Raw genomic sequence first — 72,089 nt, 5'->3', positions numbered from 1 at the left:
AAAAAAACAACTCTTATGATCTTCTGATTTCAAGAGAATTTGATTGAGACTGTAATTCATTGCTTTGTTGCTGCTTTATTATTTTCATTTTATTTGTAACACATTTAGATAGCTTTAGATAACTTGTTGCTTTAATTTCTCTTCTGCTGCCCAAAATGCAGTATTTGTGCCCATGTACTAATAAGGATAGATGTTTGGCTAGAGAACCAATAAGTATAATTTTGCTCTATGTGTTGATGCCAAATACAGAATAAGAACACTGGGAACAGGGACAGGAAAGAGAGGGAGGTATTTTGCTCTCAATTAATCTAGCTACGCCGCCTGAATAGAAGTGTATGTGTGTGTGTGTGTGTGTGTGCCTGTCTGTGCATGGACATGCATGCACGTGTGCCAGTAGTTCCTTGTTCAGAGTCCTCTCTTAATGCCCTGTCACCAGATGGGAGCAGTAGATGTATGTGTGTGTGTGTGTGTGTGTGTGCGTTTGTGTGTGTCTGGTTAGGAGGGTGGGGTTGGGGGTATTTTCCAAAACCTTAGCATCAGGCCTCCTTTTGTCCCCTTGCCTGTCACCGATGGCTTCACAGTGGGGGCACACACACACACTCCAAATCTCATTAAAAAGTGAGAGATGGTGTGTGTGTTTGGGGGTGAGGAGTGGGGGAGCAGGGGCTTTTATGTGTAATGGGACTGGAGGAAACATACAATAGCAAGTCCCAACTTAATGCAAGCAATGTTGTGTTACAGGATCACTGAAAATACTGCCATTTTTATAAATACTATTAGTCATTTATAAAAATTAACAGTAATAATTATGGCTACACTGACATTTTGTAAATGATTCTACTTGCTTTTTTATGAGATTGTTACAATAATATCATTTTAATTCATGTAAAGAAGGGAAAACCAAACATTTCTACCAAGACTTTCGCTATAGAGGTGACCAACGCTTACAAACCCTTTCTTTGATGGTTTATTGATTTCATGCTGTCTCCAATACTTGTCCATTTGATTTCATTAGTTCCAGTGATATGACAAATCTGATAGAGAGGTCTCAAAGGGGAGTGATAATACAAAGATGACACTATCACCATTCTCCCTTTTTTTCTATTGTTGAAAAGATTGTTCTGCACACACCTGTGAGTGACCATGATAAACCCAGTTTCTACAACTGTGTTCAAGTATCACAACCCCAACAAGAGCACAGTTAAACAATCCCAATGTTAAACACAAGCCTTTTATTGTCTCATTTTCTGTAATTGCAGGTGTGAATGGCATAACACCAAGCCCCTTTTTACACCATGCAATTTACCCATTTGAGAAATTGCTTTTCAATTGCAGATAATTACTTCCTGTCCACAGCAATAACCACACACTTGCTCCTCAATTGACAGAAAATACTGAATCATTTCACTCTGTGTTATTGACTTCCTGTAGACATTTTTAATAAGGATTTAACAGCACAAATTTACATTCATTTAATGGATTTAGTTTTGTGTCAATGCGGTAATAAAATATTAATTGTGCTGTGCCTTTAAGAGCTGAACCTGTGAGAGCAGACACCTTGGGATGAGTGTGTGGGAGAAAAGGGACAGACAATAAACAGATGGATAAAACACACAGGAGACACTGCCTCTGACATTTGCTTTGGAAAAATGGGCAGCTCACATGAAAACACAGAGCAGTTAGTTTACTATCATAAAATTACACCATAAAAGACATGTTTCCTTTGATTGATTTTTTTTTTTTTTTTGTATTGCATTTTTTTAATTGAGGGATTGAGTTACAAAGTTCTAAATGGAGATTGCCAGAAAATAATCTAATGAACAAGGTTTTATGCTCTGTAGCCAAAGGATTACAGAAATTGTACAATATTATTCAATTAATATCACTATAATTTGAAATCATCCACACAGACTCTACCTCCTTGACACAATACCAACCTTAAAACTACATATGATGCCTCTGACAGACTAAAGCATACCAAGTGAAGGCTGCAGAAAAGAGTCAGATGAAAAGGATAAGATAATGTCATGATCTTTCTTTCATCATATCAGCCTCCTTTGTTATCTGCTCGCTTCCTTTTGCTCCCTCTCCCTCCCTTGTGCTCTTCCTCACTCTGTCACTGCTGCATGGTGACTCAGACACTGCAGAGATGCTACATGTGAATGATATATCAGATGAGTCACACTCCGATCACACACTGTCCATCTCTGAAAAGTTTTTTCACACAAGTACGCAAACACACACTGGCAGGTTATAATCTCTCAAAACTATGCACACTTATATCCACTCTAGTGGACTCGGCGTTGGCTCTATGCAGACAGTAAGGTGCCATGATCGACATAAGAAACACTTATTTTCTGGCTCTCCTTTGCACCTGATTGTTGAATAAACAAAAGCACCAATTTTAATGGTGTTCCCTTGACAGTGCCCTGACCGCTGCTACACAAGAAACGTGTCCACACACTGTGAATCTGTCAATCCACTGCTCCACAGAGGGGAAAGATTTCTGTTCATTCCCTAACTCTCTTTGTCCAGCTGTCAATCTTTCTCCCTTCGCTAAAACAGGGTGAGCTCCTAAACTTGCGGTTTCAGATTTCAAAGCACTTACACACTCCAGTCTGTGCCCTAACACATACATACAAACATTCACACATGCAAAGTCATGACTTTAACAAGTCAGTCAAGCTCTGCAACTCCCTGTAAGTAGTGTTAAAATGAAATACTGTACATACAAGACTGACAGGTAGCATGCTGTGCAGTGTACTTTTATTTTAGATTCTTTAACTATGCCAAAAATGACAGTTTTGTCAATGTCAGAGAAAACACAAGATTTTTGAACAGTTTTTAAATCAGTTTATCCAAATCCAAAACATTTTTCATGATGGAGTAAGGTGTATGGCAACTAGAAATACACGTGTGCCTCTGATTATTCACATCTGTGTGTGTGTGTGTGGGTGTGTGTGCGTGCGTGTGTGTGTGTGTGTGTGAGTGATACTGTGTGTGCAACTGTGTGCATGTTCTATTGATTAATGTGGGTCTACATGTGTTATTTGCGTATGTCCTTGTGTATTTTTCTTCTTTCTTTCTGTCTTTTGTCCATTTTTGTAAAACTGACATGAGTTGCTATGGAGACTGAGATACTTGTGTAAAAAGGAAATGGCAAAAGAGAGAAATGTTGTTGTCAGGAGACACTCCAGCACCATGAGGGTGAGGCTGAAAGGGTGAGCCTGCAGAGAACGTGTGCATATGTCTGTGTGTGAATTGTACTTCAACTAATTCTGTTACACAAATCCAGAAAGATTACAAATACACGAAAATACCCTAAGCAACTACTCGTGTCCTGTTTGAAGCCACAGTTATTCTCATATATGCTGATAAATCTCAATTCATCATCAGTTTATCATCAACAGGGAGTGAGGGTGTGATCCTTCACATGTTGACAGGGGTTAAGCGACTGGCCAGTGATAATACAGCCATTTGAGGCACTCCATCACTTGATAATTACATTACACTGGTACTCCATTGCTTCCACTTGCTCCTGGTAATCTTGTTAAAATCCCAGTGATTGGAATCACGGTGACAGAGAGATAAATGACAGCTAGGCAGCCGCCCGTGGACCCGAGCCCTCTCCACATTTGACTGAAGATTTTGAAGTGCATTAAGCTTTGTTGGGTAACCATGGAGCTGCATAGGCATATGGGTTCTGAAATGTGCTTTTAAATGAGGGTATTCCCTTTAGGTTCATATCCAAGAGCTGTCTATTTGCTGTCTGCGGTTTTAGGGGGAAGTGAAAGAGCTGAACATGGTTGGATTGGTTTTCATTCAGTTTCTTTACATACATGAAATAATTACACAAAGGCTGCACCCCATTCCATTAAAAGTAAAGATGGCTCCCCTCTTCATTTTTAGCTCGTGATAAAGTAGCTATGCTGCCCTCTGGTGGATGTTTGCTGACACTCCACCATTAGAAACATGCTACACGAGTAGTATATGTTGAACATTAAGGGTAGAAGAGAAAAATATGCAAATGAACATTTATATATTTCAGTTTTTGGTTTTGTGCATATGCAAATTTGTTTTGTAGGCTCAAAGGTAGCATTTAGATGCTCACTGTGACAAGTAGTTTAATTACAGTAAAGGCCTGCCCTGCAGCTAATGACCCCCTGGCTTGCCAGCCTGAGTAAACAACATTCATTTGTCATATGCAGGACTGGCTGACATATTATGCTATTAGTCATTTATGTGAGCACCACACAGCCACCAACAGGCTGTGACTGTGAGGCAGGTTTAATGGTAATAATCAGTGGTTATTAAAACAAAAGTCACAGTAAAATACTTTGAAAAAAGGTTGTTTTTTTTAAGTATTTCTTTGTTATAAACAATATGACAATGGTAGCATTTTATCAGAAAATAACATGTAATTGATGTTTTGATCATTTTAAAATCACATTTTATTAAATTTTGTCAGGTTGAAAACCAGTTTGTGTGGGATCAATTGTAAGCTACAAATGAATTACAAGTATTTGAATTGCTTGTATAAGAAATAATTATATTTGATTTGAGCCAATGTGTTTTCCAGAGACTTCATGGAATTTAAGTGCCATCTAAAGATTGTCTAGTGACTCAAATTTAAGTGCTATTTAAATAAACAGAATAAATTGATAAACAGGTGGCCGTGCTGGAGTGCAAGTGCTCAATAGTATCCACTCTTGGAAAGTAAGCAGGGCTGTGCCTGGTTAATACTTGGATGGGAGACCAACTTGAAAGACCAGGGGATGCTATCCTCAGACACTGAGGTTGCATCAGGAAGGGCATCTGGTGTAAAACTTGTGCCAAATCAATGCTGATCCACTGATCTGCTGTGGTGACCCTAAATGGGATTAAGTCAAAAGAAAAATAAAAGTGATAAACATGATATCTTGTATTTTAGCATCTAGTGTGAGTCATGCACTAAATATGGGCTATTACATCCTACATTTCCCATAATACCAACAGTAATATCTTTTATTACACCCACCCTGTCTGGTAATTTTTTTTAAAATTTTGAACTTCATGCCATTCTCGTTGTAACACAGGACTTGCATTCTGAAATTCTTGTATCCAAACCAATGTTTACGTAACCCTGATGACATTCCTCCAGCACCATAGACGATACATCACAGCTGTTGTCATAACAAACTGACTTTCATGTGCAAAATTGATGGAATTTAAATGTACAAATATTACATTCAACCTGAACAGAAAACTGAGATATTTGGCTGACAGCGACACATGCAAAAAATCTTCAGTTACATGAATGCAGCTCATTCCACCTCAAAATGAGATCTGCCTTAATCTGACAGAATGATAAAACACTTGTGAGTCTCTAATAACTGTGTCCCCATCTGATGGGCCTCAGGTCCTCTTGACCCAGGGGACCAATTTGAGTGGTACACAGCACATGGTGCCCTGTGCTGAATTATGCCCCCACCCGCACCACTACCACCATTGCGGTGGGGATAAGAGGGAGGCGGATTAGGGTTCAGTTGTCTTGGCAACCTGAGATGCCATCTGTCATGTGTGTGCTGATCCATGTCGTGTCCCTGAGATGTTGTTTTAATTCAATCATTTTCTCACTGCTAGACAGACCTCCTGGTATATTACAAGAACTAATGTCAGCGTGTACTTCAACTGATAAGGGTGGGGGTGATGAGATGGATTGTCACTGAAATTTCAGTGGTGTCTCAAGATACTGTGTTTAGCAACATTAGTTAAGCTGAATCCTTGTGGTAAAAAATTGACCGTTTGAGAAATAAACTTTCTTGTCAAGAGTTAGAAGATTAATAACAATCTCTCTCTTTAAGGCAAATTACTGAATTAAAACATCAAGCTGGTGATATTCTATATATTTATCATCTATATATTTATATGCACTGGCTCTGCTGTGTTTTAGGCAGTTATTATTGAATTAAAACTAAAAGTCCATTTTTTGTGAACTTCTGTATATTCAGATTTGGTGCACTATGAAGTATTCACAGTGTAGGCCAATGGGAGCTTGGCTCAGAGTAAACTACAATGCCTAAACTCATGGAAATACAGCAACATAAACAACAGAGGTTTGTGGAGCAGAGGAATAAGCGATAACAGGATTGGGGTTTACAGACAACACCAATTGAGGTGTAGCTTTTAACTTGTGCACCTGACTGTGTTGTCAAAGTTGGGGTCTATAACAGAGACAAGATATGAATCACCTATGTTTAGACTCAGTTTACTGCACACAGTATCAACGAGCTCTCCAAAGCAGAAATTCACTAAAAGGACTTGTGATTTATATTTCAGAGTGAACCATAAAATGTTAATATATTTTGATAATACTTCATCTTATTTGCATTAGCATGAATTGAGACTAATGCACAAACCCACACTCATTAATATTCCCTAAAGTATATAGGTCAGATGAATGCTAACCAGTGCAAATGAGCAGGAGGAAGGTGTACCTATGGAGGACAAGGGGAGTGTCTGATAGATGTAGTGACATGAGAGACTCATCCCTTGGGAGAGAACAGCAAATGAATCAGAAGCCACAGCTGGGACTACACCACACACACACACACACACACACACACGCACACACACACACACACACACACACACACACATGTCTTAGTCTTAGCTCTCAAACAGGGCTACGAAAAAGTGACAAATTTAAAAAAATGTCCTCACTTTGTTAAAAGGTCCTAACTCGCACAGTATAATGTTCAAAATGATCCTCACAAAGACAGAAGTACAAGTACAAGTACACACACACACACACAGAAATATATTAGGGTTAGCTTGTGGCTGCTTTTGCCACAAACTGATTGATTAAGGCCCTGGAGCTGGTTTCTGCAGCTATCAAAAAAGGAAGTGTAATTACTGTAACACTCACACCATCCTGGCAGCAGTAATCAAAATAGTCATGTGCAAGAAATAGTAGAAGAGATACTAGTTGCTAGGATTTAGAAATAAGAAAGATAAATGTCTGAAATGATCCATAGTTTGTCCACCATAACTTCAAAGCCATTATGTGCAAGATGTAAAACTACTTTACTTTACTACTTTGGGGACATCCAGTGGTATCATCAAAAAAGTGTAGCGATATTAACTGGAGTCAACAAAGTATGCTTTAACAACCCCTCTTATAAGAAGTAAGATCATACAAACCTAAAATTTCCCTTTCCATTGAAACAATAAGCTTATGTGCACAATTGTACCTTTCTAGGTCAATTCATCTTCTTTGTCTGCCCGTAATGACAGGCACAGTCTTTAGGGGGCACAAGTGGGGTCTTCTGGATGCAAGATCTGAAGCATACGATAGGTGTGTTTTTGTCTCTTATTAGGATTATTTCCACACATATAGACTTTCATTATGATTTACATCTTAAAACTAACACAGCAAAATTAGATGTCTGCATTTATCCATCGCATGAAGCTGTTTAGTTCATAACCATTTTCAGGAGTAATGATTTGCTTTGAATTCTGGGTAAATTAAGAAATTTTCCAAACTAAAAAGCATGCAGCAGCTCAAAACAGGTAGGCTGGAATAATAAAACAACATGCCCCATTTTCAATGCACAGTTTTAAAATTTGTTTATTGTCATAGGAGGGAAATTTCAACATGCTAGTGACTGTAGGTGTATATGGGTCAAACATGGCTTATCTTTGTTGTTTAAGTATTATAGTAGTTTTAAGTATCATAATAATTATTATTTGAAGTAATTGAATTATATGATATAATAAGGCCCTTCCTGTCCTCTTTTTTCTTATAGTCTACATTGACTACACCCTATGAATAATTTTCCCCAAAACCTGAGTATTGTTTCCAAGCGACCTATTAAAAAATACATGCATTATATACAATACATACATACACAATTCTACTTGTGGTTGTTTAGCTATTATTTAATACATCAAAGTGCACTAAATATCCCAGGCTTTATTATAAAGCTCTACACAACCACATGTCAACCAGTCCTGGTAAATCACCAACCTCTATGCCAGCTACGTATGTACTATGATGTGAGCTGACCTACTGTACTGAGGGTAGTAGAGGTGGTAGACTATGGGTGTGCAAGGCCTTTAGGATTTCACAAATTACATGAGACTCATATACTAATTTAGCAGTACCGTAAACTAAATAAACAAAGGTATAGCGTTTACATCTCAACATGTTGCAACATTAAAATGCTCTTTATTCTTATTAAGTGTCTATTCCTTATTTCAGAAATTACAAATCCAAAATATAAAGGCTAAATGTGTTAATTACTTTCAAGCTTAAATTTTCCTATAATCATTAAAAAAATTCAAACGCAAATCTTAGAATTGCACACTATGCTAAAGTAGTAGCATTGTAAAACATTAAAATATTTCTTACAAAGTGGTACCTCATATTGAACACAGCAGGTACATTCAGTGTTTTAATGTACTGCTACACAAACACAATAAAACACTTTAACTTGGACTACAATTTAATGGTTTTATTATTAGAAAAGAAAAGTTTGCTCATAATCCTTCAGATAAAGGTCTCTACTAGAAGAAAAAAAGATACCTGAGAAAACTAGTGTGCTGATTTTTTCAGTTTAACTTGTCTCCAATAGTTGTAAGTTGACACCAGAAACTTGCAGGCGTGCACAGGAGCGTTTGTTTTAAAAGTGACGGCCCCTGTTAGAGAGCTGGGTACTTACATGTGGCAAACCTGAGGGTGGTGAACATCTGGCTCTAAGTGATGTGTACATGTCCTGTAGAGGAACAATACAGGACAGAAGAAAGTTTTATAAAGGGAAATCTTCTGGGAAATCCCGCTGTTTCTTTTGGCATTGTGTAAGTATATTTTGCATGATAGTTACTATGTATTTTATTTTTATAAAGGTTAGGAATGTCATGTAATTTCTGACTTTCATGGATGTTGACAAACTATAATTATAAGAATATATCTCCATTGGTGGTGGAGAATGTTCTGAAAGTTAAAATAACACAATATAAAAATACTCAAAGTAAGTCATGCATTCAAAAATTTACTTAAATAAGGTATATCAGTATTAGCAGCAATACATCCTTAAAACATCAAAAGTATTTAATTACTCTTGGGTACTTTAATATTTAACATTATGTGTATCGAAGTATAAAATATCAAAAAAATAGAAACACTCTTTTAAAGAACTTCACAAATATAAGTGCAATACTCAACTTTCCACCACCATCAGTCAATATAACCAATATTTAATATTTCTTTCCACAAAATATGTTGCACGTTACTTCTTTGAAAGTAGATTGTGAACCATCAATTGAATTTTTTGTGAAAATGTAAAATGTTATTCTTGTTTATGACTGAGAAAGTCATAAGACAGCAGCTTCATAATTTAAAGTGAAGGATTTAAAATTATTCAGTAACAGGTCAGCATAAAGTTAGTTCTCCCACATAGTTTACATATAGATTTGGTGCTGATTGATGTGTTTTCCATGATAACAATAAGTATATTGAGTGTTTTGTTTTCCTTTTTTTATTCTGTTTTCTTTTGTGTACATTGAACATTTACTAGAATATTTATAGAGAAACAAACAGAACAGTGGCAACACTAGGAAATTTGTCATGTAGTCAGAAGTGAGTTTCGAAAGTGAGTTGTCACATACACTGTAGGAAATCAGTATGTCAAAGTAGAAGTGAAATCTCTCCAACATGTTTATGGTGTCTGGGCCTTTGTAGCGAAAATCTGATCACAACTCAAGGTGGTGCTTATTGTTTATTTGACTTATTTCACACTGAAACAAAAGTTTTTTTGTTTTTTTTTTTTTCAATCTTGGTGCCAAAACTTTATTTTATTGTGTTTTACTGGAGCTGGAATCTAGTAAGTCTGCCCTGTTCAGGCGACAGACCTTTCCATCCTGTGTTGATGAGATTTGTTTAGTCTATAAGCTGCTGAAGAAACGCTTCACTGTAGCTGAGACCTATTCTTCATCATTGCCTTAAAGCTGATGGAGAAAGCTACTTCTGCCTCCAGCTGCTGGGCATCAACTTAAAATAATTAATCTAATCATATTTTAAACATGTGACAAAAGGCTTTGAAACACAATCAGAATCCACAAGCCAGCAGGTTACAGCAAACTCATTTCTTATTGAAATATGTTCAGAAACACGGTGGCAGTGATTCTCCTGAATGAAGAGCTGAGTCTTTCACTGACAGATTTGTGACTTCAGCTTTCCAAAGTAAACATGTGTCTGACATATAGGGAAACTGAATTTTGTTAACTACTTGTGAAGTTAATTGTTTACCATGGACATTGGTTTCCTTCTCTGGAAACACTGGTGTTAAGAGTTGTGCTGAAGACCACATTCAACCAACTCATCAATCACTCTGTCATCTTACATACATGCACTATATGTTCAGGTATTTAAGTCAATGCTTCAGATCCCTCACTTTACAGACATTTTTCAGGTAGACTAGGGGTGTAATTTTAGTTTCACCCTACCAGCCACTTAGACTATGAAGTAATTTGAAAATGCAATTAAAGGCTGTGAAATAGCACTGAAGTATTAAAGGTTGTGTAGCATAAATGTGGTGGAATAGAAACTCTGATGCATGCATGGACCTGTGTGTGTGTGTGTGTGTGTGTGTGTGTGTGTGTGCACCAGTATGTGTGCTTGCAGGCATGGATCCTAAGCGCTGCAAGAATATAAAGGCTGCTAGTGTTTGAGAGTGAGACCAGTAGGTGACCTTTGCCTTTCCTTCCCAGCAGAACCATCCTGTAACAGAGGTGTGATTTTTGCACCTGGATGTTTTGTCAAAGACAGAGACACACATGCTCTGCTGGTCAGCCTATAAACCAGCTTGAAACTTGGCAGACGCCCTCTTCCTTATATACTATACATTCTCTATCCAACATCTGCCTGGTGATTTTATAAAAGACCCTTTTCACTATGTCAAGGTCACATGTCTACAACATCCTCACATTTATCTCCCACTCACCAAAATCCACTGACATACTGTACATAGTTTATCTCACACCATTGCCCTCTATATGACCCTAGTGATTTACTATTATTGTTCTGCTGGTGAAAGGCAACTGTACTACACACTATACATGAAGTTGTAATGATTGTGACAATGAGCTATAGGTACTTCCATACAAAAACACAAGTGGTGCAACCAGCCATGAACTTTTGTTCCCATACAATGAAAATTATTGCCACTGGTGACTTACTATAGATTGTAAAGAGGGTACATAATGCATCTGCTAAACATGCTGGCATTCAGATTAAATCACTGACTCAAAGAATGAGTAGCATAGCTAGGCCACATTCAGCCCTGTATGAAAAAAAAAATTAAAAAGGGAACCTGCTTATTCATTTGAATGAGGCCATTCAGGCAAACGCAGCAGCAGGTCACAGGGGTCTTCAGCAAAACAACACAGGATCGTCAGCAAAATGTAGAACCTGGCTCTGCTTTTTGCTGAAATGTAACCTCATCCAATTAGTCACTGCATTGGTCATTCAAATAATACACGTTCTTGATGGACTACTACTAACATGAATTTTGAATTTATGTTTACCTTGTGATTGTCACCACAAAATAGTGTTTAAAATTCTCAGATCTGTTATTCAAACTGGACTGAATGTAGACTGCATATCTCACCAGTACCCTAAATGACACATCCCTGCCACTGCAACCCTCTATTTGGGCTTGAATGCTTAGTCTTGTTTCTTAAGTGAAACTTCCCAGTCAGTCATCTGGCAAGACAGTTTCATATATTACTCAGCAGATGCAGCGACCCACTGAACGTGTTGGTGTCTTAATTCCAGCTGATTAGCAGCGAGAATTACTGGCAGTCAGAGCATGTCTCTGCCTGGGGCTGAGCTTTATGATGGAGGCTGCACTGGGAGCAGGACAAATGAGCCATGCAGCAGCACCAGGAGACTGGCTTAGGGTTGCAGCTGTACATCTTATTAAACCTGCAGTCAGTTTAATCCCTGTGATGAATGATAGTGTGTATTGTTTGGCTGTGAGTATAAGAGCCATTGATGGAAGTCAGTGGAAAAAATGCGTTCCAAGAATTTTTTTTTTTGTAAATGTGCAGGAAAGCACGACAACCGATTATTTTCAGTCTGTCCTAAAATAATACTTATTGCCTATATTTATGTGTTTCAAGCCCTATTAGTAATGTGATTATTCCTCTTGTCCATGTTTGCCATAAAGACATTCCTTTGTAAGGTGTTTAAATGATAGGAAACAAAATCCTCACAGTTCTGTTTTCATAACTTGATCCACCAGAACCCATCAAAGACCGACTACACCTGAAAAATGGACAGTGAAGTGGGAGCACTGAACACCAGCCTTGATATTCCTCTGAGCCCAAGGCACCTGACCAGACTGGGGGTGAACTGCCTTTTTGGCCACCAAAAGTACAGAAACTCTGGGCCAGGCCTTTCCAGTCCTCAAGAGTACAACCAGTGGTTGCCCTACCGTCATGATGCCAGTCTACTGCCGATGAAAGAAGACCTGGCCCTCTGGCTCAACACCATAATGGGTGAAACAGTTTTCCTGTTTTTTACATATGTTTTGAATTTATGCAGCTAAATTATAAGAATGAAGGTCAAGTCAAAATATGCAACATAGTCATTTAAACATGAATCATATTTTGATCCATCTTGTGTTTGGAAAAAATGAAAAACTTGCAGTCATATTAAAAAGTGACAAACATTAACCTAAAACCTTGAAACTGCTCTACATGAGGGGGACCTGTGGTTGGGACTCCAGGGAAAGGGATGTTCCCTCCCACTTTACCACATTGTGAGGGAAAACTTAAAGGGTCTGCACATGTTGCAACTTGTTGGAAGGTGTCTGGAAGGAGACAAGACTCCAACATGAAGATTTTATGACTGGCACTACTACAGAAAATCATTATCTTAAAGATAGTTTGTTGCACCTTAAAGGCTCTTCTTCTCTTAGATGAAGCATTCTGAATAGCATGAAGCATGAATCTATAAATCAAAAGAAGATTTAAGGTAATCAATGTGCTGCATTCCTTTTGTACGCAACATTGTACATTTGTGATTATAATGGTAGTGCATACACACCATACATATTCATGAACAATGCGATTTTTTGTGTGAAAAGTAGCGAAAAGCATTAAACAAACAAACAGAAAAACATAGTATTTCCTGTACATGTGTGTGTATCGTCCACAGCTGTGGACCTATCAGGAGACAGTCTGATGGACAGGCTGGATAATGGCGTGCTCCTCTGTCAGCTGGCGCAGCTGCTCCAGGAGAAGATGCTCCATGCCAGCAACGACAAGGTGCTAGAGCGAAGTCATGCCAGTATTCACACAAACATTCATGCACATGTTTGATCCACCCAGATCAGGGTGTTGATGGAAACTTTAACTATTTGTTACTGCTGAAATAAGACAACTTGTTTCCACAGCACACTAACTGCCTCTATGTGTGTGTGTGTGTACTGAAAACAACACAGTCCTTTATAAGAAGAGTGATCCACTGGCGAGCTGATGCAACTTCTGGATCATTTTTTGCCCGAGACAACACTGCCAACTTCCTCTACTGGTGTCGAAAGATTGGTGTTGATGAGGCTTACCTTTTTGAGTCAGAGGATTTGGGTGAGTTAAGACCAGAGATTGTGTGTAACACTATGTAGTTAGGGGGCAATGACTTCTTTTCCCTTTTACCAATAGAGCCTGAAGTGAATCATGTCATGCAACACTTGCAGTAAGTAATTAAAGTAAAATCTTTAGACTTAATGCTGTTGAAGTAGAAAAACATTCTGATATAAGAATTCACACAGACATGTCTGTATTTGTATTAGACGTGTCTTTGTACTATACTGTCTTTGTGGCGTGAGAACATCATTCCCTTTTTTATTTCTATATATTATATCTATTATGCTTAGATATTTTTATACCTCCTTTGAATACAACCCCCAAACCTGTTCCAGTGGCACATTTACAGGATTACAGTTTTGGAACTGTCTTAGTTTAATTAGGTTTAGGAAGAAAAACTACTTGGTCAGGTTTACACAAGTATGATGGTTTGGGTGGGCTCAGATCAAACATTAATTTTATGTGTTTATAACACGTCCATTGTCCTAATGAGGATTTTGTTGCTCTATATATCACGTCACCTAACTACCTTTTTACCATTATTACTTCTACTTCTGCTTCAGTGTCATGGAACTTAATGTTTTCCCTGCACTTTTTACTTAGACATGTCTATACAAGGTGGAAGATGCGTGAGAATGAGAATATGCAGGTTAATCCACACCAACAATAAATCTTACCTGTTTGCAGACTAACCCACTTTACTAATTGAATGACAGGAAAAGTAAACTTACTGTACTTTGACAGGCTTCCATGCCTCAGTGACATGAAGGCACAGGTGATTTTCTTTTACTTTTCTCTCATCTGCTTTTCTTGCTGCAGCCAAGATGTAATGATGGCTATGAATGAAAGGTGAATGAAAATAAATATTGTTGATAGTGACAAGAAAATAAAACATTTCACACTGGACTCAAACACCACTCGCCTGTGGGAAAGGTGTTTTTTTTAATCTACCCAAACCACCTCTATTTATGTGACATATACTATGTGATATAACTGATTCTTTGACTTGTTTCATAGTTATTACAGCACCTAGAATTTACCTTATACACCACAGATGGATATCCATTAATTAGTATAGGAGGCCTTATGAACCATATTTATGGCCCTGATAATGTGTGTGGTGGTGTGACAACACTGAAAATGCTGCATCTTAATCACTCGCTTATGTTATCATGCTATTCAGTGGCCAATATCAGTTGTCATCAGGACCAAGCCCTGCTTCACCTCTAAATTGACTCAGTAGCTCGTTATCATGTGCTGGACCTTCAGCATCATGGTTATAATAAAAACATATCAGGTTTAGGCACAAAAAGAACTTGGTTAGGTTGGTGACTGGAAAAAAATTAGCAACAAGACTGAAGGACAGCATCTTATCCAGCTCTCTTAATAGACTACATCCATGATGTTGTCTCCCACCTATCCACCTCAACCTACATGTATGTGTTTGACCCTACTGATGAATAATTACAGGTGAGATAACCAATTAAGACCATTCAATAACATCATCCATAACATCAGAAATGGTTTCCTGTTAAATCAACCGAACAGGACATTTTCAAAGCAAGCGCATAGAGACAGTTTTTTAATGTATAGTGCACTGGAGGCAGGAGCAGTTGAGTTGTTGATGAAGCTTTCATGCCCTCATGCCCTCAGCTGTGCATCCAGAGCCCACACGAATTCCTGCTCAGCTTCAAAGAATGAGATGCACAATAGAGTCAGAGTACCCCCTGAAATATGCCCTCTCTATTCAGACTGCAGCTCCTGTTTTCCTTTTCCTTTGATACAGAGAGACAGAGGGTTATCTCTGGAAACATCTTTCCTTTCAGATGCATGACATTTTTAAAATTTCTGCAACACCCCTCTACCCCCACCCTCTTTGTTGGTATCTTCTGCATGTGCTGTGTGAAGTCCTACACAAGCAGCCTCGAGAGGTGTGCCTGTGCCTGATGGAGCTGGGACGGATTGCAGCCAGGTAACTAATAAAGAAAACTGCCTCACCCATGACACCACTCCTGAAAAGTAAATCACACTGATTAGAAAACTGCTGCCGTATTTTCTACACAGAACAATTACTGGGGTCTTGATCTTCTGACAAAAACAAAATACCTAAAACATTTTTAATGGCCAGCAATGCAGCATACATAAACATCTGAACCAATACAGAATAACAAAGCAGTTGTTTTTCACTGCAATGATTCACAGTGTTATATTTCCCTTTTCTGTCCTCCACAAATCCTTACAGATGATCTTATGTAGTCCTTCACCAACACCTTCCATCACAGCCCAGATGTGTTTATTTTTCAGTGTTTAGGTTGGTTTGGCCATGTTTGCATTCACACTACTTCCACCATTTGTCCTACTTAGCTTTTTTATTGTAAATGGGTGTTACTTTGACCTATTTTAACATGTATTAATTACTTTTAGCTATCTACTGAATCCATTTCATTTTGCTATCCATTTCAGTTTATCCAATAGCTACCTGTATCCATCACTTTTAGCCAAGGACCGACTGTACCATCTATATTTCACTAGCTAAGTCCACTCGCTGATTATTCATTAATGTTCCTTTTAGCATATTTGAAGTGTTTATCCATTAGGCTACTTTTATTTAACAGTTTCAACCATTTATTCCTTTTAGTCAACTATCTGAACTATTGCTCATACTTTTAACTGTTTCAACTTGTCTGGCCTACTGGTATTTGAACAAATTAGTAAATTTGTGTTTTTCAAATAAGTTGGGCTACTCCAAAGCCAGTCCACATACATGCTGAGGTTTAAATACCACTTGTTGGCATTTACTGATATATTTTTGTTAAACATCTCTCTCAGGTATGGAGTGGAGCCTCCGGGATTGGTGAAGTTGGAGAGGGAGATAGAGAGGGAAGAGGCTGGGTGCTTATCTCCATCATCGCCTGCACCACTCTCCTTTTTTCCTCCTACATCATTGTATTCGCCATCACAAATATCCCTTCTCCCAACCCCCTCTCCTTCTCCCCCACCCGCTCCCCTCAGTCCAAGCACAGCCTGTCTGGCTGAACCCCTCGCTGCCTCCCTCGCCTCTGATCTTCAATCAGCCACAACAAACTCAGTACCTATGTGTTTATCTCCTCCCCAATCCTCCCTCTCAGCCTCTAACCCTTGTACAACCACAGCTTCAACACAAACACCTTTGTTCTCTTCATCCTGCACTACTAACACATCTGCTTCAACTCCTCTGTCAGCACCCTCACCAGGTCAGTCCCTGGTATCCACCGCCTCCACAGCTACACCTCCCAACACCCCCCCACCTGCAGCTCTGACTCCTCGAACTTCTGGCAAAACCTCTAGCCGGAGGAGCACAGGCACCAACGCCATTTTGGATGAAATTGTACGCACTTTTTTCCAGTAAAGTAAATCTTATTTCAGCTTGCCAATGTTAAAGGTGTGTACTGTGTGTTTGTACTTCATGAGCTATCTCCCTGTCTAATCTGTTCCAGGTGAGAAACATTATTGAAAATCACCCCTGCTGCTGTCCTACTAGGTTCCTTGTTGAGAAGCTACCTAAAGGCTGCTACCGTGTTGGGGACAAAGTCCTGTACATACGGGTATGTATGTTCATGTTAAACCCTTCTCCTAGAAAGTATGTTTATATACTACAAATTTGCAATAGCAAATACATTTAGAGCCATAGCATACCTCCTGAATTACAATTTTATCAACATAATTAGGAAATGGAAATTAGGAACTTTGTTATAGTATGATCAGAGCATTTATATCAACGTCTCAGAAATATTTGTTATATATTGAAAAACTGCAATGTTTACTTCATCAGAATCTACTTGAAGCCTCAGTCTTTTCCTAATCTGAAGAAAATTTCTTCTGTTTTTTAAAAAAAAATCACACACACACAGGACTCACAGGCTATGAAACACGTCTATGTCCTAACATTCATCCTGACTTTTCCGCACACTTTGGAACATTGTAACATTGCTACTGAAAATAAACCAGGAGGCAATTTTTAACACAATACTGTAATGTACAATCCAAGGTCAGTTCTAATCCCTAACCTACACTAGTTTGATGTTAATCCTGCTGATAAATCATTTTATAAGGCCTACATTAAGGGAGTAAAATATCTAGATTACTGTGAAATTAGATGTGCTGAATTGCAATTTGGCAATTTGATATTGTGATTTTTAAATTATAAAACAGATGTAAAACTTCACCTAATAAAGATGTGTCATAGATGCTAGAAACAACAGATAATAAGGCGTGAGATGCAAAGGACCTCAGGTTATTAGCCAACAGTTGAGTCAGAAACAAGTGAATGTGTGTTGGAGTGACTGATTTGCAATTATTTGGGATGGAGATGTCAGTGCCTCTCAGTGTGCCTGAGCTGTGCTCCACCCGTATGTGCCTGTACAAAGGCTTGAGGAACGGTCTTCTGGGAGGCGGAGTTGCCTGGCAACCAGTGGTCAGGATAAGACTGTGCTGACAATGATTTTATTCAGTACATAGACCTTCAGCAAAGAGTTCAACTCCAGTAGAAAAACAAACATGTCTCTTTTAGAAGGATTTTGGCGAGGCTATATCTGTGGTGCATGGATGAAGTGGCAGCCCACTCTGGAGTCTACATCCATCTACATGGAAGGATTTTGAATACTTGACAAAGCTCTTACTTCATCCATACAAACAAAGAGAAAATATAACAGTCTCAGTGCCACAGTATAGTGCTACAGTATTTTGTCTAAATAATACATCCACAAAATTATACATTTTGAAGATTTTTGCTTTTAGCATCATGTAATTGTCAAAATCAAAATGATCTGAGCCTAAATGGGTTTTGTGAAATCCTGTTGAAATCAGACTGATGGAATATGATCTTCCAAACACAGTCAGTCAGGGGGTATTACAGGTTTTGTGGCTGATTGGTCACTAATTTACACCCATTTACTGCTTTGTAAATTGTATTGAAAACCTCATTGACCTAACATTCTCTAAACTGGTAATCAATGCTGTCAGTGTCAGCTTGCTTGTAAGAGTTACAGTGACATTTTGACTGGCTGACAGACAACATATTTTTACTGCCCATTTGGAAACTAATCCTCCCCTTCAAGTGACAGAACATCTGTCTCTCCACGGCTGGACTGTCACTAACAAAGAAGCACATGTTTCAACACTGCATAATATAAAACTGAGGCAATATATGCTTTTATCTTATGGTCACGTCGAACAAAATGGATTTATCCATCCATGTTAAGGAAAATGAATGTAGACAAAAGAGACACATCACCGTTTTAATAATTTTATACTAAAATGCTTAATTTTTTACACTATCTCAGCTGTTGACCTTCACTATTCAGGTTTTCAGATGCAATGTTTCATCGTAACACTGCATATATTTGTTCATTTTCGACTAATCTGAAGAGGCAACTTTGACTGTACCCTTCCCTTTTCAAACACACCTCCGCTGTGTGAATAGAGAGCTGCAGTCCATCGACCCTGACTCCATTACCTTGGAACTCACAGCTGCCTACATGTGTGCCGGGGAACATGCCATAAACCTCAATTACCATATACCATGCTAACCCCTGTGCCACTCCTGGGAGAGCATGCTATTCAGGGTGTACACACATTTTTAAAGAGCAGATACTATTGATTACTGAGACAAAGTCATTAGTGAGGGGTTTAATCAGACAGCTTGTTAATGAGCGGCTGAGCATGACCACCCCTCCTCACATGTAAACTTCCTACCCCTCCTCCATGTTTCTCCCCCCATCTGTATTCCCTATGGAGACTATTCAATCACGCTGGCCCTGAAGTGCTCCACCATTCTTTGGTGTTAAAAAAGGGGAAGGCTTTTCTTTCTTCTCTGCTTCCAATTAGGCTCTCCTTTAGCTTTGTAGCAGGGAGTGTGACTGTGTGAGTGAAAGGAAAAGACATTCAAACACCTCACAATATCATGCAACTAGAATTCTTTGTCTAGTGTCTAACTACATAAAAAATGATCCTAAAAACTAAAATGAAAATATCTTATTCTGAAGACTCCAAAACCACCAAAATGATGATGATAAAATAGTTTTTTCTTGCCTTCAACATTGCACTGGGTTAGAAAACCGCTTCATTTACATCCTTTCTCAAATGTCCTTGAGCAAGCCATTGACTGCAAGAAGCCCTCAGGTCTTTCTGTAATTGGCCCTGACTTTCAACCTTACAGAGGAGGTGAAAAGTGAAAAAAATTGTGTTGCAAAGAGTTTGTTGTTTAGATCTGTGTAAAACTGCATGTGAATGAGCAACTTTAGGCTAAAAGGAAGAGAGGATACCTTTGGTGGTGGTGGTGGTGGTGAACTAGAGCCTTTAGGTGACCAATGGAAACCTCAGACAGTATTTCTGGACATCAGTGAGGTTATTATGAAGGTGATGCCGAATGGCTGAGTTGCACGTTCACAGGTTTGTAAGACAAACTGGGAATTGCAATGGTGTTTAAAGAACGGCTTGGCTCGAGGAACACAGGCAGTGGGATCATTAGTTGGACACATTGACGTCAGGACTGAAGGTGAAGGGAGATTTTACAGCATGGGAAAACAGAAGTGATGGACAGAAATAGATCAGGAGTATATATAGTCTAGACTAATCCACAAAGGAACAAGCAGAATGTGAGGGAAGGGACTGTCCTTGTTAAACTTTCACCTGCACTTCATTTGATGGCACTCCTTCCAATAGTTAATACAGATGTTTCACTAAAATCCAAAATGTCACTAGGAGAATGTCACAAACGACAAAGTCACCAAGCTTCATCCTCTGTGGACTATGAGCAGCTGCACAAAATACAGTGCAGTCATCCAAATCGAGCAGGTCTTTACAGCAGGTCTACAAACACACAGCATCCTCTATCCTTAGACCCTAAAGAAGGAAAACCTGCACATGTAAAACAGTAGGTAAAATAACAAACAATAGTTTACCATTCAGAAACTGCAAAGATTTCTCCAACGTGCTGTCCCAGCAGTGTGTGACATACTGTAACATATAGTACATACTATATTACCTTTTTTAGTTTCACTGAGATCAACATTCATTTCCTGAAGACTTAACCTAACCTAACTACATACGTAACTCTGCCCTTAACCTAACCATCACCTTTCACTAACCAAATACCAAGTCAGCACCATAAAACTTTGTGATATACATGACGCTGCTCAGTTTGTCTCTTTAGTTTCAAATTTACAAGAATTGACTGGACTCAGACACAGCATCAAAAGCAGAGGATGTGGTTAAAGCCTGCCTCTTACTGGTGGCAGGCTAAATGACTCCTCTTCCCTGAGTACACTCATGCATCTTTCAACAGGAAAGGAGAGAGAGAATCAATGGAGCTACCAGGGAGGACACAGGGGAATCCAGCTGATAGTTTATGGGCTGCAGACGTAGCACATTATGTATGGAGACCTGAGGAGGGGAGGAGGGTAGTTGTGGAGGCAGAAATAAAGGAGTGTGGCCTACAAAAAGAGCTTGTGTATGCTGACTGTATTTTTTTCTTTCCTAGATCATCAGTTTGGTAACTACATTGGTTAATAACATAAGGACCTCTGTTCTGATGTATAAAATACAGTTAAGTAGAATTCAGCTATAAAACTTATATAAAACTTATATATAGGTTTAAATCTGTGAAACATTTATAGTCAAACAATCAGACAAGTAGCATGAGCAATAAAAACCTTTAAATGATTAAAAAGAGAGAAATTATGAACATAAAGGCTGACTAAAATTATTTGGAAGTGATAATTAATGTTGGATTGCATTATTAGCATTTTCGAAAATGACAACCACTCAGACTTATATTTCCTGCCAGGAAAATGGTTTATTCAGGATGTCAGACTTGACCCCTGTCAACCTCAACATTTTAATCTGCAGGATGACAGCTGACATGGACCGTGTCTGGAGATTTCCTCTATAGCTGCCTGTGTCTCTGCTTGTATCATTGATTTTTCTTATCCTATACACGTGACACACACCTCCCCACATAAGAAGAGTAGATCTGCCTGTATTATCGCATTCTTAATGGCTCCATAATGAAGGGTTTATTGGTGATAAGCCAAGGGGGGAGGGCCGGTGCTGACAGGACAACGGATGGCTTTGAAAGGCCTCCTGGGAGTGGGAATGTCTACTGGGAGTTGAGGGTCTGAACTGAACTCATCTCAATTTTTCCTTTCATTTTTTTCCAGGCTTTATATTGTGGCAGTAGTTGCCATGGCAGCAGTTGGTGTTCAGCTGTATGGACGGCTGTCTGTGAAGGATGTGTTGATTCAGATACCAGTGACCTCGCTGCAGCTACAGATAGACTAGCTCTGCAGTAGTTATTTTATTCAAAACAGTGCTTATTATATAGTTTGTGTTGCAGATCTGTGTGGGCGTGCCTTTCACCTCATGTGAGCGTGTGTATGCATGTTCATATGTGGATTAATCCTGTGTGTGTGTGTGCTCAGCTGGTGCCATGAGGTGTTGTTTCATTTGGTTTAATGAGATTTTGTCAAAGCTATCTGAGAGATCATTTGCCTTTCATAGCCTGAACTACACATGCACAAGAGGCGTGTGTGTGTGTGTGTCTGTGTGTGTGTGTGGAGAGGCTTTCGTCAGCTCTGCTTTTCATATAATTGAAAATTCATAAACATCCTGACACTAACCCAGCCAGAAAATGTATGCAGACTTGATTGTCCCTCCTGACTGTATTGTCTCATGTCACCTTTGCAGATGCTGAATGAGCGCCATGTGATGGTACGTGTAGGTGGAGGTTGGGAGACCTTTATAACTTACCTGCAGAAACATGACCCCTGCAGAGGAGGCAAAAACGAGGTCAGGGTCTGTAGGGTCAAAGCAAATGCACCAACTCTGAACATCTCACCTGACAGCTACATGGTGGTTGGTGCCAATTACCGTGGCAAAAAGTAGACTAAAACTGCTTAATTTTATTTCTGGTTACAGGCAGTCGGGATGAACATTCAATAAATCAGCTCAAACTACACCAAGTCTATGATTTAACATATAGTTCAGATCCCTTTTACCTCCAATTTAAAAGGGATTCCAACTGTTTCCACTGAAATGTTGTAGATATGACGGGAACTTCAACAGACATTTAAATAATAGATATTTCAATGGATAAAATAATTTGCAGATTAATTTATAACGAAAACAACAGTTGCAACTGTAGTTGTTATGTGCTGTACTGTATATCACAAATTACAACAAATAACAATCAGCATTATTAAATACTCTTTCAAGAATGGTTTGTGTAGTACTGTAGGCAGTACTACACATTATTTGAATTAAAATATACATTATGTACTGTACATTGTACAGTTGTAGTGTAGTTATTAAACATACGTCAGTGTTTATTGTAGTATACATCTGTATGTATGAGCTTTTGTATTTAGGTCCAGTAACAGCAGTAGTTTATGCATGGTGACTTAATATATGCAATCATTTTTCTGTATTTTACCTGTTCTGATTTCTGTATAAAAAATTTTGTTTTTGCATTGTTTTAATTCTTTTTTAGAGGAAAAGCATACAGCCCATAATATATTTTACATATCCTTAAGTACCATTTAAATATTTTTGCTTAAATGGTATTTAGAAATAACTTGGCATTCATTTATGATTCTGTAATACACAATGGATACAAAAACGGGTTGCTTGTTTGATTTCTCATTTATATGAACATTAATCGTTTGTGGCAGTGAGTTTATTATCTCAGCTTTAAAAAGGCTAAGGCATAAAACATCAAGTCCTCCCTCTAGGTGGCACCATGTCCTAAAAAGAAGGCCCTCGCCTCCATGCATGTGTGGAGGACGGTGCTGTCATTGCTGCTGTTATGATCATATCTTCCCTCTAAAGGACATTCAGCTTGTAACTGGAGTGGAAATGTGTCTTTAACTCCATGAACTATCTCAACCCAACAAGTCAACAATGCAAAACACAATGATGCAGGCAAATAAGGGGAGTCCTAATTTCACAAACAATTTTGGAAAGCAGAATTCGAGTGCATATACATCACAGTGACAGCACATTAGTAATTACATATTTTATTTCAGTAAATAAATTAATTAAAAATGGACACAAGTTTTTAATATATTGAAAGAAACTAACTGTAATGAGATCATGCAAGACTGTAATGTCTTTTTAGTCCCCACACAACATCCGCAGTGGATTGAACCAGTATAAATGACTTGTAGAAAATAACAGCTGTGCTACTGAAGCGCCACTCTAAATGGCGGCATTTTCACAGGGCATCTCTCATTGCACAGAGTATATTTCTAAGTTCCTCATCATGAAACACAGGAAGTTGCCACTAGAGAGGGATTTTACAACAATTTCAAATAGTTTGTCACAATGAGCTGACCTCGTTTGTTCTCTGAAGTACATTACTTTTAATGTTTTGTCAATCTTGCTACTGTGTGGTGCTGTACTTCTAGAACTCAATCAATGCCAAATTCTTGACATATGAAAATTAGAAATGTGATTTAAAATTTTTGTTTGAAATACATTTTGAAATTCCTGTACAGATAGTGGTGGCATATCAATGCAGGAAAAGTCAGATTTTCCTCTCCATAATACACAAAAAAACTTGTAAAAGTTGTGTGCAATTGTGCTTCAGTCCTAACAACACATTATACTCCATGTAGTTATACATTACAGCTTACTGCTTACAGTAATACTTAGATTACTGTGTATTAGTTTGGGTGTGAACGTAAAAGGTTATAAAACCAAAACACCATACAGCATTGCATTCTGTGAGTTGTAGGACATCTGACAATACACTGACTCATTTGTCAGTGTGATGACCATAGATATAAATATATTTTTATATTTATGGTATGTCCTGGTTTCTGGCATAAATATTTACCACAATAAGAGTCTGGACCGACTGACCCAAAACACACAACATGTTATGAACCCAAACTCTTTGTAAAAGACACAATGGGGTGCTGATTACATGCCATGATCATCTTTTGCTCCCACATGTGGCCTTGAAAACATATAATGTATAACTCCGCCTGCTCAGGCTTCAAGTTAACTAGCACAGCAAAGTGCAGATTCAACAACACACTGAAGATACAGTTTTCAATCATGCCTCAGTTAATTTCTTTTACTTCTGAAAAGTGGGAGCCTCATGAGGAGGTTAATGATGATGGTGAATGGACTGAACATCACGTAGTGTTGTCAACACACATTATAACACCTTTTTTTCTAAGAAAGTTAATTGACAAAGCTGACATAATATCCCATGGCATCTCTTGCAATCAACATTTATGAAAACTTCACCACACATGGCGATATTTTTTCATTATCATAAACTTGTAGTGAGCTTGAAAATTTCAAAATAAATTAGGTCTAGTAACTGGGGGGGAAACAATCATATTTTCTCAATTTAAGCTGAATAAACTAATGTCCCACCTGCTCCATTCCAGTTTCAAAATATTTCATTATACTATAGCCTAGGACGTTTTGTAAACTGGTCTATGACACACAATTTAAGATGTGTCCAAACATTAATCCAACTGTTAATTTTCAAATAGTGTTTCCAATTTTAATTTAAAACATTTTTATTAATTTACTTACTATCTAAAACACAGCTGTTGTGCACATAATCCAATGACTGAATAACAAAAGCGAAGTTTTTATTTCATTTTTTGCTATCATGTACTAAATTATTTGATGTGTACCATCTTGTAAGTTAGTATACAAAAAATGTATTTTACCATTTAATAAGTGATATAGTATTTCTGTATTACAGTATCAATCACTTTGGAATGAATTTATTATTTAATTTTGACCTTTATCTTTCAATATTTTCTATTACACCAAAATCCATATGTGAAAAGTATATGTCTATAGAGAACAGCTTTTCCATTTCCAAGGTACATTGTATTATGGGAAAATGATTTCCAATTATTATTTCCATCTATTTGTGCTTTGCTGACAACTACTGAATTATAAAAGTACAACAACTAAAGGCTGCAGATGATGACTAGGTCTACTGGCACATTAGTGTCTAATAGAATTTATATCTGTTGTTTACTTAGATGTTATGAATAAGTAATATATGTTAATTGCAAATAAACATCATGAAAAATTCCTTTGCTGAATGTGCAATCTAACTCTCATATAAAACAAACAACTGCTTTTACATAACTTATATTCCATATTCTGTTTGTTTCATTGTTCTTAATTGTAGTCAGGACATGATGATAATACTTTGGCCCTCTACTACTACTGCTTGAAGTTACTGAGCTACTGTGGTGTAGATGAGAACGGGGATGTAGTTTGTGCTTTCATTTTAATTGGAATCAATTGAGTCACATTTTTTTCTTCAAAAAGGCTTCCTCATGTGAGAGGCAAAAAACGGACTAACCAAAATACTTAGTCCCCAGTTTCGTTTCTTGTTTTCGGCTTCAGATTATGATTCAGCTGTCAGCAAACGGCTGGTTCTGTCAGTACAGTATCAGCAAAGCAGCACTGTATCACAGCTCAGCAGTTACTGTGATTTAATACTTTCTGCTACTTCTCACTTCTTTTCATTGGGTACCACACAATACTTTAATGTTGCCGAATCCAGAAAGGATTCATGCTTCATGATCTGTCCTCTAACCTTTTATCCTCACTATACTGTCAACCATCGTTACATTTAAACAAACAGAAAACAGATGCTCTTCTTCAAAATCTACTTTACACAAACAATGGTCTGGATCTACAAAGAGATGCATTTGTACATATAGATTCTTTAATGAAATATCAATGCTTTTCAATGTGAATTTATTTCTGTGTCTTTTATCATACTGACCACATTGCTAGATCCACTTTGTGCTCTGCAGTGGTTGCAGACATCTACCCCCAGGGCTCATATTTGAAATCAGTAAGTGTGCTACACTATAGATAAGCAATGGACAGTCAGCACCAGAATATTTTTTTTCATTACGAACAATAACACAGCACACATCACTCGACTGAAAGAGGAATGCTGACAGGATGCCTGATGATGTTTGTGTGTTTGTTCCTTTTTGTGGATTTCTTTCATGATTCATCCAGAATAATTGAGCCTGTGTGGAAAAGCTGGTCTGGTCTGTGTGTGTGCTGTGAGGGAGTGTATGTGGCTTTTATGTATATAAGAGAGCACCATTTTAAGACCAATTCTCTTTCGAGAAAACAGTCACCTTTAGATCACCATAAAGACAGCATGTCAGAAATCTGAACAAAAAAGTCTTATTTGTGCCATGAGAGCCATGCCTCAGTTATAGGTTTTTGTAGGTGTTACTCTGGGTGTTCCTGGAGGTCCTTCTGGGGTTTTCGAGAGTAGGTGTGTGAAGTTTGTTGTTAGTTTGCTCCTTCTGTCACAATTCAGGCACACTGAACACTGAGGGGGGATGGCGATGTTGGGAATGATGTGAGATGGTAATTGGACAAAAATAGTTTCAGATTTAAACATCAAGGTTGGAAGGGTGTAGTTTATGCGTTCGGTGAATCAGTCACTTCATGACGCCACGGTCCTGTCACACGGTTCCATTCTCCTGCCTTGGCTTGTGGGTTGTTGTACGAGCAGGTGTGCTCAGGGAGGGGGCCAAGGTGCAGAGGAAGCCAGCCAGCAATGTGAGACCGAGGCCACCCCAGGCACAAAACATGGACCAGCCATAGCCATGGCTAATGTCCTCAGGGAGGCCATACATGTAGCGGGGGTAGCGGGATAACTCAAAGTTGATTCCTGCCACACATGTGCACAAGGAAATGATGCAGCATGTTCCTGTGTGAGCAGAAGAGACAAGCAGTGATTCAAAATGGTTCCAGTTTAAATATTAAATTGGTACATGTACTGGGCATATTATTGCAGGACAGGAATCATGTTACTACAGGACATTGATCTACTATCTCATTCTAAGCCACAGATGCTGTCAGCTGACACAAGATAAATACAGAAATTAAATAAAATTGGATTTTGTCTGAATGCTTGTGTGTGGATGTGGGCATATGTGCTCTCACAGTACCTCCCATGAGGAAAAGTAGCCCAGCTACATATTGCATGAGGTCATGCTGCTGGCAGCACCCCAGCACTCCAATGATCCAGCCAAAAAGAATAATGGACACGGCCATGCCCACAAAGCCAGCTGTCATTCTTCTTAGATCTGCAAGCAGAGATGAAAACATCACCAAGTGAAATTTAAATTAAAATTGAAATATTGCCTTTGTTTTGCTTTCAAGGAGTGTAGGAATGTTTAAAAATGCTTAAAAATTAGTACTTTATTACTTTACTCGCATTGTCATGCCACAAAAGATGTGATACAACAACCTAATTTCAGATTTAACAGGAGCTAGTTTGAATTTTCTTCTAATTACTTATGTCTAAAAATGACCTTAAAGCCAATAAGTCCAAGGCTGTTCTGTTGCAGTTATTTTCCAGGAAGCTCTATGAAATAACACTAAAATGAGTAGAGATAATTAGAGCACGTAACATAGATCTACATAATTACTGCTAAGAATTAATAGCTTAGAAAATGTTTTAGTATAAAATGTTTAAAGCAGAACATATCATAGCAGAATAACACATAACAATAACACGTCTGTACTGAACATAAAACAATACACCTAGAGGAAATAAGATGAATGTACCCATACAGCATACTGAGAATCACTACTGATGCAATTGAAGGTCAAACAACTCTCTCATGGTATGTCTTTGAACAAGAATATCAAATACAAGAAATACAAGCCAATCCAAGGCTTTTAAGGAAAGGTTTACAACAAGACACTGATCTGTTAAACCTAATGTCGTCAGATAATGTCGTCAGATGACCTGATAACCTCTGGCCTTGAGTCCAGATATTAGAAGGCCTTATAAGGTCAGTGATATATCACAATAAGAGCCTGGAGTCACTGTATTGTGCAGGTCTACCCTAAAATATAAGGACAGTTCAACCATTCAAACAATTCTCAAACAGCATTGCTAGTTCAAGTGGGCTGAGACTAGATGTTTTGGGGGAATGGCAGCAGAGGAAGATAATTTTATGAATAAAAAAGAATTGCATTATAAAAACATTAAAAAGTTAAGAACAAGACATAAAATTTCCAGTATGAATTAGGAGAAACATATACAATGAAAATAATAGGACCCAAACTCATGCCCTGAGGCATTCCAAAATCCATATATACTGAGAAAACTACATCAAGTAAATCTCCAAATGAAAACAGAGTTTGTCTAGAGGATATTTCTTTTAATTGTACCTGGATATTATTGTAAATGGCTATTAACCATGGATTTTCTCTACTTTTACTGTTTTTGCTTTTTCCTTTTTTTCCTCTTTGTTCAGTCTATTAATTAAATACACTAGAGCAAAAAGTAGAAAAATATGTGTTAATAAAAAAAACGATGCAAATAACAGATAATCATTGACCAAACAAGAACTCTCAACTCCATAAAGACAGACAAACACTTTCAAACTTACGGAGCGCGTGCCACTCATCCTGTCGTATGGTCTTTGTGATGTTGATGGGTAAATTTCGTGGTAGGATGGACGAAGAGTAGTGATATTTGACTGGGGTACATCTTTGAATTATTCCTAGCAAAAAATGGATACAGTCATGAGTGCAAATATCTTTCATAGAAGCAGAGAAATAACCAGGAAGAAAATTAAGTAAAACTCTGATTCTGAACCATGGCCCCTCTTGTGGGATTTTGAAATAATATACAGACATTAGAAAAAGCCTCATATTTATTTTACACCCTCACTGAGTTTTAATTTACTCAGATGAACTTATTAACCTTGTGTTCCCAGCAACTCCTACACTGTTATTAAGAGGGGCTTAAGAAACAATATGGAATATGGATTATTTCACCGAAGGCCAGATACTGAACCTTTACTGTTCTCATTTGAAGTGAATCTCCTCATATTTACTTGAAGGTTAGTGCACTATAATGCATTCAAAATAAGATCTATTTAAATATAAAGGATTCTTGGAGCCAAACATGTTTTAATTCAGTTCCAGAGCCAGCTTTTAAATCAGCAGGTAATTACTTATGAGTTTAGTAATTGGTCAAAAATTAGGGAAGAACAGGGTGGTTCTTATAATCTAATTGGTAATATTTTCATTATTATAACACAGTTTTAAACATCTAATAATACAGATTATTTATGGGTCAAAGCCTCAACTTTCATGACATTTTGTGGCTTTTGTTTATGTTTGTGATCTTTCTCAGCTTTGAGCTGCATGTTCTTTGGTAATGAAATCTAAGGTTAGTACAAAAGAGATTTGTTTTTACATGAGGATGTATTTTTTTAATCCAGATAGTCCATGTTTTCAAAAGACTGGATGTGTGTACTGGATTTAGGCATTGGAGGTACCATGTGGAATCACTAAATCTTGCACCACACTTTGAAGTGAATTTTGAAATAGAGACCACCTTTTACAGTTAACTTGGTATCAGTCTCAGTATCTTATTCTTACTAGCACTTCGGTTTGCAAACAAACCTGCTCCAAATGTAGCATCAATTTCACATTTCATGCTAAGCTCATTTTACCTGAACATACGAATGGTAGATCCATACAGTGATTTTAACCACATTGCCTGATCAGACCTCCTCTCAGGACTGTAAAGACATCTACAGACTGTGTTCCCTGACTCCACTGTTACCAATATTGTTATTAAACCTGCAGCATTACTACCGGTACATTGCATTTAGTGTTATCATGTGATTCCCAGCATCTCTAAAATCAGGTAAAATGAGTGAATTACTTGTGTGGGTGTCAAACTGGGTTGTATTGCACACATGCTCAGCTATAAACAAACAAAGCTCAACACCCACACCCTGAACATTTTCTGTACGACTGTAGAGTTCAAAACTCTACTTAAGTGTTCATTTAACACTATATCAGTAAACTACTGAGTCCAAACCAGAAAAACTTGTTTAGCACAGATATTTTCCTGACATCACTGCTGTCACAACACTGTGATCCCCAAGACTGTAATCATGATTAGACGAACATCAGACACCTTTATACGAGTGCACCATCAAAGTTCACAATTTGCAATACAAATCATGTTCCCCGATGAGACACATTCAATTGTTAAACACTCTGCAGCTTTTATCTTCTATTCTGTCTGATTGTGAAGACAGATTTGTAAATTACATCACTTGATAGCTGTGTATAGACTTTAAATGAGGAAATTTTAAACCATCTGACTGGATTTTGACATCAGATCTCACTAGTGTTTAAATGTGGTTTCAAACCAGAGAGCTTAATTGCATTTATGTTTCTCCAGTAGGTGGAATACCATGTACCAATTTATCATGTTACTTATGTTAGTTCATCCTCATCAAAGTGAACTTGGTAATGGCAGAAGAAAGCCAGCACATAAAAGAAAGCTGCATTTAGCGTTTTTAATCCATAATCAGTCATCTGCTCAGAGATCAGCGCCAATATTTACACTAAACATTAGCAAAAGGAATAAACATGACCCACTAAATTTAATAATAACATGTTCATTTAGATTATGTACAGTATTTATTTCTGGAGCTAGCACTATTAGCACAAAATGGATTTCATTATACCTGCAAATGAGTCAAATTCTAATCTGCACCTCCACTGAGGCGACTGGAGCTGAGCATTTTGAATAACTAAGAGGCGGGGGAGTGAATACAGTATTAACAAGCACTTTCAATAGCAGCTGAATTCATTGTAGTCAAGGTACTAGAATAATTCTCTGGCAATATGAGGTGTGGATATAAATACACATATATACACACACACACAAACACATACACGTTAGACTCATACCCAAATATCTTTGTGAAGCTCGTAGTAAACAAGTTAAATGCATTTTTTGACTCACAATCCAGATGGAGTACAATTGTAATATTACTAGGGCTCAATCCTTTCAGAGACAATGTCAACAAGCTGCGTGTGCAGCAGGGGGAGGCTGTTGCACTGGAGTAATGTGCTCACAACTTTAGGTCCAGCCCTGTAGGACTGAAAGGTGCAGTCAGGTAAACAAAAGCATAACTGTGCTGTTGTGTCTATCTCTACGTGGAGCTGGACTTATACATATGAAGTGTATTACCACTATATACTGACTTAAAAAAAAAAAAAAAAGCAGACCTGCAGACTGTTTTATTCCAGAGGCTTAGATTTGATTGGTTTGACAGCGCATTAATAATTATTTCTGTGTAGATAAAGTGAAAGTGGCGTGGCCTCAATCATAGGTGGATTCTGAAACAAACCTGAAGTTGACAATTTTTAGAGTCAATACCTGGAAGAGAAAGCTGCCACTAATGTGCAGTTTGGGCTGTTTTGTATGATGCATCTACATGTAACTTTCACAACAGCAGTCACTACACCAGCTGTGGCACCCATGTTGTCTACAGACAGAGACTCCTCTCTCTGTGTGTGAGATCTGCTCCGTTTCAGGACCTTGGACCCTGAATGAGTGTGGCCTGGCTTCTCGCTTTTAATGTGTGTGTTTTCTCAGGTTAACAATCAGCTTCGTTTGCACCGTCAAAAAAAAATAAACCCTTTTATCTTTTACAAGATGCTCAGTCTTTTCAGGGTGTAAAAACAATAAGAGGCAGCAGCTGAGACAGGCCACGAGTGGACTCCGTGAGAGGAGCTTCACTCAGCACCATGGACAGAGAAATTCCCAGCTAAAGACATCAGCTTCCAAAAAGACACCCATCTCTATGTTTATAACCTGAAAATGCAAAACGCAAGACACGCGTTAATGCGAGAGGAGAGCGTGGGCCTGTGGGTGATCCTGTGTTTGTGTCGGGCTAAGAGTGAGCTCATCGCTGAGCATCACGGCCTGGTGCGCACGAGAAAAGCCAAGGCGTCAAACTGCTCGCGTTTACCTTTGTAAATAAGGTCCTCGGTCTCCAGGTCGAAGCCTTCCCGGTGACACTTCCTCCAAAGCCCGGAGATGGTGGAGTTAAACTGCCGACTGCAGTGAGACTCCATGGCCGATGCCGCGGCCAGAAAGTGCCTCTTCCGCCTGATGAGAGCACCAGCATCTGGGCCGTTACCTTTCATCTCCAGGCTCTTTGGAGGCATCTGCAGGGGGAGGTTGTGGTTTGAAATGTAGATGTACCCTGGGTCGTTACGCTTGTTGGCATAGTTTTTACACCTCTCTCGGTGTCTCCTGGCGTCGGTCTCGTACCAGTAATCGGTGCAAATCGCCATGGCGAGCAGCCCCAGCGCGCAGAAAGCCAAGAAGAGCCCAGTGCTGGTTAATATTTTCATAGCGGCCATCTTCCCCACTCGATGGAGAGCCCAAATAGTCGCAAGAAGGTTCCTCCGTGGCCGTGGTGGTGGTGGTGGTGGTGGTACCGCGTGAAATAAATCACGACGGCACTCACAGCCTCACGCGGTCCTGCACTGGGAGCATGACGGTGCAAGGCCAGTGTCGTCTGGACTGGATGCTGCGGTCTATTGTTGTGGTACCCGCGGATGCAACGTTGTTCCCACCATCTGTTATGGTACAGGAGGAGAGGGGATGGATGGCGCCCAACGCTGTGAGGAGGAGGAGGAGGCGGAGGAAGAGGAGGCAGGCAGGGGCAGGGATGTTGTTGCGCTCTCTCTCCTCCAGGTTGTTGCGGGATGGGGAGCAGACAGGAATGTGCTCCGTTAAGGGGGAGTGGTCATTTGTAATGCTCGACTGGTCATCTTTTGGATTTAGTAAACATGTACAACACTAGTAGGTGTAATGGGAGAGGGGGGTGGATTAATTACAGGCTATTAATCCTTTACATGCCTTTATTTATTATTGATCATTGATTATCGTAGCTACAAACACCACATTATGAAGAACACAACAAAGTGATTGCTATAAATGGTGACTTTAAATATTAGTGATTTCACTGTGAATATATCTTATTGTGGATGTGCTGACTCAATTAGTCTAATGCCTATGAGACCTGTGCCAGCTTAGTCATTGTTCTCTAAATGTAAATGTTTGTTTTGAACTAGACTTTTAGAAATGAATAAATTGCAAACGTACGTTCAAGGGACAGTGCAGCATGTAACCGCTGTAACTTCTCACCAGTACAGTTTATTAATTTCATCTAATTTATACAAAGTGGTCCCTTGAGAGCAGTTCACTCTCTTTTGCATGGGCAACGACTCATTAATAAAAGCAAAACTGCTGCAGAATGCAAAGAGCAAACAACCAGATGAACATTCAACAAATGAGTAAAATCTGAGCATGTTGAAAATAAAATATTTGAATACAACAGAAAGGGAAGTGGCCTGGACCCCTCAGATTTAACCACTGCAGGTACAGGACCAATAGGATCTAAGGCTGTGAGTTTTGAGATGTAAGATGCTTATTAGAGAAGGGTCCGATAAATAAAAATAAATAAATAAATAGCATTTAGTGGTTAAACTTGAGCTTTTAATGTTTTAGCTTGATTTTTTTCCCCTTTAGAATATACTGTGGTGATAAGTAGTTCCCACAATATATACTGTAATTTGTATAGTGATTTTAAAACACTATATATTACAGAAGCATATATCATTTAATAACCTATATATATTGTTTTGGTTGTATGCTGAATTCTCATAACAATGTAAAACTTTCAACCACTGCTTTGGCATTACTGTATTATTTATTCTAATAAAAATGTGACTGAATTACATGTCTACATTCACCAATGAGAAAACAGTTAAACCAGTACATGACTATATTGGTTTAAAACACAGATGTAAGTGATTGTGTTCATCTAAGTAGGATTTGTCATACACAGGCATTAAAGCAAAAAGCAGTTTATAGAAAATTTCAGGATTTTGTGAGCAATAAGCCAGAAACGTGCGCTGTTAAAAGTTCACTCGTCACTGCACATGAATAGGCTGATCAAAATAACCGAAGGCATATGCTCATCCTGAGCATCTGTCCCTCAAGATCAAATACTGACAAAGTTATGGTAACTCAACAGAGTATCAATGAAAGATTTGTCACTTGTGTGTTTGCAGTTTCCCACTGGATGTCTCCCACTACAATGCACATCGTGCTTGTTTGTTATCCTTCTGTGCTGTGAGTGAGGAAGGCTCCCACAGACAAAAGGCTGCTCACAGGCTGATGACTAAGGAAGGCAACCTGTGGCGGAGTCGTTATGGCAACAGAAGCTAGCCAAACAGGCTGTGTTGAAATTGGACAAGTGTGAATACACAATCGATACCCCCCTCTCCCATATGATATTTTAGATATAGGGTCTTTGCTGTAAAAATATGCTCATGGTGAAAAAGGTGTTTGTGCAATGAGGTCAACGCAACACTCCTCTACCAATCAATATCAGGATATCCTAATCCCACTGAGATCAATAAAATACCTGTGGCGTAACTGTTTATCCTGTCTGCTAGAATACGTGGGCTTTTTGTCAGAAAGCTGGAAATAGACCACATTTGTCTTTTTTATATAACTGTCTAAATTTTACAGTTTATTACTTCAGGAGTGCTAACTTTCTCAAAGAACTGAGTCAACAACATGGCTCTTGTCAAACATATTTGTTAGCACCAAGAGTAACTGGAAACTGAATATTAAAAAACAGTACCAATCATTTTCTTCGATTAATTTCAACTCTCTCAAAATTATTTGTTCAAGCAGATCTTTTTACGAGCACCAATTTGTGCTGTACTGTGAAGGAGCTATAACCAGAGAGAGAGTGCACTTTGGTGTAGAGCTGACACTGGTGTAACAGAACATCCCGACTGTGGGGCACTTCTTAAGATAAAATGATGCTTAATGAAACCATGTTCTCTCGTTTTCAATAAATATGCAGCAGCTACATCAGAACAGAAGATGCACAACAAATAAAACTACAATCAATGTTTAAACAAATTAGAGTTCGATCCATTTTAAAAGAGGGAGGTCCTTGTACACGTTCAGTAATGTCTCTTCTGTTGAACAGGTACATCTGCCGTACCTGTGTAAATGTATGTGCAAAATAAAAATACTATGGTCGACAATTTGGTAACAGATATCCGTACAAAACATCTTCATTTCCATGATATTTAGGTCTGGCACATTTTAAAGTGTCCACACAAATGTCCTGTCAAAAAAAAAACAAGAAGGTGTTTCTGTCAGGCATCCATCCATAAAGTGCTGTTCTTCTGTCAGATATTTGTTTTGGTCTAACATTATGATGAGGATTGAATTTTAGTAGGATGAAATTTTGAGAACGAGAGGTCCCAGCATTTGGAGTGCTGAGTTTTAGTGTTTGGAAGAGCAGGAGGGGGTTTCCTACATGTTCAGTCAACAATAACGGAGAGCAGTGCCATAACAGCCACGCCACAGGAAATGAGCAGAATCTGCATCAGGGAGTGTCTGTGGAAAACAAAAGTCAGACAGACTCATGAATATAATGAAAACGTGCCATATGCCCATTTTCACAACTCATCGCAAACGTATGCATTTTACACAAGATACAAGTTTTGATCTACCATAAGTGAACCTGTTCTCTTCTAATAAAGATCAGGTTAAAGTTACTAGAAGAGCTATAAATACACGTTTGTACAAGTGGGTACCTCTTTTGTTTCTAATGTGAACACACACTAGGATGTAAATGCACACTTGATCATGCCATTACTTTCACTCTGTTCCAATGATCAACCGCTGGTCATGGTAACACACCAACTAAACCAACAGTCCTTCAACAGCAAAGGCAGTAACGAGGAGCACTAGCTACTGAACATGAATATAAACAACATAGAATTTATATTTTTAAACCGGTTTTAAAAAAACGTGCATGTTCTTTAGATGTCATGGACAAACATGTTTTTTGAGTAAGTGTTAAATGTAAAGTTTACTTGTTTATTTAGTCAGTGGAAATCATCCAACATACCTTAAACTGGACTCCTCAAGTAAGTCTGGCACCACATTCACCAAAGCTATGTAGAGGAAGCCTCCTGAAGTGAAAGGCAGTATCCAAGCAGTAGCATTTTCTAGAAATAGCACAAAACATTTAGAACTCTAAAATGGTCTGTAAAATGTGTTTGATCATATGTATATTGGTCCTATCCTACCTGTGCCTTTTGGTGACTGAGTGCACAGAGCAAAGCAAGCTCCCAAAACCCCGACCATTGCTGTGTACAGCTGCATGCGAGCAGCACTCCATCGGTCAAAACCGGACCGCAGCAGAATGGCGAAGTCTCCCACCTGCAGACAATGACACTTCTCTCAACAGAAGAATGGCTAAACATTCAGTGTGTCTACAAGCATCGTAGCAGTCAAGAGTCTCCCTGCATGCCTTCAGCTATGTAACAATAAACCCTCCAAGTAAACCATGAATTTAACCATGAACTTAGAAAATTAAATCTCACCTCGTGTGGAATTTCATGGAGTAGGATTGCAAAAGTGGTGAGGAACCCAACCTGCAAGAAAAGTCCCATTAACAATACTTCGTGTAATTTGGTACAGAAACGTGCTCTGTCATTTCAAAGGGAAAATTCCAAGCTCAAAAAGGTCATAAGTACTGGATTACATTAACAATTACATGATTATAGTTAGAGTTTCCCTTTTTTATCTCTAGTAACAAATGTTTTAAAAAAGAAGGCAAAGAAAATAAATTTAAAAATTTAGATTAAAAAGTAACATATATTAAGGTGAGGTAACAGCCATAGACCATCATGGCAAATTAGAAATATGTACAAACAAAAAAAATAAAAATGTTAACATCAAATTAGGTAAAACAAATATATGAAATATATATATTATGAAATAATACAATGACCCTTTATCAGGAGGCAAAGAGGAGATATGAAAACTCTTTCAAATTACCATCATCATTAAATTAGATAATAAAAACCCCTAAGCCACATAAAGCTAGCAATGACCAACTCGCTTTAAGAGAAGACTATCCTCAAAGGTAATTTCACATATTTACATTTTCCCAGTCACTAACAAACATAAAGCACCAACAGACATAATAGTTTAATGTATGTTCACAGGCCATAGAAAAATAAAAAAAATGTGAACTCTAATTTATTTGTTATTTTTGATGCAGATCATTTTCAAGAAGCATGTTATTGTGGCAAAAATCACATTGTGATAAATGCATATGAGATCAAACAGAAAACACTGTGAGATGTCTTGTACGTGTATGTTTGAGACATCTAGTTAACTTCCTCTCTGGCACATTGATCCATAGTTCATGCTGCTAGCCTTATGTCTCTCCAGCTGGACACACTCTCGTTCCCACAGCTACAAATATACACTAACCTACCGAAGTCATCCAAATCCACTTTACTGCAGTTTAAAGTGCACCTTTTTTGAACAAGCGTCGGAACACAATACGACAAGAACGGGTATCAAACTGAAAAAGTTTGCTCTGTCCTGTAATGAATGCTCAGTGAGTGGTCCTCTTTAAAGCCAGCAGGTCTACCGCGCTGCCAATGAGCCTGTATACGCTGCCAAACCCTGAACTCACAAGGGAGGTGTTATATGTCCAAATTCCCCAGATACATTTCTGTCCTTCGCTTTCATTTAGTCTTACAGTACAGGGTTTGTAGTTACCCTTATCAACTACTGATATCTGGCACAGCTCAAACTATCTAGGTACCTCACTCAATTTGACTTGGTCAAGTAGTAGAGTAGATTCAATGACTGGTGGCATGAAATAGCTAAACATCAATCAGATACAGTGAACTCAGAAACTGTGAAGGTTTTATTCTACAGTACCAGTTAACAGGTGCTAAACACATCATTTTAGATCTCCTACACTGTATCTTTACCCAAGAGAAAAACAAAGACAAAGCAGCTGATCATGACAAAGCAAATCAACTTCATAATGTAAACACTACATTAAATGAGGCCAGAGGATGCTCAAATTCAGTGATGAAAACAAAAACAAACAGCTTCTGTGTGAAGCACATGTGAATGAAAAAGAAAAGCCCCCCCAAAAAAATAGATTTTTTTTTTTTTTTAGTCTTTTCAGTGTTGAGGTTATCACAGCATCTTACCTTTTTGCTAACCAGGAAACTCCCTGCTACTGCCAGCCCATGAGTGAAGTTGTCAATGCAATTAGCCAGTAGGTTGAGGTATCCACTTGTCTGAAAGACATAAAACATAACGCCACCGTTACTCACATTAACTCCGATTAGGACTGGGTCAGAGGGAATGTCGTAAATGTCCAGAATATAAGATTGTTGACCAATATGTCCTGGGGCCAAACTGGGGACCCCTAAATCATCCCTAAGATGTAAAACATGTATGGATATACCAGGACACTTTTTGGGGGGGATTACCTGTTTTCTTTTCACATATAAAGTGATGGCAGAAATAGTAATGGCAACACAAGGCTTTTGATGTCAGCTGGACTCCATAGAAGTGGGCTCCAAGCCAGGATCTTTCCAAAAGTACAACGCAGAATAATTAATGAGGCAAAAAAGAACCTTAGACTAATAGTTAAAGACGAACGGTTCATTGGAGCTGGTGAACATCTCTATTCATGAGTCAACCATACGCAAAACACTGAACGGGCATGATTCACAGCAGAAGTCCTAACAATATGTCTGAGCTGAAGCAGATCTGTAAGGAAGACTGGTCCAAATTCCTCCTGAACATTGAGCAGGTTTTATTCACAGCTACAAAAACTGCTTGCTTGAGTTTAGTGATGCCAAAGGTGGTTCAACCAGTTATTAAAACACTGATGCCATTACTTTTTCTACCATCACATTTTATATTTAATGGGCATGTTAGGAAAAAAAAGGTCTCATTTTGTATTACAAATGTATTCAGAGCTTGGTACAGTATTTTTAAAAAGCCAATAAAGTATAAGGTGTATTTCTTCAAAGCTCCAGAGACTTCCTCGTTGCTGGTTATGTCAAACTACATGATTGGCTGAAGACATAAAACATGCATCTCTCGCGTATGCATCACAAATTATGAGTTTACCCCCAGTGGTGTCTTTAAAAAATATCTTCTGTCTTTTCTATTAACTAGAAACTTTTAGTTGACAGCATTACCTTGATTTTCTCTGATCTTTCCTGCAAACTCTGTTGCTTGGAGGATTTGCATGACTCAGCATGGTGTCCATTTCGGAGTGACACCACAGCCTTTCCACTGAAAACTGAATTAGACTGTGTCTGCTGAGAAAAAAAGGAAGAACACGGAAGGAAAAAATGATCATGTTCTGTCCAGACACACCCTCTCTTTTTTATAAATTTTACAAGTGTTTTTATAAATAATTTTTATGTTCCCTTTAGCCACCAGTGCCTACCATCGGTAATACCCCATTAACTTGGAAGGGCTTGTCTCCCCTGTGGAAACATATTGCCTACCTTGGCCACTAACACCAGTCTTACTAAAAACAGTAAGTTAATGACAGCCTGAAATCTGCACTGCAATAAACAGGCATTTTATTGTTGCTCTCACTGTGTGTCACACAGTTCACTTACTGGCAGCCGAGCAGCTGCTAAAAAAGTCCTCATTATTTTGCCAAAATCCTACATATGCAGCAGTAACCAGTCATTTGCACTTTTGCTGTGTTTTTCAGACATAAGGGATGACTCTTCAATTACTATTCAACTATTCACTATTCAACAAGTTTGTGGTTTTAACACACACATGCACACACACACAAAAGATCCATGACTGCCTGTAGCCCATGTTTTTTGAGAAGAGAACTTCCCTGTTGCCTGCTCACTCAGAAACTACATACATTGTCATTTAAACTATGGTAACAGTCAAATTAAGAAACACAGAAATAGCCTAGCGCCTGTTCTGGTCTCTGGTCATGAGAAGAAACTATGCTGATGCATTAGAAATTAATACTTTGTGATGAATATTCAGGGTTACAGATGTTTTTCTGTGATTGAAGTGTTATTTCAAAACAACTTTTTTGCTTAATGAAGAATATAACATGCTTTGTACTGTAAGGTACATTAAGTATTGCAGCTCTCCACACACTTAGTTCACCCACCAAAAACACTGACCCAATTCAAATAAAACGTTTTTGATACAGCCCTTACATCTTTTGGTAAGACAAAACACCATCTTTTAAAGTCAACATACTAATAAACTCACTCTCTGTCTCTCATGTACACTGTCACACACTGTCCCCGTTTATTGTTGTCTCTGTCTATAAGCTGAGTGCTCTCCTGTGGACACCGAAATGGCTACAGCAGCTGCTTCACCCCGGCACTATAAATAGACAGCAGTGGAGGAGCTGAGCCGTGGATTTCAATCTCCTCCCTCATTGGAATTACAAAGACAGAAGAGAGAATGAGACCATCTTTATAAACATGCAACCAGACAACCATTGTCTGCAAAGATGCAATGCATTCAATTATGTTCAAACATTAAGGGGTGTATTTGATGTTACACCAGCTATAATTTCTAAAAAGTAAACTTATTTCATTATTAGTTGAGTAATTAAATAATAGAGTAGCCACAGGTTAGCACTGTTGCCTCACAGCAAGAAGGTCGTGGGTTCGCAACCCGACCTTTCTATGTGGAGTTTGCATGTTTTCCCTGTGCTTGTGTGGGCTTTCTCCAGGTACTCCAGTTTCCTCCCACAGTCTAAAAACATGCATGTTAGGTTGACTGGTGACTCCAAATTGCCCATAGGAATGAGTGTGAGTGTGTGAGGTTGTTTGTCTCTGTGTGGCCCTGTGATGGACTGGTGACCTGTCCAGGGTGTACCCCTGCCTTTCACCCAAAGAGAGCTGGGATAGGCTCCAGCAGATCACTGTGACCCTAGTTAGGAATAAGCAGGTCTAGATAATGGATGGATGGATGGATGGATGGATGGATGGATGGAGTAGCCACATAATCCCATACCATTTAAGTTGTTCATTGATAAACATCCACTTCATATATATTTTCAGAAAGAGCCTACCGGTATCTTTAAAGCTCACTGATTTTAATTTTAGGGGCTTTGTTTACTGTCCAAAATCTAAGCATGCAAATAACACATTGTGGTTTCACTCAAGGATGTGTTCCCAACTATTTCATTATGAAATCACAAGGGTAGTATTCAGCAAAAAAAAAAAAATTGTTGAACTATTCTTTTAAACCCTTCCCTGTTTGAGGAAATCACAGACATGCTGGCTGTACAGTCTGTCATCGCATGCTACAGTCAGCAAAACAGTGGTACCTCTGACAGAAACATGGAGACTGAGCATGAAAAGGTCTGTACCAACCACACCACTGAAAATAAAAATATGTGGATTCTTGTATTGACATGTCTGTGTGCAGTGGACAGCAGAGAGCACAGTGGGTTCTTCTAAAAACATGCTGTACCTGAAATACTTACAGCAGAGTTAAAATTCAGGTCTGATTTTGAAGTGGGATTCTCATGGCAGTCTTCATCTGGGAACATCTTCTCCAGTACAAGGAAGGCCAACAGGCCAGCGATTACCCATAAGCCCTGGATCATGTAGTGTCTTTTTTTACCTGCTGAAGAGAAGCAGAAAGGCCGTGTGAGCAAATACAGGGAGTGACAACTGAGCTATCGCATTATACCAACACCAAGCACTATATGTCAGTATTTATGTGTCAAACAACAACAACACTGTTTCTAATAAACAGAAGCAAAGGACATTGTATATATTTTTTTCACCTGCTTTAGATTACAGATGACGTATAAATAGGAAAACTGCAATGCCTTTGCAAAAAATGTGAAATTTTGGAATTGAATGCATAATAACAGATTAATATATCAAAACAAATACTGTCCTTTTGTAAGGTTTATGAAATTCACACTTCATCAGCTGTTGGATTTGGTTAAACTGTTGGATTGAACTGTTGTTAGTAGAATATTCTGTCTAAATGAGAAATAATCAGTAATAAAGACTTTAAATACAAAGGCAGTGACTGCATTAGTGGAAAGGAGACCCACCTGAATAACCATAGAGAGCCCATGCCTCAGGAAGGAGGTGAAGGAACACATCACCTAGGAGGCCACCAATAGCAAAGCTTAAAAGCTGCTTCAGCTTCTGACATCCCGCTAAGAAAATACAAAAATAGTCAAACCATGTAGCAGTTACTGTGTTGGACGAATAATGAAGAACAGTAATTTTACATGAGCTTTCGTTTTGGACTGAGACTACCACAAATAACACTTTACAGTCCTTTTTCTACTGATTTACTTATAATTTGTTAAAAAAAATAAGACAAAATATACAAATGCACAAAAGTGTCTGTGGCTCAGGCTACTAATGTACAGTATGCTGTGGTCACCTTTGTCCATCAGATTCTTTTTATTCTTGAGTAGCTCCCTCCCTAATGATTAACCTTCAGTCAGCCACTCCAGCTGAAAACTACAGGCCTAAAATACATCTGGAATGCCACGTTCCTGTGGGTGGGGCCACTTAAGAGGCCACAAGCATGACCTTGAGTAAATTAGGCATGCTTACTGAAGCTCAGTAGGTAACTTAGAAGATTAATGTACAATGTGAGAGGTATTTAAAGGTTACAGTAAATACACTGCAAGTACCGCCACTCTGTCCACCACTTTGGTCCACACTTGAATGCAGCCATTGGAGGGATTTAAATGAAATCTTGCACCCAAATTTCTCTAAAAAGATATTAGCTGTACTAACTTTGTTACCACCTGCAGGTCAAAGTTTTCACATATACAGTGACATCTCAGCATGAGTGGGTGAAACAAAATCATGCTTCCCTTAACTTCCTCTAGTCTAACACTTTGACTAATGAGCAAATTCCTTCAAAGCTAATGACATTCCCATCAGTCTTAGCTGTACTATCCATTTTCTGATAATTAGCGAATGCTAGTAAGTCAACGTGCTTTAAAAAGCCACATATTGTAAACAACATGTGTTTAATATAAGTATGATAGCATTGTCAGCATCCCAGTATGCTAATGCATTTAGCTCTGGGCGTACCAGACAACAGAATGGTCAAATTCAATATGTGCTGTAACATCTTAAGTCCCTCTATGCAACATTTATAAGCAGTACATTCTAATACAGATACTTTAAACTCTGCTCTTTAAATATTTAGAAATTACCACTGGTTTACAATAGAAATTCTAAAACTATTTTGAATAATCACATTAACATTTAAAGGTCATTCTTTATTAAAAAGATTTGCTTATCATGGATAACTGATAATACAGAATTCTTCATATTACACAACTTTCTATGCTGTGTTATTATTGATAGAAATATCATGATGGTATAATAATCTAGGTTACATACTGCCATCTCTTACCTTCTGTTTTGAGGGCTGCTCCAGCTTCAATGGGAATCACAAGTAGGGGGAAAATCCCACTGAGGCCTACAGCAACACAGCCCACCAGGGATAAGAGCCAAACATGAACATGTTCGCTGGCTAAGAAGTCTGCTACTGCCTGGAGGCCTGAGAGGTCATCTTTCAGACTGGGGCCTGGTCCTGCAGATGTGGCTGTCGTATGAGCCATAGCCGTTTGTGTCATCTTCTGGCTGCTTAATGCCCCCCTGGAGGTCAGCATCAGCAGGGCAACGGGGATAAACAGGGCAGCTACAGCCCAGCTGGGCTTCCTACAGCTTCCACCTTTCATCCGTCCCACGGTCCAAAAAGCACTTCCAACCAGTAATGCTGCAAAAGAAACACCCTTTCAGATAAACAGGCCTCTCCTGCATCTTTTCAACTATGGATGATAGTGTTAAATCAGCATTAAAATAAGGCTACTATGAATTATTAACTGGTGCTGTTGTTTGTACCAGGCCATGGTGGAAATAAAATAACTAAAATGTCCAACACAGCAATATATAAGAAAAAAAAATACTCTAATACCGTACGTAAATAAAAATACAGAATAACTATCAACCAAAGTTTACTCAAACATAAAAATAAAAGTACTTTCCCCCTGTGACTACTTCTTAACTGACCACAGTAACAGATGTATTATCACATATGACGTGATTAGATTAATATTGGTGTGTGTGTGTGTGTGTGTGTGTGTGTGTGTGTGTGTGTGTGTGTGTATATATATATATATATATATGTGTGTGTGTGTGTATATATATATATATGTGTGTGTGTGTGTGTGTGTGCGTAAGCAGCTGTGGCTCAAATCACAGTTGATGAATGTTTGGCCTGACAACGTTAAAAGCTTTTGAGCTGGTTATTCATCCCGTCGTTTGCACGAACAGCTTCTAAAAGCATATTTACAGGCATGAAAAGCATCTAAGTTAATCATGTCGCTGATTTGTTGTCGACCGATAGAGTAACGTTACAAGTTAACTCACGACAGCAAAGTTACACAAACGTGTTATTGTATATATATTTACATTCAACGTTTTTACGCTGACCTGACAGTAGAAGTGAGCATGTTGACATTAAACTGTAAAAACCGTGAAAAGTGTTAGCCAACTCTAAAAGTTAGCCAGCTAATGTTAGCCTGGCTGCTAACCAGGTTAGCAATCACTGCATCGCTCACACGGCAGGTAATTACGGCTAAAACTAGCCACAGTTTCGGTAAGTTAGTGCAAAGGCTACGGGTAGGAAACCCGCCATGACACCGTACCACCGGATCACAGACGCGAACGGGACATTTCAGGCCCACATACCTTGTGGTTTCGGGAGTCTTTGCACCAGTGTGTCCCTGCCATCCAGGCCGGCTCGGTAAAGGCAGGCAGAGTTTCTCCACAGCTGCTCAGGACAGGGATCCGCCAGCTGCAGAGTCCCAGTCGGTCAGCAGTCTCTCCCAAACAGCCACGTATCAGGATCCTGGAGGGAAAAAAAAAAACATAAACAGGAGGGGAGAATCTGGACATGGATCCCGCCCCACCAAACATTTCAGGAAGTTAACTTTGTACCCCCCCCCCCCCCCCCCAGGATCCAGAAAGTGCACACAAGAACCAGCCTGCTGGACGCAAAGACTTGTGCTAGTTCAGATTCAAAACTGAGCTAATCAACCTACAAACAAAACATGCATGTTTATACACAGTCTACCTTTAAATACATGCACTGATGCACTGGTGGAAAGTAACTAAATATAGTTTCTTAATACCGTTTTAAGGTATGTGTACTTTGCTTGCATGTTTCCATTATATACTACAGTACTTTATAGTACTCCATCACATTTCAGAGGAAATGAGCTTTTTACTTGGGAGCCAGTGAACTAATCTACCCCTACATACTAGTTGCATCACAGTTTTGGTGATGTTTTCTGCTTTCTGTGGAAATGAGTATTTTGCTTATGTACATTTACATTTACTTAAATTGGCTTTTAAAAGCAGGACTTTTACTTCTAATTGAGTAACTATACAGTTAATGTTATGAACTTATGAACTATAAACCATCTTTGAAACAAAAGCCATTCTAAATGAGAGAATAAGTAGTAATAAGTATTCAATCCATTTTTAAATACGTGGCCTGTCCTGGTCTGCAACAAGCAATTTAAAAGCCATTTTGTGAGGGTTGCCCCATAGGTGAATAGCACATAGCACCCTTGTCCCCACCTCACCTCTAGTAGAGGACACAGGGTTCAACTGTACAATAAGATCTCTTAATCAACTGCCTGACCACCAGGTGGTGCATGTGACAGGAGTTTACTGCATAAAATATTTTATTTAATTTTGCCCTGACAACAACCCCCCCCCCCCTGAGAAAAATGGGACAATTACATTCTGCCTTCTGCGTGAGCATTATCTGCATTTTGAACATGTTTAACAATTAGCCGAGCACACAGATAACTCAGCAGTCCCTTCTGAGTGTAAGTCCACCTGCTCGTCTGCCTGTATTTTCCCTATTTTAATTTTGGATCAACTATGACAAAGTAAGCCTGAGTTGTTTAATGGGAGACTAAAGGAGCAGAACAAGGAATATTTGTACATTTTCAGATGTACTTGCTGCTTAATAATGCTCTGTGGTGCAAGGTAATTAAGTACATTTCCTCAAGTACTGTACTTAAGTAGTTTTGGGTGCCTCACATCACTACACTTCGGAGACAAATATCATACCACATTTATTTTATAACTTCAGTTACTTTTGTGAATAAAACGATATACAGTATAATCATAAAACTTCATTGATGTGTGGTTGGAAAATTACAAGCAGCGATATATAAAGTAATCAAAAAATTAAATTGATAAACAACGCATCAGTAAATATGATTCTCTTATCTGCTACTAAGTACTTTTACTTTTGGTACTTTAAGTACATTTAGCATCAATACTACCGAAGTAAAATTTTCAATGCAGACTTGTGAGTCTTGAGACTTGAGAGTATGAATAACATAAACTTGCTTCAATGTACAAACACATGATGAAGAATAGTCTTTAACTCTGGTCAGCATCATGTTGATACAGTTTAACTGACCACATCCTGCAGGGACATCGTTTTTCACATTTAAAAAGTCTAACTAAGCTTTAAGTTCTCAAACTTTTAAAAATAGACGAGTTAACTCTGAGAGACGGACTTAGCAGAGTGAGATGTGAAGATAACAAAAAACATGATTAATATCCGCACTTAGTCATCCTTGTCTGACTTGAGCAATACATAAAGAAAGAGGAACTTAGTTGTTTGGTGGGATAGGGGCCCAAAGTCTTATATGGGTGTACATAGTTAAAAGTACATGTTTGTGTTTGTATGCAGCTCAGGAAATTAGAATTTTCTAAAAAGTTAGCATGTGAGTGTTATTAAACAGCTGAAGACAGCAGCGTAGTCCTACACAACATTGTAGTCTAATGTGTCGTGAAAAAACCTTTCCACTGTGAATGGTTTTGTGTTTGTGTGTATTTGTGTGTGCATGTGTATGTCTATGTGCCTTGTGATTCACCCTTGTCTAAGAATACCCACAACCCAGTCTGAGAGTTGAGTCTTGTAGAGTCCAGAGAAAATGAGGAATCAGGAATAAGAAGTGAGAGGGCTGGATGTCCCCTCGCATGCATGTTAAGCGACCGTTCCATGTCATTGTGAAACACATGATGGCCACTGAAACCTCTGGTGACACTCAGCCAGGAAACACAGGCCTCCTCTGTGGACTGTCCACCCACAGAACTGAAATATTCTATGAAGTATTTGCTCGTTTTTTTTTTTTTTTTTCAGATTTCATAAGAATCTTATGTGAAAATTAATGCAGTTTGTGGCAGCACTTTTTTTTGGCTAATGCAGCCCTACAGATACTTGCTGACACTTCAGCCTTGATCTTTCTCATGGTGGGCAGTGCGAAATTGCACTGCATGTCAAAGTGACAGTTTCTTCAACCTGCTGTTCATTTGTGGCTCACGCTGTAATAAACCCTGCAAGGGTGTCAGTAAATAATCTTGCACATGTGTGTTTGTGCTTTTAAAAATGACATTACATTTGCATGTAGTTCTTTTTTTTTTATTTCATTGTATGCTGATCAAGATGCATGTGCTCATCACATATAGATCAACTTTTACATAACTCACTTTGGTTCTTGAATTTCAGTTTCTAATTCAAATTTAATCACAATGTTTTAAAATCACTTGAATTCACACAAACATCATCTCTGCAACCACATGTAATTATCATGTTTGATTTTATAATAGTGGTATAGTATCGTGTCTTTGCAATTTATTATGTGTGAAGAGACACTTTTGTATGTTCAGAAATATTCATTTTCATCTGGTCTGGAAGCTCTTCGCTGGCTACAAAAACACTGCTGCTCGGCTGCTCTGTTTTTCAAATGGCTGCATCTCCTTCATTCAGTGAGAACTAATTAAAATTACTGAACGGATCTGAATGCTTGTTGTATGTTGCATGGTTTCCACCGCTGCTCTGACAGTCTTGGTCATAGATGTATCCAAAAAAAAAAAAAAAAAAAAAAATCAGTCAGTCACACCCAAGTGTAGTTCTGCAACTACATATTGAACTATGTTTTCATGTTGTACCAATTCTACTGAAACTAGTGAAACAAAGAGGTAACATTTACTGTTTTCTTGGTGATAAACAAGTGTATGTTGCCACTGAAGTCTAACTGGCAAAACATCCATTACCATCTTTAATATGTTTACCTCTATTTTAAACTATGAATATATTTTAAGCACACAGCATAGCTGGAAACACGTAATGTTGTCATAAGGTGGTCATGTCTACTGCGTCATTGTATTTTGGAGATTATCATACAGTAAATTTGAAAATAAAAACAAGTTCTGCACTTAAGTGTAATGAAGGCCACAGGCATTTGATCCAAGATATCAAGATGTGACTGATGAACTAAGCTCATTAGCATCAGGAGTTCATACTGGATTCACACGCGTAAAGCCTCGTTTTTTAGGAAGAGTTTGTCACCTTCTTATTTTAATAAGGAAGAAGAAGAAGGAGAAAAAGAAGAAGGAGAAGAAGAAGAAGCCTTATGGTACCAACCTAAATTGGTAGAATTAAGGAAGTTTTTAGTTCCCCTGTTAATTCAGAGATATATAGAAAGCCTGCATTTTTCAACCACCTTCGACAATTTGCTTCCAGTAGTTCAACAACTCCTTTGTGGACACCTTTACAGCTCATCACTGCATGTTCTACAGAGGGCGACGGTAAGACCCAGGCAGATTTTTTTCTCTGAGACTGTGGGCGTTTCCTTATGCTGATCTGAGAAAGAGTTTTAGTATTACTTTGTTTGTCGTATCTATGCACTGTTGACAAAGCTGTTCAAAAGTATCTAAATTGTAGTATTTCTTTATAAATAATTATTTCCAGTATGGTATTTTTTATTTGTTTAGGTGTTTTACCTTTTTGAGAGGTCATCCAAAATTTAGTTAATTACCAATACCCAGCTTCTTTACTCAAATATAGATAGAGAGATTGATCTAATTTTATATCTTCATTGTTTGACATGACAGATGTCAATTTTAATGTTTTACATTTTTAAAGTAAATAGTTCTTGTATTTAAAATTCACCATTTGTTTCAATAATTATGAGTCTTTACTAATGAATCCATTATTTTTTATAAAAACCTACTGAATATAGATTTTCCATTTTACTAATATAGATTTTTTTTCTGCACAGTTAGCCTAAAGACTTGTCATTAAGTTAGTTTACATATATCCAGTATAAAGAATAGTGCAGCCTGTCTGTTTTAGCTTTCTTTTTTCTTTTGCCACTTTTTTTTTCTTTAGGCTGAATTACTCAACTAGTTCAGAAGAAATGGTGAGCGAAGATGATTACAAAATTTGAATACTGCCACAGGAGTTACAGAGTGTGGACATCAACCTGCAGTCATTCTGGCCAAACTGATGTTCTGCAGAGGAGGAGTGCAACACTTCCTGTTGCGACGTACCCTGTATCCTGTTTTCCACAGTCAGTGGTCATGCGTGTCATTCCCCTCTGCAAGGCTGTGTGGGCACAATCTTGTGATCCTGCACTGTGAATCTGAGACTGAATGTAAGAAGCCACATGTCTGAGAAAACTGAATGTCAGCAAAAAATATTTATAATAGCGCAGTAAATGTACCGAGTTTTATTGAGAAATCAATTACTTTCTACATTACTAAAAGCTGATGGGGTATACTACAGTAGATAACAGATATATTTCATTTTATAATCCTGTGTCTTGAAGTGTTAAGGATACTGTATCAGTAGCAGTAATAGCACCATTTTACAGTCAGTTAACAGTGCTTCTAAATATTATTAGCCTCTAAAAATAAGTGCGCTTGCAAGGGCAGCGATGAGAACATTGACACCTCCACACAGCAGGCCCAAATACTCGAGGGGCCCCGAGTTGCCAGTGGAGACTGTGTGCATGCTAGTGTGAGCAATAACCATCAGAGATATGTATCTCATGACTGTATTCAGACACTGTATTCAAAACTGTGAAGTGTTCAGTTACACCCCATAGTGTGACAGTGTGTAACTTCACAGTGTTTCACTTACACTTAAAAGCAAATATATCAGTGCTGGCAACTTTAATGTATACAGTATATCTCACAGCATATCTCACTGAAACATTTATTTTTTAGAGTAGCAAAGAGTAGCCCATTCAGTTACGGAGTAGGCTAGTTGGCACCACAACATGAATGCCTATTTAACACAAGGCAATACAGCGCGAGAGTCCTTTGATAGTATTTAGCATTTAGTTTAGATAGTAGTTCAACATTTCGGGAAATAAACTGATTCCCTTCCTTCCATGTTAGAGAAAAGACCTCTGTCTCTCATGCTGGCAAAAACAGACAGCCAGTACTGTAAGTGGTTATCCTACCTTCGCTAACTCATTTGGTTGGTTGTAAAACCACACTTTTATCTCTACACCACTTTGTGTAGAGATAAAAAAAAAAAAAAAAAAAACTAGATGTAATGCATGATTCCCCAAGACTATTGGTGCCAAACTTTAGCTTTAAAATCTAACAGGTCTGTGTTGTGCAGCCAATGAATAATGAGAAATTCCTACTGCAGTATGACAAGGTAAAGGGTCTTTTTAATTGACATCACTGAGCTTGTTTGCTGATGTTATTATTGTTCCTTGTTTCTTATATAACATTATGCTGGAATTGATAATTGATACATGTTGTGCATCATGGCAGTGCATTAGTTAGCACTGTTGCTTCACAGCAACATGTTCTCCCTGTGCCCAGGTTTTCACCATGTGTCTCGTTTTCTTCCCACGGTCAAAAGACGTGCAGGTTAAGTGACACATTCCCTGGAGGAATTATTGATTGCCTGTCCATATATATCAACCCTCTAACAGTCTGATGTCCAGTGGCGGACAGCCCATTGGTAGCACTGGGGGGCAGCTGTGGCTCAATAATAGAGCAGGTCGGCCAAAGGGTGGGTGGTTTGATCCGTGGCTTCTCTAATCCATATGTCAAAGCAATCTCGGGCTAGAAGCTGAACGCCAAGTTGCCCCTGGTGGCAGTGAAGGAGTGTGTGAATGATTCTGTGCACAAATAGTGTAAATACTGTGAATAGGCAAATAGTGTAAACGTGCTGTGAGTTCACTTGACTGTAAAAAACTTTGTTTCCATAAATCTGTGCAACCATTCAGTTGAGCAATGTGAGATTTGCACTAATTGTTTAAGTCTGAGTCTTTGTCATCATTTTTATATCCCACTAAGCTCAATATATTTGGGTTTGTTGGTTATTTCTCAGGGCAGCATGGTGGGTGAGTGGTTAGCATTGTTGCTTCACAGCAAGAAGGTCGTGGGTTTGCAAGCCGGACTTTCTGTGCGGAGTTTGCATGTTCTCCCCATGCTTGTGTGGGTTTAATCCCACAGTCCAAAAACATGTATGTCAGGTTGATTGGTGACTCTAAATTGCCCATAGGAGTGAGTGTGAGTGTGTGTGGTTGTTTGTCTTTGTGTGTCTATATGTGGCCCTGTGATGGACTGGTACCCCTGCCTTCCACCCGAAAGAGAACCGGGATAGGCTCCAGCGGATCCCTGTGACCCTGGTTAAGGAATAAGCGGGTATAGAAAATGGATGGATGGGTTATTTCTCAGTGATCTTACAATGTACATGGATTGAGGGCATAGTGGTTTATCAAAATGCGCTGCCCCTGGTTAATGTTCAAAATGCTCCCTATACTCTGACAGGGACTCAAGTAGAACAGTGAGGTTACAGGGAGTAGAGGTGAAGAAGGTGGAGGATTTTAAGTACCTAGGGTCAACAGTCCAGAGCAACGGAGAGTGTGGAAAAGAAGTGAAGAGACGTGTGCAAGCAGGTTGGAACGGGTGGAGGAAAGTGTCAGGTGTGATGTGTGACAAAAGAGTGTCAGCAAGAATGAGAGGAAAGGTGGACAAGACAGTGGTGAGACCAGCAATGTTGTCTGGTTTAGAGACAGTGGCACTGAGAAAATGACAGGAGGCAGAGCTGGAGGTAGCAGAGCTGAAGATGTTGAGGTTCTGTCTGGGAGTGACGAGGATGGATAGGATCAGGAATGAGGACATCAGAGGGACAGCTCATGTTAGATGTTTTGGAGAAAAAGCCAGGGAAGCCAGATTGAGATGGTTTGGACATGTTCAGAGGAGGGACAGTGAATACATTGGTAAAAGGATGCTGAGGTTACAGCTGCCAGGAAGGAGGCCTAGAGGAAGACCAAAGAGGAGGTTCTTGGATGTAGTGAAGGAGGACATGAGGATAGTTGGTGTGGGTGAGGAGGATACAGAGGATAGGGTTAAATGGAGGCGGATGATTCGACCCCTGAAGAGAGCAGCGGAAAGGAAAAGAAGAAGAAGACTGACAGTGTACATTGAGTGGACTCCCGTTGGTAATCAGAGACACAAATTAAGATGCTGTCCATACTTTGAGAGTCATTCTGTTAAAATCCAGCACAAATCCACAGAAAAGATAAAAAACGCAAACACACACAATCATACCCAGAATGGCCAGCAGATACACTGAAAACTTAGTATTCAGCTATTTATTGGTCAGTCCCAAACATTTGTATATTATAATCTAAATAATTTTCCTCTCAGATGAACATAGTAGCCAAAAAACTAAAGCTAATCCACTACCTGTTCAGCAAATAGGGTTAACCTACAAATTTAGCAGTCCATGGATTTGCCTTTACAGTGTGGCCTGGGATGGAGTCAAATTCCTGACTGAAATATTGTTTCAGTCCACCTCTATGGTGTCCTGTATGTATTTCAACTCCAGTCCCAACCTCACACCCAATGATAAGCAGCTTTAGTTAATGGACAGACATGGCAGTGGGATCTCTTTTATTAAAAGGCCAAATTTGATCAAAATGTAGAAAATGTAGTAAATGTAGTAAATTTAGTAAATTAGCAAAATTAAAAATATTCAATGCAGACAAATGGCAATTTCTGGTTACAGATACATGTGTAGGTACCATTACACTGAAATGTGTGTATGATAATAGAAACCTGTAACTATAGCTGAAAATAAATGAAACTTCGGAATAAATGGAGCTAGATGATCAAATGGAAAAACCCAAGTACCAAAAACTTGTATGTAGCTACTTTTATTAGTTATATTCCACCACATCTTACGTAACTGCAAGGCTTTTCTGGTTCTTCTCATCTGTGAATCAGAATAAATAAATGAATCAGCAGATCTCTGGCACAGACTTAGTTGAAACTGGACATTAAGTGTCACAGGTTTTGCAGAGCTATTGTGTTGGACTTTATTGTATTTTATGTAAGTGTTGCTGTTATTTTGTCTAACACAAAGTCATGTTTATATATGGGTGATACAGAGAATCTCTGGCACTATAATTTCACGTGTCTCAACATCTGCTGGTGTACTTTAATTTATTATGTGTACATATACATTTTTATACAGTCCAAGCGATTGTCCTCAAATTCTGCAATTGACAATGATAATGTGTTGTTGACTTTGACAGAGAGCTGTATATGTTTATTACACCATTATAGTTAATGATAATGTTGGTTTTTTTTTTAATACTGTGCTCATCTTTGGATGGAAACAACAGAAGCACCTGCCAGTCACTGCAAGCTAAAACCTTAGTAACAAATATATAGTTAAATAAAAAGGTAAAAAATCAAAATTGAACATTATTATATTGTAAAAGTAGCAGCTATGACTGTGTTGTGGTATTAGATTGCATTCAGTTCATTACATTACATTACATTACCCCTAATAAAATGACCACTGCATGTACATTGGCAACGCCAGTCATAACAATAAACATCATAAACATACACATGACTAGAGGAAAAATTTTTTTTAAAACTGTCTATGGCATGTGATCTGTGAGGGTAAACTTGTGTTTATAGCCTTTTTATGTTGCAATCTGCCTGCGGAGTGTGAAAAGCAATGTGAAGGGTGTGTTCTCGGTTTCTAATCAATATGTTACATGCCTCTAAATATGTGACAGTAAGAAACAAAACAAGACTTTGATGATTTTTGTGTGATAAAGTCAAAAATGTCTTCATCTGTTTATCTTACACAACAATGTCCATTATGTCACAACTATGTCAGCTATTTACACATCTGTTTATTATACACCATGATATTAACACTCTTTAACAATGTCTCTTTATCTTTGTCTTATAAGTGCAAGTACAAAATTCAAAACTTTGTGCATTCTTTTATTCATTTGGAACTATTGTGGTTTCAGGTTCTTGTTACAGGACATTTCAGCAAGCCAGTCTACAAACTGTCGCATAGAGACTTTCCACTAAGAATCATGAATTGAACCAGTAGTCTCACAAAAATAACATTTAAAAAAATGCATTAAAAAAGACAAACAGCTCCTATCAAAGCCTGGATTGTCCTGACCATATGGTATATAAATGGATTCATTTAAAGCCAGCCTTCAAGGAACTGAATCTGAAAGGCAAGTTTCCAGTTCCTCATTTAATAATATGTCAGTGTTGGTGTAATGGACTCCATCTCCCAGGCCATGGGGAGAAACAAACAGACAAAGACTAGTACAGTTTTGTTTTTAAAAACCTGACTTTGGTGCATCTGAAAACTCCTCAAAAGGCATTGCAGAGAAAGAGCAGAAACCAGATCTGATAAATTATCTAAAAATGTCAATGTCTAGTTACAAAACAAAGTTGATAGAGGAACTAATACAAAGCTGAAAAAAGCTGGAATTAAATTCAGTTTTCATTTACATATCAGCAGGTGCTGCAGTGATTATAATCAGTGTTTTAAGTGTTTTATTTTGGCAATCCATTCAGTCAGTATGTCTACTGGTGCACACTGGGTAAGGAAGTGCATTTTCTCAGCTGAATTATTCCTAAAAGTCATGAAAGAGTTTTTGCAAATAAAAATAAAATAAATCAAATAAAATAACTGTGTTTAATGGTCAAGCATGTGATGGTCCAGAAGTTCATAAAAGGACACACAGTCAGCACCTCTGTCCAGCAATATATGAAGAAAAATAATTTTAGTTTCACCCACCCCAACATTAGTCATGTCCATGTAAATACATCAGAAATGCTACCCTACATTAATTACCAATTCAGTTTTATAACTGAATCAGTGTTAACACATACTTCAGAAATGATCTCATTATGCAGTTTGTTGAACTGAAAGCATACAACACATTTTAAACAGCCACTTTTTGAACATGAACAAAATGTCACTAGAGATATAAAAAAAAAAACTGGCTTCACTGAAAATAGTGTGATGGATATGTTTCCTGGTAGTGTACTCTGTGTATAAATACTCTCGGAAAATGCTACTGTATATGTCATCAGTTTTGCTCAGGCAGCTGTGATTAAAATGGGGGCCAGTCGGGGTTTGGCCACAGTCTGTGTGGTTTTAACAGCTAGCTCCTTAAACAGAGAGTCCAATGATTATAGTCTTCCATCAGTTAAGAAGGAAACCAGGGTGACACATTGTTCAAAAACCATTGAAATTACAACAGACATGAAGACAGAATTACCTAAACCACCTGGTTTGCAGTTTCGTTATATCACAATGTCTGTAAGAAGATAAATGGCATACATTCCCTAAATCTGCATGCAGTACAATTATTTGTATATATTTACCCCAACCACCCACGAATTAAGATGTCAATACCCCTGGGAATAAACATTGCTGAATTCGGTTAGAAGATAAACATGACCACTTTGACCTCACAGAAAGTAATATTTTCAGCGTATTGCCTTATCACAATGCAACAGTCTTCCTTTTAAACAGGCAGTGCCAACAATACACAGATTTGTGCTACACTCTCACTATACCTACACACTCCTTAATGAACAGTTCGCTTGGCATCTGGAAAATATGCAATGTCTTCACTTGTTGCTGTTGCCATGATATGTTCAGAGACTGGTAGCCAGTATATGTAACTCTTATTTTGCCCCAATTACAAGCATACAGTAGTCAAACTAATTAACCATAGTATGTTACATAACAACATTTGCAACACAGGAACTGGGTTCCTCCTGGAATTATAACAGTATCTCCTCTTTGTGATAATTATAATCTACATTTACGTCTGTGTTGTTACAACACAGATACTGTACTTTTCATCTTATCTTATCTAGTTATGCATGTATGTGTGTGTGTGTGCACGTAGTTGCGTGTGTGCGTGTGTGTGTGTGTGTTTATGTGTGTAGGGGGTTGCTTGTATGTTTGCATGTTGACATTTTGCCTCAACAAGCTGTTTACATCACCAAACAATATGTTTCTGTCATTTTACCAGTGTACACTTTCAGTTGGTGAGTTTCAGGTCTGTAGTCACCAGATGCATGGTTGTTTACAGTGTGACACTTCACATGGCATGTGCTGAAAACTAAAAATAATATCAATTGTAACAGTAAACACAGTCTTTCTTGTGCATGTACACTGTGAATTCCAACACATATTAAAAATAAATGTGCTTTTTCATGTAATTTTGTATAATTATCTTAATGCTTCTTCATATTCTTTGGTATTTCAGCTTCTTCCTATTAATGGTTATAAATACAGTGTAATATACATTTAGTAACCATAGTTTGTTACCTCACCTTTAGCATTTATAAGCAATGTATTACCATTTCAGGTATAGTTTATAATGTCCTGTAAAGCTATAAGGACATTAGCGAGTGTTTGTTAGTGCACAGTATATGTCAACAGTAATAACCTAAACAAACAGCTTATAGTATCACATGTGTGAATACCAAATTACTGATTATTATTTGTTTCTAAAACATCATCGAAAAAAATACATGAATGAAAACTTAAGATTTTCCTTCTCTGCATTTAATTACATTATAATGTGTAATAAACTATTGTTTAAATGTTTATGTACTGCAAATAAATGTTAAAGTGTTACCTTGAAGGGTTACCATCAGAATATTTTACTGCTGTAGTATATAGTAAAGTATTTTAAAACACATTTTAAACACACAGGACCAGTCTTAGTAAATACAGTGTTTAACAGGGAGGGATGACAGTGAAAAAACCCTTGATGATGATTGGCTGCTAAGGGAGGGGACAGTAGATAGACCCTGATAAAAGTTTCATGGTCTCCTCTGACAAATCATCAATGGCCAGGAACCTTTAGCAGACACACTCTATTGCTCCCACACAAATTTTACTGAAGTCAAAAGTTCCTTTTTCATTTTGCAGTCAAACTGCAGGCCTTGTTTATTTCATTTTACACCACTGAAGGCTTCTGAGAATAGTCATAAGTATATGCTATACAATAAGAGAGAGAGACATTTTTTGGGGGTTTTGTTGAGTGAGAGGAAATTTTGAAACATTGTGCAATGGTGTCGCAAAAGTTTTGAAAGGTTGAGAGAGTGTATTGCCAGTAAAGTGTCTGAACATCGGTCCGTTGGAGAAGAGGTCTCCATGTTGCATCCATACAGAATGGAGAGCTATCTCATCCCGCCTGTAAGTATGATTTATTTTCTTATCCTTATTAGTTAAACTCTCAGGAGACTTTCTAACATTCAAGGCTTAAAAGAGCTTCTTCAGCAGTTTGTTTTCAAAGCAGCACTAAAAAATAAACAAATCTACTAGTCAAGAGAATGGAGAACATATATTATATCATATTACATATTAATGTGAGTCTACTTCAATTTGAATACAGGATACAAAGTCTTTTACACTTTTTGCCACATGAAAATGAAACTCAAAAGTTCTTGAGAGTTTCAGTAGAGCTGTGTCAAGAAAAAAAATGTCCTTGTTATAACACAAATATCACTGAGCCCGTAGCGAATTTACAGCTGTAAACACATTTGGCGACAACATGAGCATTTTTTTTAAAACAGACGTGGAGTATTTATGTTTTCTTTAGCTAGAGGACTAAATGACTAATGTTATAGGTTCTCTTCTCTGCGAGAGTAAAAGATGTTTTCTTCCATGATCTTTTGTGGCTGAAAATGTTTTTTATCTGCTCTTGCAGCACTCAGAAGAAATGTATGATCCGGAGCTCTACAGACATCAAATTGCAGAGTATTATAATCCCTATGTCTTAGATCCAGATATCCAGGCAGGTGAGTTTTGCATCGACTTTGTCTCATATGAACAGTGTTTGAATTTAAACTACTACTTTTTCCATTTAATTGCAATGAATCATATTTAAATTAAAACCATTAGGAAATGCAAAAAATTTCATTTGTATGGGCAAACGTTAATCACATGAACTAACTTCATTGAAATTAATTTTGTCACCTCGTCATCTGCATTTTTAATCTTTAAATTAGCTTCTATGTCCTGATGCGGTGACACTGACTTTTCTGTTGTACTGTACGTAAAAAGCATGCAGTGTGTGCAGCTGGAGCACACCACATAAGGGTGTATGGAACACAGGAAACAGATGCCATTTCTTTCGGCCGCTGCAACTACAGACATAGAAACAACTTTTGCCCCATGGGGTTTTATTGATACAAGAGAGGTGCTTTACTTTCTCTTATAATCAACTGTTTTGAATATTGTACCAAAATGATCTGAACACAAGAGGAAAAGTTTCTCCTGACCTCACTGCACAAAAAACGCCCATACCGTGACAGCTTGTGGTGTCTATTTCTAATCTCAAAATATATCATATATATATTTAACATCATTAAGATACCACAAATGTTGATATATATAAAGGACTGAGCTTACAATGTTACAGTAAATGTACCATATGGCTTTGTGCTCAGATAGTTTTTTTTATTATTATTATAATTATTTTGTAATTATTATTATTATTATTTTATGTTCATTATTATACACTTGTTTTGCATTACTTGGCATGTAAAACTATTTCCGCTTGCTTTCCCCAATTTTTATGGTTTAATGTTTAATGTGTATAACTCGCACTTTAAATTCTGACTGGTTTAAGATTTTTATTTAATACATAAAAACCTTCTGAAAAGAGAATAGACAAGAACAACACAGAAAAGGAGAGCAAATCCAAAGTCAACAGCTGTGACAGTACAGCTAGTGTGGCAACAAACAGGAAAAGCTACATGCTGAATTTTCAATTATTGTCCTCATTTCATTTCAGTTATGCAAACCTCACACTATGAGTAAGTAGCTGGTTATCAAGTCAGTATTTATGGTTGTCAAGTCAGAAATATGTATTTCGACTATATCAAATCATGGTACACACTTTCTTGAGTTTTGTATGAAGCTGTGTGACAGGGGCTGGCAGTACAAGTCACAAATGTTAAGGCAGCAAACCAGTGATTGTAAGATATAACAACAGCCTGTTGCCATTACTCTGTTTCTGACCCTCTCAATTCAGATCACTGGGACTACCACCCTCATCCTCATGTACATCCTGCAGAGTTTGAAAACCTGCAAGAGACAAACTTCACAGAGCTGCAGAGTGTACAGGCTCTGCACCCGCCCAGCCTCATACGACATGATGGCATACGATACGACGCAGAAAACCTGCTCGATCCAAATCTCGGGGCACATCCACATGTGTTACAACAACCAGTAAGTACCACTTGCTAAAACAATAAACCAACATACACAACCCCTATGCAAAACAAGAAAAAATATGGCTGGTGTTTTTTTGTTTTTGTTTTTTTTTTTACTAAAGCAATGTAACCTCAGAGTTACTGGTCAATTTGACTATATTAATCATTATTTGTCAGGGGGTTACAATGGAATAACCATAATCACTCTTTGTTGTGACAACAGTGATGATGGCTGAAGGAAGGCTTTCCTAAGCAGAGTGTAGTACTAATTTGACTAGTTAAAGTACTAATTAGACATAGGGGTCTCACTGTTTTTGGTGCTAAGGTAGTAAAAGTAGGATTTTTACTGTTGGTTGATGGGAAATGGGAGTCTTTATGACGTACATCCACTCACTGATTTTGTCGTTAGTACCCAGCAACATCGTCACCAAATGTCCTTCTAGCTCATTGCTGACACCATCACATAATTCACAGTTAGGGTTCTAAGCAGAGTGGCCATACAATGAGTTTGAGGCCTTTTAAGGTCCTGAGATAAAAATCAGGAAGTGAACCTTTGAGTAAGAAACTCTAATTTGAGGTTTTTTACTTTTTTCAAATTTCAGTTTAAAGAAACAGTGTCTTTGAATGCAATCTAAAAGATCAGATAAACTTACAGGGTGTCACAAGTGCATGCCTTGCCCATCCAGCTGTGAACCAATGAACTAGAACTAAGACATCAGGTTTTGTTAATAATAAAACACAGCATGTCTAACCAAGTCAACATGTCTAAATTTAAAAACTCTTTACTTCCATTTTCTTTTTATTGTGCGATGCTGTGAAGACTTTCACATTTCACAAAGGTCAAAAGGCAAAAGACAAAAGTCTTTTATATAACAAGTGATACATTTAAGGCAATTTTAATTTTCCAAAATTTTCAGGTTGGCCACACTTGCACTTCCTTATTTTTGGGCAGTAGTGAGGCTGAAGGTGTCATGGATTTCAGTTATTTAACTCAGTGTGGGAAGTAAAGGGCTGGAATAAACAGATACAATATTTGTGAAATAGTTGCACATCGAACAAAAAATAAACTTAACTTATTAAAATAAACAAGATTAGATCATATTTAACAACAACAAATTTTCGCTCTGGAATATCCTTTTAAAAATTCCTTATTAAATTTAATTTTAAAAGTGTAATTTAATTATATATCCTATGTGCATAAAATACTGATCACAGTTGAACCTCATCCATTCATAATACATGTAATGCATTTGCAGCAGAATTGGAGCTTCACAGAACTTTAAGATTTTATTTGTGACACTAATAAATAAACTAACATACATACAGAAATGCTTACCTACAAAAACACAGGATTCGTGTCTGCAGTTTATATCCCTTACAAAGAAGCCACAAAACATGTGGGCCTTTAGGTCACAAGATGGTTTTCACTTGTGAGCAAGTGAAATTTCCCTTTTAAAAAAGGGGCTGACACTTTTGAAGTGGGAGGAAAATGTGTTTTCATGTGGAAAAAGTGTTAATGTATCATTTGAAACATGATAAGAGAATATAATGTGACAACCACTATTCACACATGGAATTCAAATGTAGGTTCCCAGCCCTGGCTGTTTTTTGAAAAGGATGTTGAATGTTGAAAATGTTGACAGGTTTTGCCCACCCAGGCATACAGCTAAAGCAGCGTCCACACATCACAGCTCATGCAGAGAAAGATGTAGCCATTCTTTTTCAGTTGCATCGAGACAATTTTACTACCAACCCACACTGCAAAGGATGTGTTTGATGTTTGGCACAGGAAACTCTAGCAGCAGCAACATTTTCACCCTTAAAGTCCTAACTGCTCTTTAAAACAATCCTCTATTTTCCTAAATGTCCTTAAACATCCCACCCATTTGATTAAAAGTATAGAGGTATTAGCAAAAAAGTTTCTCAAAAAAATTTCTCATATCAACACTGAAAGACTCAATTCATTTTCATTGTTTCAGTTTTTGTTGTGCTAGGTAGCTTATGCATAAGATTTTATAAACTATATGTAAACTTTAAATCTAAAAAACAGTAACTGATGAATCTTAGTAGCTGATATATAACTATTACAAAGGAAATAGTACAGAATTTCTATAATACATGTAAAGTAGATTATTTTAGAGGGGTACAGTATTGTCATGCTATGTACTATGAAATGAAATTATGCCTATTTTCTCATATTTGTAGTAATATGGTCTAATAAAGCAACATAAATATAGATATTTTACATAAGTAAAATGTAAGTTAAATTGTTTCAATTATTTTGATTTAAGACTAACTTTGACTCATGTTCTAGGCAGCGTTCTTCTCTCGAGCTGTGTATCCACCACATGTGTCCCAGCGCAGCTCTGATGATGAGGAGCACAGAGGACAGAGTCCCCCACTGGAGGTGTCTGATGAGGAGTGTCTTAGAGATCGAGTCCCTTATGTCATACCAGGAGAGCTGGGTAAGGAACGAGCATTACAGCCCATTTCATACTCTATGTGTCATGGGTGATCACTCCAGTTCTCCCTTGAGCACTTAACACTGACACTTTAAGAAACACCCACTGTGCTGGCCATGTGAAGATTCTCAGTAATCTAGGTCATGTTATATCTAGAAGTGCTAAGTCACTGGATTGGTTGCCTTCAGTTGACTTCGATACAAGTGGGTTGTGCATGAATTGTACATACGTGGTTATACTGGATGACAGTATAACCATCTTGATTTCCTCCACCAATATGGGAGACATGTGCTGTGGCTTTGGTATTTAATCAGCAGTTTAGTGACAGTGGGTGGTATTAGTCAGAATGTGAGCTATGGATTACAGGCCAATGATTTCTTTCTCATAGTGGGACAATGGCACTTTAGCATTAAGTCATGTCTTTATGCTCTGCTGATAACTTAAAGTGCACTTTTAGGATGAGCTAAATGTGCAACCACTTTTGCACTGGTGGTCATGCATCTTCAACGAAAGTGACCATATAAATGTAGTTTTTTTTTTTTTTAACCCTTGTCCTCCATAGATTATTTTTACATTGTATGTTTACATGCAGCTTGTGTACTAGAGGAATAGCAGAGAATACACAGTGATTCCTTATTGGACTTCATGATAAGGTACCAGTTGTCAGGCATTTGTGGGGTGATATTTTGGTCCACTTTGTTGTTGGACCAATAACCAGGTTACAGCATACTTGAGTCAGTCAGCACCTTGCTAGTTAAACAGGTGTTAAGTACAGCAAAGCATGACTGATATATTGAACCCTTGGAGTGGCAGGATGACATCTTCCTCCACCGTCTAGTTAACAGCCTCTCCACTTCCTCTTTGGATCCATTTGAACATGGTCTCACAGATTCCCTGTATATTCAGAATATGTAGGTGTAGAGATAAGTAGAGAACAGATAGACAAATAAGAAACTGTGGTTTTCTGAGTGTGGAGGCTATCTGTCCTGCCCGGGGCATCTCATACACATGTTCAAAACACAGTCAGCCATAAGGTGTCACTTGTACATTGTTTTTTGTTCTTTCCATTAAGTGCAGTTGGATTTCTTTTAACATTTTAAGTTACAATATATGTGAGAAGTGTCTGAGTGCAAACATTAAACTGATATGACATTAAATATATAATGAAACATGTTTTTCACACCTAATTTTTAAAGAAAATTTATAAAATGTAGAGGATTTCTAGCAGAAGTGAAACACTTGATCCTAGAACTTGATCAATTCTGCTGCAGAATTGATCGGTCATATTTATGTAATGTATACTATGTCACAGTTGAGAGGGAATTAATATGTAGTCAGCTAGGTTTATCACATAGCACAATGACAATGTGGAAAACACCAAAGTAATGATTCATGGTCCTTACATCAATAAGTATTTGTACTGTCTTGAAAAGGTACTACTTGTAAAACAAGACCTAGGAGCCATGTTGTATATTCTATGTTTGGGTTCCACACTCTGGTCCAGTAAAGTTACACTTACAGTTGTTCTTAACCATGTCTGGTAAAAAACAAAAAAAAAAAAGAAAAATGACAGTAGTACATGTTTATTTGAGTTATTTGATGATTTATGTTTTCACATCTACAATTTACAATTATTTTACCCAATTTGAGAGACGCAAAGCGTCATAATACGTGCAACTCTCTCATGTTTCCCAAAGGCAACAAAAAGAAGATCCGTTTGTACCAGTTCTTGTTGGACCTTTTAAGGAACGGCGATATGAAGGACAGTATCTGGTGGGTGGACAGAGACAAAGGGACATTCCAGTTTTCTTCCAAACACAAGGAGGCACTTGCTCACCGCTGGGGAATCCAGAAGGGCAATCGCAAAAAAATGACCTATCAGAAGATGGCTCGTGCCTTACGCAACTACGGCAAGACTGGAGAGGTGAAAAAGATAAAGAAGAAGTTGACGTACCAGTTCAGTGATGAGGTGCTGGGGAAGGGTCATTTAGAGAGAAAACCCTACATGTAGACAGGAGGGATACCCAAGTGTCAGGACTGCATCATGAAAAGTGCTGACATTACACTTGTAATTTCTGGTGTGAGATGCTTAATCAACCTTGCTGAGAGTAGCATTTTGTGAAAAGCACCGTTACTGTGTGGGACCACTCCTCTGACTGCATAAAAGTATGGAACAAGAGACACAGCTTTCTGTATACCAAGACATTTTGGAGACCGCTCAGTAATTGTCATCCAAAGTAGAGAAGAAATACCAGGTTTGCTTAGCTCAGGTACAGAAATATGGAACTAAAGTCAGGGCCGAATACGAAAATGTGTAATCGGTGAGATTTGAAGATAGGTACTTAGATTTGAAAAAGCTTTGTAAGTACCTTCTGCTTGGGAATCTTGTTTCTTCTGGCTCAGATTTGACCTGATATATGCAAAGCATGCACTCTCAATCCTACCCACTAGCATGGGGCAGCAAACTGCATTGATTTGCCATTTTATTATCTAAAGCTAGTCAAACCTAATAGACTCCAATGTAGTCAGTCTTATATCTATGATATTTGGCTAAATTCCTACACCTCCCAGTATAATATCATACAATTTTTAACAGCATCACAAACCACAGCCTCTGAAATGGTCACGTCTTCAACAAAATGAACATTAAAACAAAATGCAGGACTGTTGTATTGGAATGCATTATTTTCAGCTACTTGTTTAAACCAGAAACTGGGTGTATGTTTCCTGCATCTGCAGGAGAAATACGTAAATGCATGAGCATTATAGGCCTGCACACAGGAAGCGTAAGAAACTCTGTTAACTTACAGTATGTGCTCAGTCAACAACTTGCACTGAAGTGAATAAAACAGCCTTATCAAATGTTTAAGAAATGGAAGTTTTGAATATTTTGATGCATGCAGCTTTAAACCAACTCTAACCTAAATGACCTTCTATGAATCACAGAGATCAATAAATAGTTGTAGAGCTGGGTGCTGGTTATCAAATCTGGCTAAACATTCAGAAATCTTTGTCCATGTTTTCAAGACTGAATAGATGAATTTGTTTTTTTTGTTTGTTTTTGTCAGGGTTTTTATTTAACGTTGAAAAAAATCAGTAGACATTTAGGGAAGTATGCTTACTGGTTATAGCAAGATGAGAAGGTTGATAATATTCTTCTAGTATATGTTCAGTAAATATGAAGCTACAGCTGACAGGGGATTCTTTCAAACTAGCATTAAGACCTGAAACAAATGCACACAGCAAGAAAATTTGTCTTGTAGCAACATATCAAGTTTGTGGAGCGGTGACCCCCTGGAGTCATAGCAGAGACTTAACGGTTTCAAACTCGACAGCGGTGTCAATCTTCTCATCTGACTTTTAGCATTAAAGTGAATGACCATAATTAGACCTATGGCTTTAATAACTATGGCTGGTGGTGTACAGCCAAAAAGGGAAAAAGGTTAGAGGGGAAAAAGAGACGGGAATGTGTACGTTACATGATATGCATCTTAGACTCTCAGTTACTGTCATGCCCATTATCCATTTTAAAGGTTGATGTAAACACATGTATAGTCTAATTGGAAATGTCTACTCAAATAGTATGAAGATTAAAGTCTAAATTGTGGTTCATGACATATAATCACTAGTTCTCTTCGGTTGGCCCTGTAGGCCCAGTCTTCCTAATGTTCTGACTCTCCTTAGTGTTGGACATGCCTAAGTTCTCTTTGTAATTGTATATATTTACATTGCTATTTCATATTATAAACAGCAAGGAGACACAAAGAACTTAAATAAATGTGATTGGGTTAGTATGTAATACTTTAATTACAGTTATTTACATGATATGAAATGGTTTGTACAAATACATGAAACTCTGTATGTTATAATTATGAATTGCTTGTAAAAATAAATTGTTTTCATGTGCATGGGTCTTCCATGATACTTGAAAAGTGGTAACACCTTACAGCAGATGTCAACCTTATTAAGAAGAAAAAGAAGAAGAAGAAGTAAATATTGTATAAGGTTGTATAGTGTTAGGTTCAGAGATGAGGTCTCTCACCTTTCATTACAGCTGTAAAGATAACTGTTCAACTTTGAGGAACTTTGAGGTTAATATAGGGGTGAAGTGGGATGTCACCTATTTCTTACATACATCATTCTGTGTATCCTAACACATGAGGAAACAGTTGCATGCTCATGGGCAGAGGAAGCAACAGGTCTATAAATGCATGTATGTATCTGTGTCTATATCTGACTTGTCTGGGGTTTACATATTAAAACACTGCACAAGTATGCAGCTGTGAGAGCTGTTTAATACAGTTTTCCTCTGTATTAAATACTGCAGTTTTTCTTGGGTGGCTTGTAATGTAACAACTTATCATCATTATAGAGTTTTTTTCAAAACAAAGCAGTTTTTAGTCAGCTGAATTTTCAGAGACCTTATGAAATGCTTCACTATCATTACACCTCCATTTTAATAGAAAGCAGGAAGTAACTTAACTACTGTGTATTCATTTACCTCATTTCAAGACACTTCTAAAATGTGGTTAAATAAAATAAAACACCAAAACCTTCAAGTGAAATAAAATAACAATATAAACAAAGCACTGTAATACAAAGAAATAATAACTTGCCACAGTGTCACATGCAGTGTGTGAATTTAAAAATACTACAGCACCTGGTGTCCCAAGAGCCAACAGCTCCCCTCAATGGTCAAGTTATAACTGATACCCACAAATAACAGGTGAGAAGATGAAAGAAATGGCCTTAAACAGAAAAGAAGAGAATCCAGTACAATAAAACACAATCCAGCAGAACAGCAGTCAGATAATCAGTGTACTGTGAGACGCAATAAATACTCTTAAAGTAAAAAAAAAGTTTGCAAGCACATTTGGTCATCAGACTGTAGTAACTAATGGCAATACTAATTAGTTTAGTATAGCATATCATGGCATAGTATAGCATAGTACAGAACAGTATAGTAGATTCAATAGACAAATAATTACAGTAATTTATTTTTCCTAGTGTAGTATAGTATAGTATTGAACAGGCTGTTGTTAGATGGATACTGTCAATCTGTCAACACTGACAAAAGGTTTCAGATATAAACTACAACACTGAAAAGTTGATAGTGAACGCAGTAAAATGTTCCCAAGCAATGTATATGTTTTTCAGCAAAATATCCCATCTTGCATCATAGTATTCACTTTTAGTGAATCATCAAACTTTTTGTGTTTAGGTACTCATGGCTCTAGTACTCATGGCTCTTCCAAAAATGGTGCTCTGGTTTCATACAGAAAAATTAGTCATGTGTTAGTTTAACCAAAATCAGTCTTTCCCTTACCTTAATCTAAATGTTTTTTGCTGCCTAAACCTAACCAGACAAAAGTTTGGATTCTTCTCCACCAAGGGCAAAAAAAACCTTGTCTCTACAAACAGATAAAAATATGGATCCCTTTGTTGCAACCACAGTAGCATTCATTCTTAGATTAACAGGGTGACGGGGTGCAGCACAGATGTGAAGTGAGCAAGCAGACTTTTTTGGATTCAAGGTTCTAAATATAAACATCCCTTCCCCTCCCTCTCAAGGCCTGTCATTCAGCTGAGGTGGTGGAGGAAAGGATGGTTGAAATATAGCCTGAAGTCAGACGTGACTGGGGGTGGGGTGGGGGCCAAGTTGCTGCTGGGATGGGACAGGCTTTGATGAGGTGTGTGAGGGGCTGGTTGTATTTTTTTTAGACAATGTGTTGGGCCGGAAAAAAATATCAGGAGAGGTGGGATGGTTCATGAAAGGAGAGGAGGCTATTTAGAAGCAGTAGCACATTTAGGGTTGAGGCAGAAAGACAATCCCACTGTGGAGGAGAGGAGATCATTCAGGATGCCGGAGCCAGTCAAAAAAACAGGTAAGTGTGGTCATTTAGATACTTTTGGAAGTTACAACACTTCCTTCACACACTGTGTAAAAATGCAAATATTTCCATTATTCTAAGTATTCTATGAAACCGTGTAGAGTACTATAAACAGGAATTTTCTATAAAGGTCATTTTCTATGTGAAGAAACATCTTCCTAAGAAACTAAGAATGAGATATTACAAAATGTGTTAGATAATAATCAACAGTGTTGGGCCACACCTCTCCCAGGCTACTTAAACCACAGTTAGGGTGCTCACTCATGATAAACAGTGACATGCTGTTTGTCTGCACAGGAACATAAAATTGTATAATGTTTGTGTTTAATCGTGTTCTTGTACCTCCTTTTGTCATTATTAAAATGCATATTTTTTTAGCCATTTACTAGTATATTATACTAATGTACAGTACCATTGTATTTATTCCACTGTAGCATATGTTTTATAAATGGTACAGTGATATAACACTGGCAGGTGTAAAATTGTGTTAAAAGGTAAATTAATTGAAATATTGGTAAATGCATTTAAAAAGTCATAACAGTGCAGTCAATCAGTTAGAGTAAGACATATAATTCCGATTCATTCCATGGTTTAATATGGTGCCACAAGTTGCTTGGTAATGTGATGTACTATTACTCACGTAGCCAGGAGTGACAATCATAACATACTGTACAGCATGCAATTGTCCATCCTCAGTTCAGACTGTTCTCCAGATAGCTGCTCCGGACCCTTTTTGGATATGTCAGGAACTCAGCAGCACGCCACAGGGTCCAGGTGGAAATGTCGACGTGAAATCGACACTGTCACATTTCCAGCATCACTGGATTCACAAAATTATCCACCAGTCCAAAAATGTACAACAGGATTCCAACTTGACAAATGACTTTCCACAGTTTTTTTTTTTTTTCCACCCTCTTCAGTGATTAACAATTGTTGTTTCAGGATAATAACAGTTATGATCTTCTTAAACCTGTAGCATTATTAACAATTATTATCTAGAGCCTGCAATCAACAGGATGTTTATAGTTTACTTCTTTTAATTTTGCCAAACTCAAATAGACCTAAATTTTTTACTGGAAAAAATCGATTACAGCATTACCATAGTGATAATAACAAATGATAAGTTGCATGTGCTGTAAAGGTCAGGTTGAGTTTTTGACCTTGTTTAATGTTTAGAAAAAGTAGTGCCAAAAAATCTGTCCATAAATGACATCAATGGTAAAAAAATAATTAGCTATTAATATGGATGTAATAGAGTAATTTATGACTATAAATAAATAATTTACTTGCTTTGTTTAAAAAGTCCTTTTGGCTGTGTTACATATCACAGTGTCCAAGTGGAAGCATTGGAATTAACACTTCATTTCGACAGGATCATGTATTCATCATTGCTGTATTAGTCAACAAACAACCCCAAATAAAAATCTGTTGACATTCAGCTTGGGAAAAAAAATATTTTATATAAAATATTATTTCAGGGTTCAGTTATTTTCCCATAACCAAATGTTAACTTTTTAAAATATGAGTGCATTAAGAATTATTCTTAATATAAACTGTCAGCTGGGCTTATATTTACTAAAATGATGGACCAGATTTTAAAAACAATGGAAAATGGGTTTTATTTTAAAAGCAGATCGATAAAGGCGTGAAAGGTAAAGCAGCATGACTGAATGACGTCGGCAACACAGGCTGCAGACAGACTGAGGGCACAACATTCTTCCTTCGCCTCCAGAGACACAAAAATAGAGTCAACTTAATCCCTCAACTATGATACCTGTTGCAGCTGAAGTCTGCCCGCCACATTTATTGGTCCAGTTTCCATCCTATATTTAAACTCAGGGTCATCTTGTGGCACAAGGAGGTTCTCTTGTGTGTGTTTTATGTCATTGCCTATGTCATAGCTTTGTAAAGCTCTGCTGAACTGTTCAGGACTCAAACCAGGAGATAATATGAATTTAAATTATTCGTACATACATTTTCTTTTATTTTTAGGTCTTTTCTGAAGATGACAATTGTTTGAGAATGACATGCGTGTTAGAAAACCTTGACTGTAAAAATAACTATTAATGATTTCTTTTATTTTCACTACCCATGTCTGTGACCGTTGACTGATGTGTGTTGATACTTTTGTAACTGTGTGATAATGCACGGTTTGTGATAGATGTTTAGGATTTGTCTCTGATTGTCCTTGATTTGGCTGTTATATACATTTTCATGTTTTTCTTTTTTCAACCTAGTCCGAGATAAGACTGTATTTAAAAAAATATATATAAATATTTGCTGCTTAATGAACATAAATGTAATGGATGGATATGGAAACTATGTTTGATATTAGGTTTGATTGGAATCAGCTCCACTCAGTGAGCTGTATAGACTGTATTGTACTTTTTCAACATGAGTGGTTTGACACAGCTGAAGGACCTGCTAATATGAATGGCACATTGCTCACCTTTATTTGATAGCTGATAGGTAAATGGACACCCCTTTCTCTCTCTCTGTCATGTTGCAGTTTATTACAGTCTAATTTGCAGTATGTTTCTCAGCCAAGTCATGTACTGTGTGAATATTATACACACCCGGATTTCAGACATGTTGACAAAGTCTCCCTAGCACTTACGCCCACCTTCCCTCTTCAGTTTCAGCGTTTGCCAAGAAACCAAAGAGTCAGGAAGCAGAAGAGGGGTCATCTGTGGTCTTTGAAGCAGAGGCCGAGAAACCTGATGCTAAAGTAAAATGGCAGTGCAACTCAAAGGACATTGCCAATGGCAGCAAATATGTGATCAGGGTCGATGGGAACAAGCACTCCCTCACTATAAATGCTATTACCAAGGAAGATGCCAATACCTATGCAGTGATTGCTGGGGGGTCAAAGGTCAAGTTTGAGCTGAAGGTCATATCAAAGCCAGGTGGGAGACTTTACTGCAGCAGCTGTGTGTTTGAGGTCTCTGCTTGTTCACCAAAGCAAAATGGAGCAGTCACAGTAGTAATAGAGAAAAGCACTGAGGCAGTAAATAGCTGGTGCAGTGCATGTGCTTGATGTTTCTGAGCATGAACTCACATTCTGCACCCTCTGTGGCTCAACACCAAATCTCTGATATGAAGAGACCAACCCTGCTCCTATATAGTCCAGCCAGCAGCTGGTTAGTTTAGCTCAACATTAAAACTGAAAACAAGGAGAAAGAGCTATCCTGGCTCTGTTGACGAGCACCTCTGCCAGCGACGAGCACACTTTCACAGCTCACCAATTAACACACCTTGAATGTATATGTAAAGAATGTCTTGTCATCACTGAGAAGTACTGTAGGAAACTACAGATGGTCACAGCTCTTGACGAAGAAACAGCTCCACCTAACCCATGGATGTATTCACACCTGTTCTTATGGGTGAGCCTCAGGGGGCTGTGCCCAACCAAATTGATTGCTGCGCCCGTCCATCTCATAGATACAATATACATCCATCTACTTTTTTGACATTGATGGGCCTGGGTTTGAATTTGGATGGAGCTATGGGTCTGGATGTATTAACCAGTGGTATCTTACCTTTGGATGGAGCTGGGCTCTGTGTTTCTACTTGTTCTCAACTGTGTTCTGGCTGTAGCTTCATATTTACCATGCAAACATAAAAGCAGTTTCAATCTCCTCATCTGAACTGTCCACAGATTGTGAACAAGCCTTATCATTGGGTTAATTCCACTCATTTTGTTCTGCACTTTGTCACGTCTAAAGAACACGGTGTTGTTTGCTGAAATGATTGCGATGTGTCACAGAGCAGCATTTGTGCCATTAGTCCGTTAGAGCCGCTGATGCCGTTTGTTTGTATTTGATAAGGTGGAAACAGATATTGAGGAAAAGCACCAGACTAATGGGCCCTGAGAGCTACAATACGAGCGACTGTGGCTCATATCATAGCTGCCCTCACT

At 38.0% G+C, this 72,089-nt stretch overlaps 5 protein-coding genes and 1 long non-coding RNA gene across 8 annotated transcripts in view; 4 read left to right on the top strand and 2 right to left on the bottom strand.

Moving 5' to 3' along the window:
- The first annotated feature begins 12,314 nt into the window (after window positions 1–12,314).
- On the top strand, window positions 12,315–22,551 carry gas2b (growth arrest-specific 2b). The gene is made up of 7 exons (XM_026320270.1): window positions 12,315–12,540; window positions 13,202–13,311; window positions 13,488–13,629; window positions 15,538–15,601; window positions 16,459–16,996; window positions 17,106–17,213; window positions 22,354–22,551. Exons 1-7 carry the CDS (start codon window positions 12,315–12,317, stop codon window positions 22,549–22,551), a joined length of 1,386 nt encoding a protein of 461 aa, XP_026176055.1.
- Window positions 22,552–26,031: 3,480 nt separating this feature from the next.
- tmem276b (transmembrane protein 276b) lies at window positions 26,032–33,265 on the bottom strand. The gene is made up of 4 exons (XM_026320189.1): window positions 32,490–33,265; window positions 29,091–29,204; window positions 27,636–27,773; window positions 26,032–27,394 (listed from the first exon to the last, which is right to left on the bottom strand). The coding sequence occupies exons 1-4, from the start codon at window positions 32,884–32,886 to the stop codon at window positions 27,147–27,149; spliced, it is 897 nt and encodes a 298-aa protein (XP_026175974.1). The 5' UTR covers window positions 32,887–33,265; the 3' UTR covers window positions 26,032–27,146.
- Window positions 33,266–33,376: 111 nt separating this feature from the next.
- On the bottom strand, window positions 33,377–45,334 carry slc39a13 (solute carrier family 39 member 13). Of its 3 annotated transcripts, none has more exons than XM_026320345.1 (10): window positions 45,145–45,334; window positions 43,805–44,170; window positions 42,471–42,578; window positions 41,886–42,028; window positions 39,595–39,717; window positions 38,590–38,679; window positions 36,952–37,002; window positions 36,655–36,787; window positions 36,474–36,573; window positions 33,377–35,956 (listed from the first exon to the last, which is right to left on the bottom strand). In XM_026320345.1, the coding sequence occupies exons 2-10, from the start codon at window positions 44,130–44,132 to the stop codon at window positions 35,881–35,883; spliced, it is 1,152 nt and encodes a 383-aa protein (XP_026176130.1). In that variant the 5' UTR covers window positions 44,133–44,170; window positions 45,145–45,334; the 3' UTR covers window positions 33,377–35,880. The 3 variants fall into 3 exon arrangements, with proteins under 3 accessions (XP_026176130.1, XP_026176132.1, XP_026176131.1); XM_026320347.1 differs by having other exon boundaries at window positions 39,595–39,714; XM_026320346.1 differs by having other exon boundaries at window positions 41,886–42,025.
- A 3,579-nt stretch (window positions 45,335–48,913) lies between these two features.
- On the top strand, window positions 48,914–51,471 carry LOC113137781 (uncharacterized). The gene is made up of 2 exons (XR_003296409.1): window positions 48,914–49,074; window positions 49,658–51,471. It is a non-coding gene; the product is annotated as an uncharacterized LOC113137781 (long non-coding RNA).
- Window positions 51,472–57,451: 5,980 nt separating this feature from the next.
- On the top strand, window positions 57,452–66,187 carry spi1b (Spi-1 proto-oncogene b). The gene is made up of 5 exons (XM_026319889.1): window positions 57,452–57,793; window positions 58,308–58,398; window positions 59,637–59,833; window positions 62,132–62,282; window positions 63,977–66,187. The coding sequence occupies exons 1-5, from the start codon at window positions 57,752–57,754 to the stop codon at window positions 64,288–64,290; spliced, it is 795 nt and encodes a 264-aa protein (XP_026175674.1). The 5' UTR covers window positions 57,452–57,751; the 3' UTR covers window positions 64,291–66,187.
- Window positions 66,188–68,139: 1,952 nt separating this feature from the next.
- The window catches only part of mybpc3 (myosin binding protein C3), a 24,232-nt gene continuing 20,282 nt past the window's right edge, over window positions 68,140–72,089 (top strand). Inside the window, exons 1-2 of the mRNA XM_026320601.2 lie at window positions 68,140–68,164; window positions 70,807–71,076. Of these exons, the coding sequence (XP_026176386.1) occupies window positions 68,140–68,164; window positions 70,807–71,076 (295 nt within the window). The remainder of the gene's footprint in view (window positions 68,165–70,806; window positions 71,077–72,089) is intronic.

This window comes from Mastacembelus armatus, chromosome 3 (assembly GCF_900324485.2).
Source record: "Mastacembelus armatus chromosome 3, fMasArm1.2, whole genome shotgun sequence".
Lineage (NCBI taxonomy): Eukaryota > Metazoa > Chordata > Actinopteri > Synbranchiformes > Mastacembelidae > Mastacembelus > Mastacembelus armatus.
This window is presented reverse-complemented; position numbering and strand designations above follow the sequence as displayed.

Coding starts and splice junctions, on each gene's coding strand:
- gas2b (XM_026320270.1), top strand. CDS start 12,315: ATGGACAGTGAAGTGGGAGCACTGAACACCAGCCTTGATATTCCTCTG. Junction 13,630..15,537: donor TTTTGAGTCAGAGGATTTGG/GTGAGTTAAGAC, acceptor TGCTGTGTGAAG/TCCTACACAAGCAGCCTCGA. Junction 15,602..16,458: donor CTGGGACGGATTGCAGCCAG/GTAACTAATAAA, acceptor CATCTCTCTCAG/GTATGGAGTGGAGCCTCCGG.
- tmem276b (XM_026320189.1), bottom strand. CDS start 32,886: ATGGCCGCTATGAAAATATTAACCAGCACTGGGCTCTTCTTGGCTTTC. Junction 27,774..29,090: donor GGATGAGTGGCACGCGCTCC/GTAAGTTTGAAA, acceptor CTCTGCTTGCAG/ATCTAAGAAGAATGACAGCT. Junction 27,395..27,635: donor GCTACTTTTCCTCATGGGAG/GTACTGTGAGAG, acceptor CTGCTCACACAG/GAACATGCTGCATCATTTCC.
- slc39a13 (XM_026320345.1), bottom strand. CDS start 44,132: ATGAAAGGTGGAAGCTGTAGGAAGCCCAGCTGGGCTGTAGCTGCCCTG. Junction 42,029..42,470: donor GGCTCTCTATGGTTATTCAG/GTGGGTCTCCTT, acceptor GCTTCTCTTCAG/CAGGTAAAAAAAGACACTAC. Junction 37,003..38,589: donor GTTTCCTGGTTAGCAAAAAG/GTAAGATGCTGT, acceptor CTTTTCTTGCAG/GTTGGGTTCCTCACCACTTT.
- spi1b (XM_026319889.1), top strand. CDS start 57,752: ATGTTGCATCCATACAGAATGGAGAGCTATCTCATCCCGCCT. Junction 58,399..59,636: donor AGATCCAGATATCCAGGCAG/GTGAGTTTTGCA, acceptor CTCTCAATTCAG/ATCACTGGGACTACCACCCT. Junction 62,283..63,976: donor TGTCATACCAGGAGAGCTGG/GTAAGGAACGAG, acceptor TGTTTCCCAAAG/GCAACAAAAAGAAGATCCGT.